The sequence below is a fragment of the Zosterops lateralis genome, assembly GCF_965231275.1.
Source record: "Zosterops lateralis genome assembly, chromosome: 1".
NCBI classification, from domain to species: domain Eukaryota; kingdom Metazoa; phylum Chordata; class Aves; order Passeriformes; family Zosteropidae; genus Zosterops; species Zosterops lateralis.
In genome coordinates, this window is record NC_139762.1 from 10,912,389 (window position 1) to 10,984,477 (window position 72,089).

The following is a 72,089-nucleotide window of genomic DNA, read 5'->3' on the forward strand; positions in this document are numbered from 1 at the left end:
ACTCAGAAAATTTTTTTCATTTTTTTCATATGTAGAGAGCCAAAAAAAGGCCTTAGTGTAATCTAAGATGTGTAAAATCTCTACATAAAAGGACAGGAATGTACATCAGTTGATAGGTGAATTGTACCTGAACACCTGAATTTTTTAGACTGTATACCTTAGCTGCAAACTGGAGCAAAACTGGAAAGGTTTTAAATGCAGCTCATGTTTCTTAAAATTTAGGTTCTAGTTTAGCTTCACACATGATCAATGGAAAATATTTAGCAAGATCATCCACAATTCTTCATGAAAATGGTCCTCAAGTAGTGGTTGGCTCAAATGGGACCTTTAGTTAGCACAGCTCCTCTCTTCCTATCACAACCTTTTTTCCACCCACTTAATTCTACATGTAGCCTCCCCAAACCAACTGTCCCTTTCTACTTCCATTGTCCTAGAGCATAATTGTATTTCCTCAAAGTTAGATCCTAGCTTTTACCTCAGTTTATTCCCCAACTTCACAACTTCCTTTTTCTTTATGTTTTTCTACTAATTTACCTTTTTGCATTAATATGAATTTTTCAAATAAGCTAAAGCAGTGGAAAACCAGTCAACCACGAGTTAGTTGTGGAGGTCAGAAGCTGTTTTCCACCCTATGAGCCAGCCAAATACTCCAGTATCCAGATTGTCCAAAGAAACTACTATTTTTGAAACCTGATGACACATTGCATGAGGAAAGTTAAAACCACTTGAAAACATTTCCAAATGCTGAGATGAATAATTACAACCCAGAGGAAATAAACTATTCAGCCCAGACATTTGGAGAACATATATAGCAGTACAGTTGTACTATTCACGGATCATTATATGAATAGGAAATTGGAAGAACTTTTCTAGGCTTGTGATGAATACAGAGCACAATAGAGGGAGAAGATGAACTGAGACTAAAAGTCTCTTTATTGTGCTCACATTTCTGACAAAGTATCTACGTCACAGCAGTTTCCATTCATCTAGGCACAATGGAGCAGCACCAGACTGAATCTACAGCTGAAATAAGTGACTGAAATGGCATTAATAGCCAGTTTTGTAATAGCAGTTGACAACAGATCAAAACCTAATGATTTTTGTGACTAATTCATGTCTAAACTCTCTGATTTGTATAAGTTTATAATTTTTTTTTAACTTTTTCCTGTTTCCTTCCAAAACTTTGGACATATTAATGCAGTCAAGATCCCACAGTCTGATGGGAGTGTAGGAAGTAAAAGTGCACGGGTCATGAGGTCTAATCCCCTTCAGCTTTAGACTCATAACATGTTATTCCACCTAAGCCATATGAACAGGAATCTAAAAGTTGAATTTTTCTGAGATGACATGAAGCTTTTTCAAAACCTCACTCCTCTGTTTATTGCAAATAACTTTCTGGCTTCCAGTCTCAGTTTATGTGAGGCTTGTCAATTTCTTATTCTTATATATAAATTTGCATAGGTACCAGAACCATAAAAAACACCGCTGCTGATTTTTGTGTGTCCAAGGACAGTTGTAACTCAATTTTAATCCTTTAAATCCATAATTCTGTTTGAAAGCATTGCTCTAAATTCAGTATTTTACTGCAGTGAAGCCAGAAAGGGCTGTAAAATATCTTCCTACTGGATATCATGAGAGCGGGACAATAAAATCAGGGATCTCATGGTTTAAATTAAGATTCAGATTTTGTAAGCTGCTGAAAGAGTGGGAAAACATCAACGTATTTATGGCAGAGCCCTGTCAGACTGCCAAGGAGAGGGGAATTTTGTGTGAGGGGCAGCAGCAGACTTGCTGGACCCTGTGTGGGGACATGGGACTCCCCATGGCAGCCCCTTGTGGGCACCAGGCAAGGCCTCCTCTGGGGCAGGGTATGAAATATCCCAGAGGCAGGAGCAGTGCTTGGGGTGGATTTTTAGCTTTGCATTCAGTCAAAACTGGGAATTATAAATAGAAACCTTAATTGAGATGTTTGAAGTTAGACAGAAACGGACTAAGTCTCAATGACAAAACCCCCCCAATATTGCCTGTGTCTTTCAAGTTGCTCTCAGCTCATGTTTGGGGCATCAGGACAAGCACCAGAGCTATATGTTGATCAAGGTATACACTGGGCTTTTAAAAGAGTTAACCCCCCTTACATATTAAAAATATTAATTCCATATGTTTCATGACAAAAAGGTACTTTCGAATGTCTAAATTGATAAATTATTATCCTAATCCAAGAAACAGGATGTTATGGCCTTCAAAGGAAAAATGAAAATGATTTTTAAAAGATGTTGTGTATTTGAGGGAAACTGTTTTTCTTCATGTTTTTGTTGTTGCCTAATAAGGTCAAGTGTTTTTTGAAACAGGCCATATGATTTTAGTACTCATCTGAATAACAGAAATTATAATCTGCAGGAATTATTAAATGACCAATTCATCACCTGGCACAAACATCCTCCATAGCACAATTTTTTGTATTACTCAGATTATATCTTAATTTTCAAATTGCTTCTCGTGAATGCAGTTCTGCATAACAAAATGTCCCCTTGTAGTCAGAATCCATTATTAATTATACTGTTATAAACTTGCTTACTGATTCCCTCATTATTTTCCTCAGTATTTTTTCATATCCTACAGAGACAGGCAGGCAAAGCCCAAGGCTCTAATTAAGAGCAGGTGAAGAATACAAGCAGGAAACCAGGGATAAGCAGTGGCCAACGGCTATTACTAAATAAAGCCTTTCTGAGCAGAGAATTTCACAGCTTGATGGGATTGTGTTGAGAAGCAGTCCCAATTACAAAGGCACCAACTGAGAAATCCAGAAGGATTTCCACATAAAACACAGCTCTTAATTTCGATTTCTGTTGTCTTCCAAATCCAATATCCATATTTAATGGAATATCCTGGGGTAAGTTTTAGGATATGATATGAGAAATTTATTTGTCCTGTGTGAAAAATCTGTAACTATTTTGATCCAACACATAGTTATTTAATGGTTTGATGCAACATATGCTTACTTATTAAATGGTTTGATACAATGATTACACCTAAATTGCATGTCAGCCAGCTCATAATAAATCCCAGTCTATGTTGAGATAAGGATATTAAAATATAGTTGATTGTAAGTAATAGAACTTAACTAACAGGGAACATTTTATTTTATTCTGTTGGACACATGCAGTTTGATCATTTAGGACTTTTTAACATTGTGCAGGGAACCACTGACAAACTGGAACGACCTATACCTCTCCAGAGTGACTGCTTTAAAAAAGTCACCCCCAAACTCCACAGACAGGGCAGTGTTGCAGGAGGGGCACACACAGACTCGGCCTTTGTGGAGGAGATGTTGCTTTTCCTGAACATGGGCTCTCATGAGCTCCCTGCTCCTCCTCAAGGTCTGTGTCAACACTCTGCCACCTAAGGGCTGACCTCTGCCTTGGTACAAGCAGAACTGGGAACAGTGCTGGGAATAGCACTGGAAGTGGGAGATAAATGGGGATTTGGTCTATGCACTGTCAGGGGAAAACAAGGTGTTCTCTAAAAGTAACCTCATTCTACAGTCCACAGCAAACTGAAACACACACACAGTTTGCAATACTTTTTATTTAACTATCTGCCTTAGTTGTTTGGTTCAGCTCTCTTCCAGAGGATGAAGGGAAGACAAATGGTCTTTCTGACTCTTCCACCCTCCCATCCACTTATCTCCTTTACCTTTTCAAGTGTCCCAGTTAGAAGCTCCTTGGTGCAATCAGAGGAAAGGCAGTGTGTGTATTCACATACAGTTTGTGCTGTATTCACAGCTGCCTGTGGCCACTGGGTATGAGTATAGAGATAAGAGATTCTTGCAGCTGATACTGCCCAGTGTGACTGTGCGGGAGTCATCAGAGAAGCGTTTCCTTTAAGCTGCTTCTGAAGTGCAGACTCCCTTATTCTTCCCCTCCACACTGCTTTTATTCTGGGCATAACCATTCCTCTAATTATCCAGAACTTTTTAAAGGGATCCACTTCTGCATTTGGGAGGACTCAGACTTGCCATGGAAACCTGCAGGTGCTGCTGCCAGAACTGATGGGAACCTGTCCAGTGTCCCTGATCATCTGCCACCCTGGCTGTCCTGCATGCTCAGGCTGATCGGCTCCATAGCAGCTCACTGTGGACATCAGGGTGGTCTGGTTGTGGGGCTGCCCCTTCAATTCTGAGGGAGAGAGGGCGTGCCTGTGGGCAGGGACACTGGAGTGCTTTGCAGATGTGCTGTTGGTTGCCAAAGGGTCCAGACTGATGCAGCTCCTACAAGAACCCACACAAGGTGGGCAGGATGAGAGCTCAGGTCTCCCAAAGGCTCAGAAGAGCCCCCTGGGTGGTGTGGCTTCTGTGATTCACAGAGACACACAGAGAAGGGGATGGACTCTCTGGTCCATGACATCAAAAAAGGCTCAATCCTCTGTGCCTGCTTGGTGTCACTGCCAGGGCAGAGATTGCCCCATAAGATGCCACCTCCTCCCCTACATGTACTCTCTTCTCCCTCTGGCCCCATCAGCAGCACACCACTGCCAGTCTTTTCCCTGTGCCCATTCCCATTACAGGTATAGAAAAAGATACACATCTTCTAGGGAAAAAAAAACATGTTATATGGTGTTGCCTCTACAGGAGAGACTTCCCTTTGTTCTCAGCTTTCCTTTGTTCTCACTGCATACTCCTGACAGACACCTTTTACTTCTGACAGACACCTTTTACTTCTGACAGAAAACTGGGCAATCAAGTTTTAAGCAAGCTGTGATAAATCAAAAATAGCTGCTGGCCATGGAGATGGTGCCATACACAACTTATGGGATCACCTTGTTCTGCTCTAGCTGTGTGCCACCCTCATGCCCCTATAAGAACATTTAGGTTACAGAAAGCTACATATTCTTCAGTGAAGCTAGGGGCTCTTTTTCTTTAACATGTGTGTCTAACAGTTGCTGAATTAAAAAGTGAAATATTAACTTAGCCACATCCTTCAGCATGGTCATGACCCACTGAATCAGTATGAAAACTACATAATTGTACACAATTTTTAAAAAACATAAATAACAGAATTTTTGTGCAAAACTTTTAAAATTTTTATTTTCTGATTCCTCTTCAGTCCATTATGGTGTTATTGACTATTATTATCTGTAATGGCATAAAGATGTAAACACTTATTTGTTCACAGCTTTATATATAATATCTCAGAGGAGACTGTTAGGTTTGTGACATTAAAAACTGAAACCAGAAAAAAACAAGAGCAAAACCAGAAGAAAACTATAGTGAATTACAGTATGAAATCTATTTACACACATTAATCTATACAACATCATAATCTGTACATTTTGTAAAAAATAATCACATTCATTTACATCATCTTTAATTTTTACCATACTTGACAGATATAACAAAGATGACAAAGGAGAAATTTGAAGTAATACTCATACTAATGTGCTAAGACAAAAAAAGCTGCAGGTAATCATAAACTTGTTACAATGCTTTGGGAAATAGAGGGGTTTGGGGACATTGCAGTCACTTTTTTTAGCTGACAATGGAAATGTTCCTGACATAGATTTAACTAAAACTTGCTATCACTGGGCAGAACCAGATTCAACACAGAGTGGTTAAACCATATCACAGAATGCTCCTTTTAAATGTTATCCTGATGTACTGTTGTAACATACATGTTAGAACACTTCTTATATTTTTTCAGCAACAGAATAACACTGCCTCCTAACTTCTGTATTTGGTCATGTCAGGGTAGTACTGACAGCCCACAGCTGATATAGGCACTCATGGTAACGTGAAGGTACTTCTGTTGGTAAAAGTATTTCCTGCATCACTATGTACAGACAGTAATTGTTCAGGCAATCACCCCCATACACGTAGCAGCTTTGTCTGCAGGTTACTTGCCAGTTCTTTCTTTTCATCAGACAGATTCAGGGCTTGATTTTCCTTAAGGAAAAAATCTGTATAGACTGAATTTGGACTTTATCCCAAATCCCTTTGCTGAACTGGGCAAATTCACAGTTAACAGATGATTTTTAGAAAAATAGAGGACAAATGATGCAGATGATTCATCTTAGTCTTTGCACATGGACTGTATGACACATGCACATGGCAATGCCTTATTTCATCAATCTGCCCCAGACAGTGTCTCTGGTTTGCTGGGGGTCTATACCTGTTGCTTTCCCCTTTGGCACATTAAAGGCAAAGAGAAGCCTAGGGTGAAGCAGGACATGAAGCAGATGCTACGGAGTGGGGTAGGATGGCTCCAACTTGACTGCAGAAGTTTTTTTGTAATGCTATTTGCCACCAGTTATCTATTACTGCTACAGTACAGTCCCATCACAAGCTTAGATTGGGTATTCCTTGGCTGGCTACCTGCAGTGCAACACAAAGAAAATTTTGGGTACTGTAAAGCACTTTTCTTTAGCATATGCCCCCCTCTACAAAATACAAAACCCAAACATCTAAGCCAAAACAACAAACATTTGTAGGAAGCTGAGGCCAGGCAAATCAAAATGGGACGTAAGGCTGTGGGCTTTATCATGGAAGGAAGGGACACCTGGCCAGATGAGCTGCAGGATCCTCCACTGCCTGACCTTTTGAATTACACTGCACATTTCTTGGAGGATAAGTTTGGCCAACCCAAGGTATTTGGCTTAAAAAGGAGTATCTGTGTAATATTACCCAGACAGCTTAATGATCTCTTCTGGAGGGACACATCTTACCTGATTCTATCTATGGAATGAGAAATCTAAGTACTAGCCAGCTACCCCAGGCTCAATTTATAGTAAGTACAGAGAAAATTAAGTCCAGCTTACCTGCCTCAGATACCCAGCTGAACATGGAAAGAGTCATCTTCAACTAGTGCCTATTTCTCTACAATGACTGTGCAAGGCACTTTAAAAGCGTCTTTAGCTCAGAGACAAACATGCAGCTTTTAGACACCAAAACCAGGGCAGATGAATTTCACCTGAGTTCATCAAGCACCCAGCTGAAATCGACTCTGCAGAGGAAAATTTAAGTCAGTGCCCATATATATTTTTTAATTGTGGGTAGTAAGTGAAGAGCAAGCTGTCACTGTGTTCCTCAGGCATCAGCAGCAGGTAATGCTGACAGAAATCACTCAGAATTAATGGTGCCTCCAGGGGACAATTAACCATGATACTGGGAGTAAACTGTATTACCATTCTTGTTCAGTAAGTACAAGCTGTGCTTTCAATGAGGATGGAAAGACCCCAAGGTTTCCTGCCTTAAAGACTTTACAACTCAGTTTGGACCCTGATGCAACCAAAGCGAGAAAGGCAGTAAAGGAATAAAGAAAGGGAGGTGCAGGGAAAGGTTACACTTGTCTTGCAGCCTCCACTTCCTCCTCTGATGCTGCTAGGACTGAGTGAGAACTAGGACTAGGCATGACAGAATGATGTTGCATTACATTGTTCTTTGGAGCCACCACAGCACAGAGCAAGAGCATTTAATTCCATACTCCTCAGCAAAATGCAATGAAAGACAACGGCATGAGAAGCTTTGAACAAAGTTTCATGAGAAGACATGAACAAAGTCATGTTCTGGCTGCTGTAAAGAAGGAAAAAAATTACCAAGTTCTAGATTTGTCAAACTGTTCTGCACCTTTTACAGGCATTTCTATATCATGTGTATCTGTCCACAAAAAGGCAGCTGAAAGCCAAACTGGTGATAATAGGGTTGATCCTGTAACTTTGCATAAAATTATTTGGAAATCAGAAATTTTTTGGGAATAAAAACATAGAGAGCACTGCCCTCTATGTCTTTGCTGCCATGATAATGGTTGCACAAAGCATTATGAAGTTAAACTGTCTCACAAAACAGTATTTAGATTATCTGCATTTATATTATCAATAGAGGGATTAGGTTCTCCAAAGTACTGTACTTTTCACTGGTTTGAAAGAAGTACATATACAGCACCTTTCTCTCCTGAGTGCCATTCTTTGCATGTCCACATTGTCCTTTACAAACTTAGTGATACCTCTATGGTCTCCCACTGCAAATTTCTCATGTGTAATTTCACCCTACATGAAAGGTAGAATCAAGCCCAAATGCATCTGCACCCTGTAAAAGGAAAGAATGCTGGTTTGTTGCAATATAAAATGTATTTCTTATTAAGGCTTTTCTTTTTTATTACCCAGAAATAATTAAAATGCAGATTTTTTTTTCCATGCTCACCTAATTAGAACAAAGACAGTTTTCTCTAAGACACAATGTGTTATAAACACATATAATTGGTGATGCATCATGCAGAACAGACTGGTGGAAATGACTGCCTGAAACATCTATTTCTGTGCTATCATTCTGTCTGTGTGTCAACTCGCTCACATAACCTCATTTGAGCAAGAAGATGAGCACACTTGAATGCTTGTCACGTGTGCCTTTCTACCCTAGAAATTAAGGGAAAAAAAGAACATCCTGCATGTCACATCTCAGGGAACTGAGCAGTCCCACTGCCACTGTAGACAAAGCATCCTAATGTGCACAGATGTGTTTAATTTAGGTGTAAAAGCAGCTCCCAAAGCTCCAGTGGGTCTTCATATATTTGCAGTAAAGAGCTTGTGGTAAGTAAGCTTGTGGTAAGCTTTTTTCAGAGATCCAGGAAACATGCTAAAGTTTAGCAGTGTTTCCTCATTTTAGAGTCTTTGGAAATATATTTTGTTTAAATACATGTGTAGGGGCACCTCTTTAGACCCCACAGGAATGACCTTGGGTAGCCTATTTCCATCCAGAATCTCATAATTACTTTGCCAAGCAGAAAACCTTATGAATGATCTGGAAGTGATCAACAGCTTCTTAAAATTAATTTTTTGTAAGTGACAATTCTTAGAATGACTGTTGTTTAACTCAAATGATACCTACTGGTGTCATGTAACATTGACCATGTTCTGCAGACATCGTGTGAACCATGGAGCCCTTTCTGTCTTTGGTCTGACAAAACTTTGCGTGACTCCATGGCAATCCCATTAAAACAAATTGTGTTTGACTGATAAATAGCTGGATTAAATCAGACCAAGAATTGTAGCAATACTTTGAAAGCTGCCGACAACATTTCCTGTATTGGTAATATTTTCAAGGAAGTACAAATATGCCTACCAAGAGATGCTCTTGCTGCTATTCTTCCCTTTATCTGGAAGGAGTAGGGACCTTGGATTCTGCTGGCTCCATAAAATCTGTTATCTGAAATGGTTTGTATGAAAGGCAATGGTTTGTATGGAGATACTCATGCAAATACATATTATTCCCACTTGTAATGTAGGGTGGGCATGGTTAAATGTTCACATGGGAAGAGAAAATCACTGGGTTTATTTCTTTTAAAGAGTGGAAATGCTATGTATGTTTTTATAAGACTGTCAGCTCTCTGCCTTTTTTTTTTTAATATGGCTACATAAGAGTCTTGGCATTGTTGAAAATTCCTTCTTTATGCCTTTTATGGTAATTTTTCAGGATTCTGTCTAATTTTTTTTTCTGAACTCATGGTCAAGACTAGATTTTAAATTATTTCAGATAGATATAGAACTGAATAAACCTAAAAGAATTTACATTTTTCATTAAATGTGAGTTATAACTTCACTGCAATATTCCTTGCGGTTTGCAGTCAAATATGTTTCTCCTAGAGACAGATTTCAATGATAATACTGTAAAAATTGTATTTTCAATGTGTAATGTGCTATTCAAGGCTGTTTATTCTATCTGAGGCTGCTTTAGCACTAAAACATACCTCTTCAGAAAATTCCTTCATGAAAGATCAACACAAATCTCTGACTTTAAACAGAAGACAACAGCTGAGAATGACTACATTCAAAAGTAATATTCTATATGGACTGTAAAGGTGGCCCCACACTCTGCACCTAAACATTAAACGAGGCACTTTTGAAAGTAACATGAGAATTGGAATCAAACTCTGTAGAAAGCAATCTCTGCAATTTATACCATTAGCCTAGAAGTACTACCTTTTTCCCCTCTGTGTAAATCATGTTCATGATTTCCTGGATTAGCACGCTGAACTCCCAGTGCGGTTAATTATGGTCTTAGATTTATTTTTTTAAATTATTTTATTTTCCATAATTAGAAAAGAATTTCCTAATCCTTAAGGCAATGTTTCCTTAAGTATAAATAAAGTGTAAGAAATTGTCTTTCTTCCAATCTTAACCCTTACATGTGACAAAGAAGTCTGCATTGAGCAGGATACCCTGCATGGATCTTGAAGCCATTTTCGAAAGTAAAGGGACCTTAATGGAAAATGAATTTTTGAATTGTTCTGGCTAGTAAGCTGCAAGAGAACATCAGAATTAATATGAATACCATTTGAACAAAACAGAAAGCATCCATGTGACAGACTTCTCCACTATTAACCGCTTGGCTGTGCAAAACAATTGCCCTAATACCAACATGTAGAAAAGCAAAGCACTAAACTGTACATTTTATAAAATATCACATCAAGCTGCATGATGAATGAATGATATAGCCCACAGTTTTTCATGTTTAGGGGGATCTAGCTCATTATATCATGGTGGTCTCTGTCTGCATAAATGAGTGAGCTCTGGAATTCCTGTGGAGCTGGGAAACACTTTCTGATCCATTTCGGGAAATGGAGCTGTGGAGTCTGTAATCTCTGCCTGCTGTCTGCTTCCAGCACAAACTGCGCCACTTCCTTTTCAGCTCCCCCTGCACCTGTGTTAAAAACAAGATGCACAATATGAGCTGAAAATTTTCTTTCATGTGAGGAATTTTTCCACATCTATTGGCTGTCACATGGGGATCTCTAGGAACAGAATCATAGAATGGTTTGGATTGGTACAAACTTTTAAAGATGATGTAGTTCTACCCCCTTCCATGGGTAGAGACAGCTCCACCAGACCAGACTGCTCAGAGCTCCATCCAGCCTGGCCTTGGGATGGGGCTTCCACACGTCTCTGGGCAACCTGTTACAGTGTCTCTACCACCCCCACAGAAAAGATTTTTTTCCTTCCTAAATCTACCACGTATCAGATTAAAAGTGTCCTGACACTACAGGCCCTGCCAAGAAGTTTTTTGCCATCTTCCTTATGATCCCCTCTTCATGTACTCTAAGGTGCTGTGAAGTGTCCCCAGATCCCTCTCCCTTCCAGGCTGAGCAATCCCTTCTCCCTTAGCCTGTCTTCATAGGATATGTGTTCCACCCTTCTGACAACTTTTGTGGCCTCCTCTGGACCTGCTCTAACAGGTCCATGTCTTTCTTGTACTGGTGACAATTCACCTCTCCTGACCTGCTGGCCATGCTTCTTTCAATGCTGCATAGAGTTGGCTTTTTGGGCTACAAGTGCACATTGCCAGCTCACAGTCCATTCTTCACCCCCATTCTCTGTTGGATGGTTCTCAACCCCTTCATCCCCCAGTCAGCACTGCACAGACCCAGGTGCAGGACCTCGAACTTGGCCCTGTTGAACCTCTTGAGGTTCTTTCCCCCTTCTCCATAAGCCTGTCGTGGTCCCTTTGGATGGCACCCCTTCCCTCTAGAGTATCCAATCAGTTTTTACAAAGGTCACATAACTGAGGCAAAGGCTGCCTACACTGTCTGTGAAGAGATGCCCTAAGGTCACTTCCAAAAATCAATTTTGTATCACTTGTGCTGCAATGTTGGGTTTTGACATGGAGCTATTTATCTCATGTACTTAAGGCATAGAATCAAATGATTAGCCCCAAATCAGGCATCTCATGTACATCAAAGACCAGGAGAGCACTCAGGAGAGCTGAATGTTAATTGTGCAGGCAGGTGTCTTCTTCAGACAGATTCCTTCTGTCAGACACTGCAAGGTGGCTGAAGTCAAAAGGAATTCCCTGAATCTTTCTCGGTTGAGACTGTGAAAACTATGACATGCTGAGCACTTCTGAAAATCTGTTGCTGTTCTGAGGTTTAGATACTGACAGAACATTACCCCTAAATGCTTACTAATGGTATTTCAAGTTCCAGATGAATTTTCAGGCTTGTTGCACCTCACTTGCACATTGCTTCTAACAGAGCTAGATTAGATCATGCTAAATAGCAGAAGACACTAACACCTCAGTTTGCAAGGAATTAGATTTTAAACAGCTCTTAAAGCTCCTCACCCAGCTACACTGACTTCTCCTGTTGTATAAAACTGTCACAAATATATTCCACTAATATGAATGCAGACATCTTCTGAAACAGTTTAGCGTATCAGAGCAAAATTATAGAGACACTTATACATTTACTAAAACCAATATTTAACATTCTCTGTAGGAAAGGTGAGACTTACTTCACTGTTCAAAAAACAGTACAGGACTGCAACAATCAACCCCTGGAAAGAGACAATATTCTTTTGTTAGTAGGCAGCACTCACCTAGGTCAATAAAACTTCTTTTGAATAAAAACCTTAAAATTTACCTGAAAAGATCCCAAACACAACTCAAAGATTATTTTATAATTGTTGGAACTGCGGTCAGGAAATAGAGCAAACACAGTGTAGTGAACTCCAAATAACGGAATAAGCAACAACGTGGATTTTGCAAGTCTCCTGGGTAAAGGAAAGAGAAAAGGCTGAAATTTAATGATGAGCTCTTGTTTTACTGAGATGAATGTGTAACTCTATAGTTAGTCTGTACATTGCACATGCACAGTATACAAGCAGTACCTAGGAAATATAATCCAGATCATCTCAACTGTGAGATTTTCATGAGCTCCAAATACTAAAACTTCATAGCTTTACTGATGGTATTAAGCACACACCATTAAATAATTTTCAGTGTTGTCAATTACAGAGCACAATTTAGCAGAAGATACTACTGAAGTTAAGGAAAGAGAACTTTAAATTTCTAAGCAGAACTGCTCTGACAAACAGCTTGTGAAACTACTGGAATGATAAATTGCTACTTTTACCTTATCTGTCATTTATTTCACTCTAATAACACCAGTTTTATATATTATACAGGGCCAGTCATGCACAGTTTTGGATGTCTGGTATCAGATAAAATTTGAGAAATTATAATGTTGAATTCCATAATTCATCAATGTCTTGATGAATATAACTTGATTCAACAATGAAAGGATGCTGTTGTGAATTCACATATTTTAACAGAAAAGTTAAGGTACTTCAACTAGTTTTATGTTTTTCAGTGTCATTCTTCATGGCCTTGCTTTGTTCATAATGTCCCAGGGCTGCATCTGTTTATGTGGAAATAATAATTTCTGACAGCAAAGCTTCTCAAGACTAGTGAACCCCTCACATCTAAAGATGATACCAGAAGCAGGAACAAATAGAGATTCCTTAGCAGAAAAAATTAATTTACAACTGGAGGAGATGACACTGGCAGCAAATTTCCTGGCTTCCCAAGTGAAATGGAAAACTGATTTTCTTTGAACTTAGCCTTATTCACTACAAAAGTAAACTGAACAACAAAAAGGATGGAATCAGCTACAACAAGTTCAGAGGAAGGAAAGAAAAATGCTGACTTACATGAGTAGTATTCATTTTAGATTAATATTTCACTCCATGCTTGGCTTAGTAATTTTTGTCTAGTTGATGCTACTTTCTCTATATTGCACTTATATTTTAGTAAAATAACAGGACAAACAAAACAGCCTTATTCTTCTCTGCATTTTAGAAAATGCATTTGCAATGTTATAAATGGGCCACCCAACTCTTTTAATTTGCTCTGTAGATGCAGTTTCTTGAGGAGGTTAATCTACTTTCCCGTGGGTATTGGCTAAAAACCAGAAATGCAAACTTAATCAGAGAGTCAAATGCTAAAAACAAAGAATTTACAGGGCTGAATAATGAAGTACAAGGTTGCTATTAATGTGAGTATTTCATATTATAAAGTGCTACAGTAAACTGTGGAAAATAGTCAGACTGAAAGTAAGGGAATGCCTAACATTCAAAAAGTAAATAAATACCACACAGAAGCAAAGAAAACTTTATGTCACAAGAAGTAAACTTGAGTATATTTCCTGCTTATAGGTTGGCCATTGTGCTACATAATAATGTGGCAACTGCACAATTTCATCTAGACTCAATAAGCTCTCCCACATGTTTAGATAATTGAATCAGCAAACACAAAACAAGACCCTTGTAGCTCTGCAAAACAAATGTGCAGGTCAGTCCAGTTGTGTTGACTTTTCTGTGTCACACCAAAATTTTTCACTTTTTGCATCAAACGTCACATTGTCTGCAAAACACATAAGGTCCTGCAACTCTTGGCATTAACAATATTCTTTATTTCTGCATGCCATGTTTTATCAGCTTTTAGAACAGGAATTCAGTATATTTTAAAGGAAGAAAAGGTGTTATCCAGGAGCACATTTTCAAAGGCCACTCACACGGCTTTGGAGTTTCAGTGTTTGTGTTAGGTTTTGTCACTGAAGTATCATATTCACACACTGGACTTTCAGAGTCTGTGTCTGGGCTTTAAAATAAGACCTACTAAAACAGACTCTTGATTGCAGATTATTACATATCCAGCAGCTCTTATAAAAAACAATTACAGATTTAGCAACAAAGAACACAACCAATTTTAGCAATGCATTTGAATTGTGCCCCAACATCCCTTGATTTTAAAGCTGTGGAAACAAAGAGACATTTTAGGATTTGATGTTGACACTAAAACACAAAAGAAGAAAGTCTGAACAGAACTTCTGTTGATGTAAGTTCTACAGATCATTCTGTAGAACAGTTGATCTAAGCCAGAAACAATTGTTTTCCTCTAGAAGAGTAGGATGGTATTTTAAATCAATATAAAACATTATACCTAATTTAAAAATTTTTGGTAACAATGTAAGTCCTTTTCAGTTCTAAAAAATATATTTAAGTATTTTAGAAATTTTAGAAAAAGGTTTTAAGGAGGTTGAAGGAAAATATTTTGATTTTGAAACTTTTCCTAAATCAAAATGAAACATTTATATATCAAAAGAAAGATATTACTCTCCATATATTTTGTATCAACATATTCATTCATGGATTAAACTCAAATTCAAGACTAGCTTGTTGGTCTTTCTGAAATTAAGTATTTTTTACTTAATTTAGTGTTTGATAAAAATACATTTATCTCCATTTCAGCATAGTTGTATTTATTAAACTATATCTAAAAGTAGTTCTAAATTAAATGCAATTATATTAACACAGCAGTTACTGGTTTTCAGCAGATGAAATCTTAAAGAGATTATTTTGGTTCTGTCTATAATATCTAAAAATATGACTCACTTGTACTGTGACTGGTCATTTCCTCCGACATCTGGAGATCTTAACTTCTGCAGCAAGATTCTTATAATGCTAATGAAAAGTATAAAATTCACCTGCAAAGAAAACAAATATAATGATGATTTCTGAATTCTCTGCTCAATATGCAGCACAAAGAAATGCTTATCAAGTCAGACAGGAGTCAAGTCAGCATAAGAGTGGAGCACCTCCCTCCAGACCCCCTCAGCTCTGCAGTGCCAAACCTGTTGTGTTCTGCAGCACCAGTTTTGCCATGTTCAGCAACCACTGCGTGCCCACCAGTGCTACTCTGGCTGGCAAAAGTCTTTGAAAGCCCCAGTTTTCAGAAATATCCTCCTTCCACTACTTCAGCTGAGGACAGGTTTCGCAGCAGGATGGGATATTGGATGCGGTTTTCTGCAATCAAGCACTGTCCTAATTGTCACAAAGATTCACAACTGGAAGCCCAGAGGCAGTTTTGACCCTCCCTTGCCCCTCAACTCAACTTTCAGTATTTTCTGTTTGAATTAGGGTTAGAGAAGATTGTTGCACAGCTGATTTGTCTACTCCAATCAAGCACAGAAAGGGCCTCTCACAAGTATCTGGCTGTCTTGGCTATTGATACTGACATTATGAATGAAGAAATCACAGAATAGCTGGGGTTGAAAGGGACCTCTGGGGATCATCCTGTCCATCTGAATCCCTGCAGCCTAATTCTCATGACAGCCCTCTAAGACAGAACAGTAGCATTATATTATTTTGCATTTTATTTTGTATTTTACTTTACAGGAGGGCACTTGCATAAAAAAATCATTATGATCAGAACATAATCACTGTAGCAAATCAAAGTATAAAACTCAGTACATCCTAAGTCTCACTCCCATTTTTTCTTCAGCCTTGACTTTCAGCTTCCTCTGGTCTGAATCCAATCCCTTCTGGTGTTGGATTCTCTTGTGTGGTCTAGAAAACTGCACAATAACTATAGCACATCCATCCTGAAATAAGAGAACAGTTGGAATCCACACCTACAGAGCAACAATGTGTGCTAAAAACTGTAACTCCAGTGATATAAACAGCTGCATCTAATGCACACATTCTAATCATAGAATAAATTAATCTAGAGAAAAAATTATATCACTGGGAAAATGAGAATTTTGTTGTTTTAAACTAACCCTATCCCAAAGCACAAAATCAGGAGGTGGGGTACCTAACTAGGCAGAGCCTGTCTCACTGCTTTAAATCTCTGTCTTCATGGTGAAGATGATCTTGAAGGTCTCTTCCAAACTAGTAATTCTGTGATTTGGAACAGTCACACCCAACTGAGTAACTCTGAAGTGTGTACAGCATGAAGTGTGAACACCTGCCAAATGACTTCTCTCAAGCCAAAATTCTCAGGAGGAAACGCCAGGGAGGGTTCTGCCACACTGAATTAACTGAAGCCATCCCCATTGTGCAGAACTTGCTCTCACAACACTGTTGGATAGATCAAACTTTGCTGCCTGACCAGTACTCCATTTGTTTACATCACAATGCTCTTCCCAGTCTTTACTAAGATCCAGCTGCAGCTCAGGTCTGCCAATGTGCCCTGGGATAACTTCCACTTCCAGGTCTAGGACTGCTTTGGAGGAGCCTTCTGGCACATGAAGTCCCAGATAACTGTTCAAACTGAGCATCCAGAGAACAGACTCTCCTGTAAACACCAGGTGGTTTGTTTTGCTTTTATCTTCAAACAAATTTTCTTCACTCTGGATTGTTCCCCATTCTCCAGCTCCTTTGAGGTCCAAATATTCCCTTCATGCTGTAGTTCTGTTGCATGCTCATTTCTTCATAACAAAGCATCTTTGAGCCCTTACCTTATATCATTTCACACTTATGGCCTACTCTTCTTTCTCTTCAAACTGCAGAATTCACTCTGATGGTGATGACAGGAGTTTCTCCCAAATTCATTTTTGATTTTCAACAAGCACAGATTGAAAAGCAAGCCCAAGCATAATGCAAATTCCTGAAATCTTGTGTAATCTAATAATGGCCTAGATTTTCTGCCTACAATTTTAAAAATGAAGCAAGTATATCTAAAATACATTCATTTGCTCTCTGACTATTTTCAGAAATGGACATATAACCCAAAGTTAATTACACGATCATTATGGTGAACAGGAATATTATTACACTATTCCAGTAATTCTAATGAGTTCCAAACAGGAAAAGCTTTGTGAAACATTCTCAAATGGTATTATTTTGCAAATACTTCATGTTCAATATATATTTCAGTAGGCTACCAATTAAAGAAAGATATACACAGCCATGCTTTTTAATGACTATCAGATTCTCAATTGCAGGACTATCTATTTACACACAAAATCAAATCTGCAATTCATTGAAAAGTATAATTAGATTTTTCCTTCCTCCAGGCTCCTAAACAGGAGAGATGTTAAAGAAAGAACAACACACAAATAAAAGCAACTGCTCATTTAATAGGAGGCAGATAAATTTTGAAGGCAACAAATTTTAATGGGCTTGGCATCTGTTTAACATTTCTCCTGCAGCACAATTTTTTTTCACTAAAACAGAATTCTTGCCTATCTGTAACTAGCAGTAAAGAATAATGGCTACATGCACTACACAATGCTGAACAGATCTATAATTCATGCTCCAAATTTTACTTACTATAATAGAAATTAAAATTGGTATTCGTATAACCCACCAGGGACCACCATGCTCATTTGTATCCCAGCAACTATAAAAAAAAAAGAGAGAAAATCATGTTGACATTAATATCATCTGGCAAGCAAGACCTATGAGGAGAAATATTTCTTATAAACAAGTCAAAGCACACTAAAATAATGCCTGCTCTAGCCTAGAATTTGGCATTCAATCATTTCCTGCTATTAATTTTATTTCCTTTGTTTTAATATACCTACTTGATTTTCCCACCAGGAGCACTGTGTCCAGGGGTGGAGTCCTCAGCATAAGATGTGTATCTGTTAGAGCAAGTCCAGAGGGAACCCCAAAGGTGATCAGAGGGCTGAAGTACCTCTCCTACAGAGACAGGCTGGGAGAGTTGGGGCTGTTCAGCCTGGAGAATACCAGGCTCCATGGAGAAATCATTGTGACCTTTCAGCACTTAAAGGGGACTTATAAAAAAAAAGAAAATGACATTTTGCCAGGGCGTGTAGTGACAGGACAAGGGAGAATGGTTTAAAAATGAAAAAGGAGAGATTTAGTTAGGAAGAAATTCTTTACTCATAAAAGATCATTTAGGTTGGAAAAGACCTCTGAGATCACGAGTCCAACCTTTGACCAAGCACCACTAGGCCATGGCACTGAGTGCCACATCCAGTCATTTCTTGAACACCTCCAGGAAAGCTGACTCCACCACCTCTGGGGCAGCCAATTCCAATGCTTTACAACCCCTTCAGTGAAGAAATTCCTCCTGATGTCCAAACTGAACCTCCCCAGCACAGCCTGAGGGCATTTTCTCTTGTTCTGCCACTGGTTGCCTGGGAAAAGAGACGAACCCCCACCTGGCTACAGCCTCTGTGCAGGCACTTGGAGGGAGTGATAAGCTCTCCCCTGAGCCTCCTTTTCTCCAGGTTACACAACCCCAGCTGCCTCAGCTGCTCCTCACCAGACTTGTGCTCCAGACTCTTCACCAGCTCTGTTGCCCTTCTCTGGACACACTGCAGCACCTCAATGTCTTTCCTGTAGAGTGGCCCAGTCTGGGCCAGGTGACAGGTGTCAGGGTGTGGCCTCGTCAGTGCATTACTTTCAGGGTAAGGAGGCCCTGGCACAGGCTGCCCAGAGAAGCTGTGGATGCCCCATCCCTGGAAGTGCTCAAGGCCAGACTGGATGGAGCTCTGAGTAACCTGAGTGTGGCATCACTGCCCATGGCAAGGAGGGCTGGAACCAACTGGTCTTCAAGGTGCCTCCCAACCCAATCCATTCAGTGATTCTGTGAAATCAGCTAAAACATCAGGCACACTGGGCTGTACCATTAGACATCATGGAAGATGTTGACCTTTGTGGGAACCAAGCTTAGTTTTGCTTTGTGTAAGGACACTTTTCCAGAGTGCACTTAATGCTGACCTCTGGGTAGCAGGAAGATCTAAAGCAACTGACAAGTGCAGTTGAAATTACATAATTTCTTGTGGGATATTTAGGTTATAGATGCCTGGAACTTGTTTGTGAAAATGTGAGACTGAACCTGAAGCTCCCTCTGAAAAACTGAATATTTAATTTTCACCCTGGGCTTAGCACTTTTGATCCAAATACTCTAAGTGCTCTGAAAGGTTAGTCTGATTAAAGATTAATTACTCTTCAGACTTCCTCTGTAATCATAATGACAAAGGAAAAAGGAGTTTGCCTTTGGTTTACATGTTAGAGGTCTTGCAAAAAAAGCCTTGAAATTATGTAGGACATGATATTTCAGTTTAATTACAGAATAAATTGAAAAATAATAGTTAGGTGGACGAAACAGGAGTGCAAAATGTTTGTCCTCTAGTTAGGAATGTTTTCCCACTCCTTGGGAGCAGCAAAATCAAGTCTGATCTTCCTACAAATTCTTGTCTCCCCTCCCCTTTGCATGCCAGGAGCCAGGCTTAGCTCTAGTTAGCTTTAGCTTTACCTGGCTACATGCAACTGGCATACTCTTACATCACTTCACTCTTGGGAATGTAATTTATGGTACCCAAAGTTCAATCTTCTGAGTTGCTAGTTGGCAAATTAGAATTCCCCGCACTTTCCTGCATATGTTTGCAGCACTGAACCCAAGGACCCCACTGCTGTTTTATACTGTGATTTCCCAAGCAGATGGCTCTAGATGTGGGTGCCAAGGAGTAACAGTAGCCACAACCTGCTCTGTGAGTTTTTCAAATAAACATCAAGCATAAACCACAGCTGAAGAGCTCCCAAACACCCGTCCTTTTGTTGCCATCTCTGAAATTTCAGTTCTGTTGTCGTCCCCTCCAGAGGAGCAAACCACCTTTGTGTGAGAACACCATCCAAGGCAAGGATTGTACAGGCGTGAGGGGGCTTTAAGCTTCTCTCCCACACACACTCACCCAGTGTCCTCTAGAATGATCCGAGTCACTGTCCACGTAATAATGAATATCGTAGGAATTCCTGAAAAATTCCAAAGAGGTTTAGAGAATGACCACAAAAATGGAAGTCCACAAAAAACAAAACAAAACAAACAAACAAACAAACAAACCCCACAAAACCACCAAAACCCTTCAGCCTGCTAGTAAGCAGTTATTCCCCAAATACACAGCATATAGTAAACAATTCAGTGAATGGAAGGAGAGGACCATCTGATGAGCTACATGATTACATGTGTACATCAGCAATGTATTACAAAGACTGCAGGGAAGTAAGTTTATTTCTCATAAAAATGCAGCCATAATTACTAATACACAAAAAAAAGCCTTTCTTATGTTTCTTGGAAGGTGTCAGAGTGACTTACAAGGAAATAGATACAAGTTATGCATTCCCAATGCACCTCCAAGGACTGCAATATAAAACAGAAGTATAAATCATTTCATAAGGAACCTTGTCCACACACTGGTTTATTCCCATTTCCCAGCAATATCCAAATGTTTTATGACCACCTATTACTGGAAGTATTAAAGTGTTCCATATAAATATCATAGCACTTTCTGTAAATGAAAGAAATATATTTATTTAGAACCAGATGGACAGTATTATTGGGCTTTTCAAGAAGGAAAATTGCATAGTATAGCTCATGGCTGCGCAGCTAAACTTTAATTTTCCTCACAAATTAGGACACCCGAATCATATGTTTGCAGTGGCAGTCCTTGCACCAGAGCAATCCCTGGGTGTGGTGCAGATGGCACAGGTGGAAGCTGTGCCAGGGATCAAGGCAGCAGTGATGCTCCAGCAGTTTTGTGCCTGCTCTTTCCTGTGCTACAGCAGCTGTAACATGTGCTGGAGCTGAGCTCGGGAACCTGCGAGTCTGAGGAGTCACCAACAGAGACATTTCATAACTTGGTATGAAATACTGAACCTGACCAACACACTCACACAGAAAAAAGAACAATTATTGGAAGATACGTAAGTTCTTACCCCATCCTATCAGCAGGTAGATTGTGAAGTGTCTGTTGGGGGAGAATATTAGCACAAGGAGGATATGGAGGTAAAGTCCTTCTACCAAGAGCCAGTAAAAGTTTGCCATAACACCATACTGAAAAAACACCAGAATTGCCTTGCAGCCCACCTGAAACATGAGAAGAAGGATTAAATTTGTCATAGGAAAGATATGTTTTTATTACTTCAGCCAAAAATCTTAGCTGCCTTTGTCATATCAATAGACCAGGTCCAGTAGAAATTTTTATCTTCAGTCAAGCAAATTGCGCCATTGTAAATGTTACTGTGTATATGAAAAGAAAGTGAATTATTACAGAAATTTAGATGGCACTCATTGCAAATTCACTCAGAAATTTTGAAAACTTCATAGGAAAAATACAGAAAAACATGGTGGTTATCAAAAAATGCACACTTTTGAAACAGTTTGTTAATGAATGGCTATAAAATTAAATTATCATCTACTAGGAGCCTAATAAATGTATTAAAACTTCACGTGGTTTCCTAACACAGTAAAAATTAACAAAGAAACTATTATTTTTTTTAAAGCTAAATGTGAAACTGAGTGAAAAATATAACTTTATGGGATGACTAAGTAGACTAGAAGGAAAAGTTGGCTGGACATTTAAAAACAGTGTTTTCCCTTCAGGAAATATTTTAGAGTTTCTTAGTTAACAAAACACATAGACATGTATCAAAAAATGATACTTATAGTCTGTGTGCTGCTCTTCAAAATTCATTTTCAGATGTCTGTGCTGCTGATGTTCCACAGTGCTGGCTGCTGCTACTTTGGTTCTTCCCAGGAGGAATCTGGGATGTGAGAATTGAATATGAAAATGTTCATATGGACTAAGAATGTGCTGAGAAATGTGATGATATGGTGAATGTAACAGACCAAACAAACTAGACCAAAGAAAATCTCTAGTTTCTGCCAGTTTTACTCACTTCTCCATTCTAAATACCCTTCATACCTGCATTTTTCTGTTAAAATTCCAAGTACACCAGATACCTAAGAAGGTACCTTACTCACTTTCAGTGATTGATTCCTCTCTTTAAACATAGATGTTTATTAAGAAGTGAGATGTAGTGACCAGCTGCTAAGCCAAAAAGGCACAGACCACCTCAGGGATATTTCTTTGTATCCATTAGCCCCCTATGATGTCTCAGATGCCTCAGTGCATCCCAAGTAACATTCACGCCTGTGTACATGCATATACAGAAAACTGAGGAAGAGTCCAAAGGTCTGAATTCATTTCACCTGATTTTAGCTGCCTACAACCAAAGTTTGAAAGATAGCAAACTTTGGTAAGACTGATCTTACCTCTGGACTTTGGGATATCCACTGCAGATCAGCAATGGGCCAAAAATATAAGACAGATAAAATTTGGCATTTCAAAATGTGTGAAAAGTTTAAATTTTCAAGCAAGTCGAAATTTGCTTTTATTTTTATGACTCCTTAGAATCAGATTAGCTGTGAAAATTTTGTAATCCTTTATAAATTCCAATATTCTCTTGTATTGCATTCTCAATTCACATATCATAATCCTGCATCAAAGTATTTTCCCCTCCTCCTGCAGGTAATTCTATATCAGCTGTATTTGCAGATGCTGAACAGTGAAGGTATCTATCAGTAAAATTAGCCAAAATTAATTCTCCATGTGATCCAGAGCCAGGACGTGCTTACAAAGCCTTGGGAACTGAGTGTTTTAGACCTCTGTGAGTGCAGCAGAACTGTGGAACATCACACACACGACAAAAGAGGCAAACCCCACGTGCTGTTACGTGTGAAGAAAGGCAACACCGAGCCAGTGCAAGACAGGACAGCCTTGTCAGGCTGGTGCCAGATAATCCCACATACAATGCAACAGAAATTAGCCAGCACTCCACAAAATTTGACATGCTTAAATAGGAAAGTATAAGTCTTTGTAGCCAAGAAAAACTGGAGGATAAATGAAATTGCAGAAACTAAGTAGTATCTTGAAAGTCCACTGAACAGTCTTTCAAGGACCTAAGAACTTCTGATTACCCCTGGCAATCTGACTATGATCTACTTTGTCTAACTGGGGTCTACTAACTCAGTTCCTGTTTTCCACCAATAGGAATATCCCAGATTATTAATTTCTATACAAAGCTTGGTAGTCACTGCTAAGAACTTCACATTTTGGGACAATATGGCTTCATCAAGACAAAAATATCTTCTTCCATTTTTTTCTCACAAGCTTAAACTGTAGTTAATTAAAATTAGAAGGGATTTTTGACTGAAACAAGGCAGAGAATGGGGCAAATCATACAGAGGTCAGTCTTTTAACAGCAAGACTTGGGAATTTTTTTAAACCCTGTGCATGAAAATGCAGTAAATGTATTAGCTTGCCAAGAATGCAGATGATAACACCTCTGTCACAGCCAGGAAGAACAGAGGAGTTAATGAAGACAACACCTGCAAATATTTAATTTCCTGAGTTATTTCCCTCCCTTTGCTGATATCAGTCCAATTCCTGGACCCCTGATAAGGCTGCTGGAACACTTCCAGAGCAGCTGCCTTTAATCACTCCCAGCTGAGGGCACTCCTGTTTGTCTGCAACTCTCCCAGCTGATTAATGCAGTGGCCATATTTATTCTGAGCTGTATCTGGTTATGATTTGTCTTGGCTGATGACAAGTTGTCCTTCATGGACATGCAAACAATATTAAGGTCTCCTGCTTGTGCTGCAGCCTTCTTTATCTGGGTACATCTAACACACCATTCTCCTAGTCATTATATTCTCTTCAGAATTGTCTACACTGAAATCTTGGTACTCCTAAATATTTAAAAGGATCAGGGAGGAAAATTCAGTGACAAAATAGTGTTACACCAGGTAGCAAATGAGGTTTATTACCCATGAGGTTTGATCCTCTGGACAGTGAGCTGTGTTGGAGCTGGAATAGAGAATATCATCCTTGACTAAAACAGAGATTGCTCTTAGAATGAAAGAGAGGAACAAGTTCAGATGGATGTAGTTCCGAGTACAATGAAGTTTTCTGAAAAGAGATTTAAAAACAGGCATTTTAGATTATGATGCAGAAACTATTGAACAGACTTCTATTACTCTGTGGACATATCTTAGCAATATGAACCTTGAGTAAGAGCATATCCTTTCCTTTTCTGTCATTTTGTCAGGGCTGCTTTGCTGTTTTCTTTCATCTCTTACTTCTGTTCAGTATCTCAGACTAAAAGATCCCAGTGGTATTTCTCTCACATTTTAACATAAGCTGACAATAAACATAAGTTATTGTATCCTTCTGTGTGTGCACTCATTTCAGAGTTTTTCTTGCAAATTCAACTTTGATTATCCTAGATATATTTCAGATGTGCTCTCACCTATTATTTTCTGGTTTCATTCTTTAATTTAACTCCTGTATTTGTATAGTGACTTTTGATCCTATGATATTGGTGTAAGCAGGAGCAATTAAAAATGCATTCAGAACATTTGATTACCTATCCTTTCTATCCAATGAATGCAAAGCTTCTCTTTAGTCTGGCAGCCATGTGAAAGCCTTACAAACAAATGACAGAATAAATATTCCAAGTAAGAGAATGAGTACTCAGGGGTAGCAAGCTATAAGTTGAGGACCTTTCCCTTAAAATACAGTCCCTTCAAGATTTTCCTATTTAAAAGATTATTTTTATGGAAAATCCCTAGAAACCAAACTGCTAAAAGGTTTTTGTGGTCACAAACAGCACCATGAGCTGCACCTGGAAACAGACCAGAAGCCAAGGCATTTTAGCAAGCATGAGCAGTGAAAGATGCAGTAGTGTAATGGCAGTGTGCAGTGGCAACTTTCAAGTATTCTTCCAGTTGTGATTTTTACCAAACATATATAATCCATTCTGAAACTATTGAAGCAAGGATAGTTACAGTGAGCGTAAAGAAATAAAGACCTTGATAGCCCTGAATTTGGCAAAGGACATAATACCAGGCTGAATTTTAAACAGTTGTCAAAAATGCAGTGATTGCTGCGGCCATGCACACCCTTTGCAAAAATAGCACTATTATGTTGGACTGCATCACATGTTCCTGTGGAATTCAGAGATACATGCAAGCTGCAAATAGGAGGAAACTATTTTTCTTGAATAACTCATGTAGATGATTAGTTATTCATCCTATTTAGTAGCTCAAATAATAAAAGTCGGATTAATACAAGGCTGTCAAACTAATATTTTGGATTTAGTGGGCAAGAAATCAATTCCTAATTCAACTCACTATGTTGGGAGGCCCCAGCACTCCCTGAAAATAATAGAGAAAGATTCTTCTTGAAGGAGGGCTTAGAAGAACATACACTGCCTCCTGAAAAAAAGTCAGTCTTCTCCCTGACTCAACTGGAAGACTGGAAAAAATATCTCTAGTTGGATATTTAAATTGAAGTTGAAAGTTTTGTGTACACCTCTTTAATGCTCAATCTGTTACACCTGACTTCTGGTGATGACTGACATTCAGATCTCTGTAATTCTCAGTATTGAATGTGGTTTTAGGTTTAGCAGTTTTGAAATTGCAGTAATCTGCATTCTGCATTGGGATCTGCCTGGAGCATTTGCTGGTAGAAGGAATATAACTATGACTGCCTCAATTCATTTTTTAAAAAGTATTCCAAACATAATTATGGGGTATGTGTCTGCTCTGAATGGTCTCTGAATATTTAGATATTGAGAAAATTTGATGGCAGACTGAAAAGCTTACAGAACTTGCCATAGGAACATTTCGAGAGGAATTAGGCTCTGACAAACAACTTGCTGTTATCTACATATTATTTGTACTTCCTTTCTACCAAAACTGTGAGATGCACTTTCTTGGCTGTCTTGGTCCTGTGTGAAGTTCATAATGGAGAATATAAAGGCTATTCTGTTAGATAGTTGGAAGTGATACATAAAGGCATGAAGGTGGAGGGACTGAGAAAAACTGCAATACTGATAAAACCACTTTAGAAGTTATTTTACTAGTTGAAGATTGCCTTCAGTCTTAACAAAAGTCGTAGAAATCAGGCAAAACCAGCAGGCAGTAAGGCCTTTCCTAACACTGCCTAACAAAAACATTGCAGACCCAGCACAATTATCCATACCTTTACCACTGTGCTTGGAAACAGTGAGGTTTTTGCCTTGAGCACCGTGTTCAGTTCAGGGCCGTTCGTTTCAAAAATTACATTTTGCTGCTGGAGGGTGTCCAGACAAGGGCCATGAAACTGGTGAAGGGTCTAGAAAACATGTCTTGTGCAGAGAAGCTGGGGGAACTGGGGCTGTTTTGTCTGGAGAAAAGGAGGCTCAGGAGAGACCTCATCACTCTCTACAACTACCTGGAAGGAGGGTGCAGCAAGATGGGGGCTGGTCCTTTCTGCCATGATTCAAGTTAAAAGATGAAGAAATGGCCTTCAGTTGCACCAGGGGAGTTCAGATTAGATATTAGACCAAAAACTTTCACTGAAAGAGTGGTCAGGCATTGGAATGAGTTGCTCAGGGAGGCAGTGGAGTCAACTGTCTTTGGAAGTGCTCAAAAGGTGTTTGGATGCAGCATTGGGGAATATGGTTTAGGGGTGATTATGGCAGTGCTGGGTTGATGGTGGGAGTAGATCATCTTGAAGGTCTCTTTCAACCTTGGTGATTCAGTGATTCTGTGATTTACATCTCCAGCTGGACAAATTAGTGATTGCCTTTGATTACAGTACCCCTGGAAACCACTCAGAATCTTCTGCAAAATATGGCTGCACTCTTGTCCAGTGGTGAGCTCAGCATCCAACTAATTCTCAATAGCAATTCAAGGTGTTGATTTTATTAACCAAATAGAAAAGACTTTATGTAATCATTCCTAAATTACTGTTCTTCCTTACATGGGCTGTAATGCCTGTAACTTTGTAAAATACTTTGAAAATTGTTAATATGATCAGTGCTAGCAAAAAATCTAGTCAGCATTACATTACTGTCAGCTATTTAACTGCAAAAAGTGTAAATTCAATGCATTTTCTGAAAAGCTGAACAATCAAACAGTTAAAGATGTCTTCTCATTGTTAATATTTACTCATGAAAAACACATACCTGAAAAGGCAAAGAATTATACTTCCTGTTGTAAGAGCAATCAGAGATACGCTGTGTCCAAGGGTATAAATTGCTTTCACCCTCACATAGAAGTTGACCTGCACAGAAAAATATATATGCAGAAACTACTTACTGATATGTCAAATTGTCTGTGAAATGATGTAATTGTCCATTAAATAGCTCTGAAAGCTATAGCATGATTTTCATTCTTTGCTCTACAGTACATGATGAGAATGTTATATCTCTATTCCAACACATTTTGCAAGGCAACACTTCAAGACAATTGACTTCAGTAGAAAATTCAGCCCCAGGAACTCAAAACTTAGACACACAATCTGGTACCATTCCAGTTGATTATACCATGTCAATGAGGTCAAATAAATATCTGATTCATCAATTTCCATGAACACAATCAAACTGGTAAGAGTAAGTCAGTTTGAAAGAACGGATTATCTCTAAAAGAGATAATTTCCCTCAGTCCTTCTGCTCTAGAGTACTTTATAATGCAGTTATCCATGAATTTAAAGACATGCTTAAGTCCCATTAATTTCCTATTCTAAATGTTCAAATACTTTATAAATGGTGACCCAAACAACCCTTTCTTTAGTAAAGTTACTTGCTAAAACTTGGAAAGAAGATTCTTCAACAGAGGAAAAGCAGGCTGAAATGCATAGTATGCTAATTAACTGCATATAAACTAACCAGCTACACACTACATTAAGACCTATTCTGAATAACAACATCAAGGAAAATAGGGCTAAATATTTTCAGAATTAAACTACTTCTCCATTTATGCCTACAACAGTCATTAGACTGACATTAGTTTCACTCAAGCTAAAGAAAATATTAAAACATAATATTACATTAGGAAATTAAAGATTTTAAAACGACATACAACATGCTACATGTAAGAGACAGAATTTCAATATTTAGTGCACATGGTTATCATTTGCCTTCTCAAAGGATGCTTGTAAAAAGTAACAAGGAAGCAACACTTTTAAGTAAACTAACATAGCCAAAGGAATCTCAAATCACTTAGTGTATTTATTTTTATAGTATTCAAAAGGCCAAGAAAGTAGGTTATTTTAGCAATCCCAATTCATGGTGAAATTAGCTGAACACTCCCTTTGCAAATGTTATACAGATGTGGAAAAGGCAAAATGCAATGAAGACTCTTGCAACTGCATTGTTGTAGATATGGTTAAAGTGGAAAAATATGGGAAGTAATTGCCATGGATCTTAAGTGAATTCATAGCAAGTGTTATGTTGTTATATATTTTGACCATTAGATAGATTGTAGAATAAGAGAGTCTTTTGTACTTTGATATAAAGAAAGTAGCTGTTCAAACTGCATTGGGATGATTGAGACATGCCCAACAAGAAAGCTGGACTGGTTTAATTTATCATCATTCCACATCATTTTGAAAATTCTGTCCAGATTTGATTTCAGGAAAACTCTACTGACTGAGACGCTTGAAATTGGACCTATCTGGTTTCGGAATCCCTAAATGAAGGAAAAAAAGGTGGAAACCCTGCATGAACTTACTAACAAATCAGTTGTCCAGCCACACTGCTGTTACAGTGCCTTGAATTCATCCTCTGGGCATGTACTCTGAGCTTGACAGAAACTGTCAGGCTGCTGCACGCGAAGTGACTCTGTCATTTCACCCCACTAGGGAGAACAGAGGAGGTTGTCTTCTGCCAGAAAAAAACACACTCTTCCATGTAATGTTTCTGGCATTTTGTACACACACATGACCCCTACAACAAAGAGTCTGACTAAAATCAAAAGAAGAGCCCCATGTACTTTTCCAGCTGTCAGTATCAGCAGGACTGAGTCTCTCTGCTGGCCATTCCTTTGCCAAACAGATGGATGTGAAATTAGCTGCATGGAAGCATGTCAGGATTGAAGTTAATCAGCCAAGAGTACTTGGACATTACTTTAATAATGACCATGGTCATTTTGTTCAAGCTAAGCATGAGAAAATAAGAAATAATTACCCAGTTGAAATTATTTTATCATATGATGATAATTATCCCGTATTCTACTCTTGAAAAGGCAGAAAAGAACACTTTTTCCATTTTCTCAGACATTTTAATGGTTTAGTTTTATAGTTGACAGAAATCTTAGATGCTACAAAATATTCTACTGATCAAAAATTAACCCTGCTCCTCAAACTGTTGCAAAGGTAAGTAAACACATACCTATTTTTAATCCATTACATCAAAAATTACAATTATTCAAATTTATGTGTTTTGACTTTCCAAAAAGTATTTAGATGATTAGAATGCTTTCGATTATTAGCATGAAGCACTCTATCAGACTCGGCACTAAAGATGATGCAATCACACTGCTCCTTACATTTCCTTTGTGAACATAAAACAGATGTGTCTTTATTTGCCTATAAGTTCTCTAAAACTCCTAGTGACTCAGCAACAACAACAACAACAAAGTAAATGGTGTTCTCAAATCATATGTCAGTTAAATATACACATAAACTCTATAAAGACAAAGAATTAAATTCCATGTTGTGCTGTGGCAATTGAAAACCAGGAAATTCATTAGACTAATATTGACTCAGTCACAGCTATTAAATATTTGTCACTCATCTGGATTTTAGCTAGTACCCTTTAGAAACAAACTCTTCGTATTATATTAGTGCAAAAGAAACAGGCAAAGCAATGCCAAATCTGATAGCACAAAACCCCAATGTATTTTACACCAAATGGGATATTTTATTTATTTATTACTACTCTGTGTGAACCCAGGTCTCAAGTAACATTTAGCTTTAACCTCTAAACTTAATATATGAATGTGCAAGATTGGCAGGAATAAAATTGCTGCAACAAAGGCATGGATTGACCAAAGGAGATTTTCAGAAATTATATTTTCAACATATTTTAACACAGAAGAAACATCAAAACCCCTTCAGATTTTATAGCTCTTTTCAAAGGAAAAACTGATTCAAGCCATACACACGAAATTGAAATGCCATTATGAAATTGAAATTACATGAACTGTTCTGCAGGTGTAACAAAATCAGTATTTTTGCAGCACAGTAAGAACAGCTGGCCTCTGCAAAATGTTCACAGGATTATTTAAGCAATGCTGATTCCAAAACTGAAATCCAACTATTTATTTTTGAACTTCTGAGGAAAATATTAAAATTACAACCACTAAACCTAAGCCAATAGGTGGTTAGGCGCAGAAAATAATCAGTGGTTTATGATTTTCAAAAAAAAAAATCATAGAAATTATTACAGGAAGTGTAAATGTTTTCTAAAGAGCTAATCCTAAAATGTTTCCTTTTTTTTTTTTTTTTTTTTTTATTTTTTTTTTTTTTTTTTTTTTTTTTTATTTTATTTATTTTTATTTTTTTTTTTATTTGTGGCCGCTTAATATGAATAAGTTTTGAAAGGTCACAAACCACCACACATAAAATAAAATTGGATTAATACATGTTTGCCTGATTTGTCTTCAATAATTTTTTTGCAAAATCTATTTTTAGGCACACTTTTGTTTTGTTTTCTTAGAAAAGACACCTGTTTCTGCTACTGTTTTCTTTAAATTTATTTTTGTGTTCTTATTACTAAGTTCAGGAGACAGAATTCTTCTGTTTATTTACAAAATAGAACAGAAGAGCAGAGACACTTCCTAGGCAAAGCTGACAGTCACCCTGTAGATCTCTCAACCTCAGCCTTGGTTTGGAAGGACCTCTAGGGGTGAGAAGGTACTTCAGTGCTGAAGGAGGAAACTGCATAAAGTTAAGGGCTTGATTCTTTGCCGAAAGGAGTTTTGCTGTTGACCATAAATCACCTTTAATGTAAAAGAAAACTCCTCAACTTTTTATTCATTTACTAAGAAATGTAATTTATCATTGCTAAGGAATATATGGCCATTATCATCCCAACTCTTCATTTTGTTTATTCCGTGGGCTAATATAATCCTGTCATACTGCATGCAAAAGTTTCTCTCCACAGATATAATTACTCACAACTCCATTAAAATTTAAATTTTAAATTTTTGATCTTAAATTTTCATGATCCATGTGTCATTATTTGAATATTTAATAATATTTGAATAGTCATACTCAAAGAACATTTCAGTAAATCTTAAACTGTACAATATAAAATAAGAACTGGGCCTAGCAAATGAGTTCAGTGCCTCAGAAACACTGAAATGAGCAAATGCAAATAGAAACAGAGTAAGAAACCCTAGTTCTTTCCTTCTGCAAAATTAACTTCAACAAGGCAGTAGACATTTTTAAAACCTTGGACTTATCCAAGAATAAATATAAACTGAGATAAAGAGATGGATTACATGTTGTGGAAAATTTCTCTTATAGAACACTTCTACACATTTTAAAATCATGTATGTAGAGAAGAATAGAATTTCCTAAAAAGATATGTAATAAAATTGGTAGTCCTCATGGTATTTAATAATCTTTATACAACTAATAAATTATATTATTTTTCTGACATTTTTCCTTCAATTCTCTTTGAGCCTAAACACCACCCCCCCCAAAAAAAAAAAACAAAAAAAACAACAAACCCAAAAAACCCCAACCAGATCAGCATTGCCATAAGTATCTCTTAGTAATACTGGCATCATTAATTTTAATTATGCCATTCAGAATGTCTTTTCATTCAAAGTTCCCTAACCATAGTGGGAGAGATGACAACTTTATAAATGCACAAACTTCCACATTTCCCTGTGTAAACGTGTGTCAGCAGATGTATCTGTGAATGTGAACACTCATTCTGTACTGGAATTTAGCAGTTTGGTGAATATTCTGCAATTAAAGCAAATTCCCTCTGTGCTCTACAAAAGAGAATATCAGCTAATATTCATTCTTAGTCCTCACTTGAAGTCAATGGAAGATTTTGCACTTATTTTTAAGGAACTCTGGTCCCTTAATCACACCTCATAGAAAAATAATAATGAAAAATCCAGCACAACATAAATAAATTTAGCATGACTTACAGGCAAAAGAAAACACATTGGTAGAAGTCTGCCTTGTGTTATTATTACTAAGATTTTGGTGAGAGGCAAGGATTCAACTTAGACTCACTACATGCCCTCCATAATTCCAGAGCAATGACCCACTGCCCAGACAGCAGCAATGCCTCTGTTCTCTACAGGCACTGCTGGAGTCACTCTGCCCTCACTCCACTTGTCTGGGGTGCTGTTTCTGCTGCACATCCAGGCTGATGTGAACACTGCAGGAATCTGGGCAAAGGGGGGATGCTTCTTCCATGGATGATGCTGCTACTAAAGGCACAAGCTGCAACAGTGTCACTACATTTATCAGCCCTAAGGATCTTTCTCCCCATGAATTTCTCTTCCTATGACACTACACATTGAAGTCACACAGCCTGTAACTTGTATACAGTGGGGCTTTTGTGTGATCTAATAAATCCAGGGCCAATTCACACTAAGATCGGACAGAGCTGTATTAACTGATTCAGTCATTATTTTAAATAAAGTGGACACATTTCTGTGCTTTACATTCACCAGACATATTACTGTATATTAATAATGCTGACACAGAGTTTAATACTTTCTGACAACAGCTAGGAAGCATCTCCAGCTTGTTCAGTCTAGATAGAAGATGTCAAGGCATGTCAAGGAAAGACTGTAGTGAGGCTTGAGTTTGGTTAACACACCTTGATGTGTGTTTCTAGCATGGTCAAATCAAGCTTGCTTTTTTTGCTGTTTGCATGTCATACTGCCGTGAGCTCCACAGAAACATAAAAGAGAGAAAAAGATACTTACCTGAATACCTACGATGAACCTAAAACTTGATCTTGAAGGTTAGCAGTAGTTAGTTTACTTACAGAAAAGGCCTGGAAGTGTGTAATAAAGGTTTAGATCTACACTTGGATGTCATAACAACATATGAAGATTTTGTTCAGACATTATCATTGTCATGCTTTAACCTCAGAGGCAACAAAACCCCACACAACCCCTCCCTCCCTCCTCCCCCTGCCATGGGGTGGGGAGGAGAACTGGGAAGAAGGTAAAACCTGGCTTGGGATAACAAGACAAGCGATGCCCAACTCCACTGCTCAGCAGCCCCTGACTGATGCCCAGCCCATCCCTGAGCAGCAGCAGACACCTGCCAGCCAACTCCTCCCAGTTCATTTACTGGACGTGACACTCTGTGGTGGGGAATATCCCTCTGGCCAGGTGAGGTCAGCTGTCCAGGCTGTGCTCTCTCCCAGATCCTCGTGCTCCTGCTCCCTGCCAAGGCATGGGAAGCTGAAAAGTCCTTGACTTTGGGTAAGCACTGCTTAGCAACAGCGAAAACACCAGTGTGTTACCAACATTATTCTCACACTAAAATCAAAACACAGCCCCGTACCAGCTACTAGGAAGAAAATTAACTCTATCCCAGCTGAAACCAAGACAGTTACATTTATCAGTCTGATCCCCCATAAATAATGGCAAGAGCAGTAAAGAACACTAAGATCTAACGTAGAATAAAACAAGGATTTTGTATCAGGCACTTACAGTCGATTTCAAAATGTTAAGCAAATTGTTTCTTTTTTTATAGAACCTGCTAATATATCATTAGCATGGAATAAAAATGGAACATTTAAATTTGAACATAAAATCAAAACAAACTGTGGAAGCATGCAAGATCTTTCAGTAAGGAAATAAGAGGTGACATGGTTTTGCTATTTTTAAATAAGCTTCCTCATTTCAGTGCATTTTTAAGCATAGCAATTTGATACCTGTTAACAAATTATTCAGTATTTTCTCAGGTATCTTTATCATTTAAACCTACTCTAGAATATTCAAAGCTGCCCCAAATAAATGCATATCTACAGAGAGAGATGTGCCTGTGCATATTAAAATACAGAAAAAAAACTCCACAGGAACAAATACTTAGTTGGATCCATAATGGAAATCCATTCAGCAGTGAACATGTGGGCACCAAACTCGCACCAAAGACAGTTTCTACCTACTCCTCTAGCATCATCTTCACAGGAAAACATAAAAAAGAAAACTTAGGACTCAGTCTAGGAAAGCTATTTTGCCACCTTCCCTAAAATATTAGTTAATGTAACTTTGAGGACAACCTCATATAATCATACCCCATACTGCAGAGCATGTTGTGTGACATTTTTATGCCCAGAATACTCAGTATCTAAATATTAGGACTTTAATTTTAGCTCTCATAGTCGAAATATTAGATTAAAAAAAAAAAAAAGGTAAAGATTTTGGTTTGAGGGGCTACCATTGAGCACTAAGATTTGAATTCAATAAAACATCTTCTGTGTAAACAAGTAGCTGGTGCAGAACCTTAAATGCCTCCTGAAATCTCACTGCTGCATGACAGTTGCATTTTTCTATTGTCTCTATGATTTATACTATATGTATGATATTATATTGATTGTATGTTTGCCAATAATTTTCCAGTACCTGGTTTCCACATCCCTCTCCTGACTTGCATCCTTGCACTTTTATTGCTTTTTTCAAGGCTTTTGCACATGTTGCTGCTATATCCTATTTCAAGTTGTCTAGTTTAATTCCTGCAAGTATATTCAATTTGCATTTCATTCACCTCCTTCAAATTACTAATGAGTATGTCAAACAAGAACTGCTTTTCTATTATACCAGTTCATCTTCTAACTGTTTCTCACTACTTGAAATATTATGTTTTGTTAATTTGAATTTTTATGTTTTGACCAATTTTCACACCACATGGCAATTCCTGGGTTGAGTGACAATGTTTAAAGTGGCTATTTTAGCAGTAATACATATGTGTTCCCAAGCTGTCAGAAGACACAGATGTTTTAGAATTCGTCTTCAGAAAAGTTGGGAAAACAATATATTCTCTCAATTTTCTCTATTATCTATTTTCAACTATGGTAATGGTTGGGCTTTTAAATACAGAAAAAAATGCCAAAACCTTACTGCCTTAGCTGGAATACCAGTGCATTTCTGCAAGCCAGACAGAACACATCTGCTACAGCTATTCCACACATACTTAAAATCCAGGAAAAAACCCAACTGGCCAAGTATCTTTGTTCATAAGAGGACTTTATCTGTTTTGGGTAACAGGAATTTTACTGACCCTATGAGCTCATCCTTGTAAACAAACTCTTGCTCTGTTAGCCTCAGCAGGAAAACAGACAGAAAATACATAAAGCATGATGGTAAAAACCCTTCCCTCAACAAAAAGAGATAGTATCTGCAAAGTGAACAAATTCAGTTTTCCATGCAAAGTGCATTTAGGATACCTTGATAGCTTTCTGAATAACTTAAAACTGCTAGCAGAATTCCAAGTCCAATATAAATTTGCCAATAACTCCAATGACCTAAACCAATTCTATTTTACTTAAAACTTTAACACATAGCATCAACCAAGTGCCGCATGTTACATTAAGAGCTTATAACAGATTACCAGTACTAAGTTTTGAGATAATTTTTTAAAAATATTCTTTTGAAATAACAAACTTCTAGAAATAATATAATGCAAAACATATGGTGCACCAGCTGAGTAGCACTGCAATATTAGATATACAGATGCTTTACTGCAACTACCAACTGTTTATAGCCTTGAGTTTCAAACAGTTACTGAGTTCTATATTCCTGATCTTATCTCATCAGACAACTGCAATCCAAGCATATTGCAACCAATGCTATGAAAAATTTCCACAGATTTTCATTAAATCTCATTTTCATTCAGTCCAAGTAAAATGGGATTTATTTAGAAGCAGAATATATCTGATAGCTGTACTGAACACCATCATCTAAATGAACAGAAGAAGTATTTTTCCTACCTTATAATCATCTTCGTAGTCATTATATCCACAAGTACTTAAGATGTCAGGAAATATATCCGACCATCCATTACTAGTACAATTTTTGCTAATGTTTCCTGTAAAGCAAAATTAGAGAGTTTAAATCAAAAAGACTTGAAACTCTTCTCATCAATGACTCCTTAAACAATCTAAGTGTGTCATTAGCTGGTCACAACCTAGCTCTTTTTCCTTTATTTCTTAGGACTCAACCCAGCCATTTTCCTTCATATGCTTTTCATTCTATTACTTTGGCTTTTGCTCTTGCTTGGAGTTGCCTTTGCACTCTGGAAAAACCTGAGAATTTTCCTTCAGTGTAACAGCTATTTCTGTAACATATCTACAAAAGCCCAAACTGTTCTGCTGTTTCATTTAAAATACTCAGAAGGGAACCATACACTTCATTCTTTAAAGGGGCTATTTGTAGGCCAAGTAATTTGAAGGAAAAGTCATTTCAATGAGAGTTGTTCTAACCTCCTATTTAAGCCATCTGAGAAGCCAATACCAAGAGATCTACTGAAGAGTTACCAAAGCTCTTAGACTTTAAGGTGATAACTTACTGCTATAGCAAATGTTGATAAGTTTGGTAATGAAGTTTAAAGGCAAAATTATGTCATAGGCTGAAGAATAAGGAATAAAGATGCATGCTGAACTTCACTCTTTGAAACAATACTGAAACAGTGTAGTACAGGGAACACACAGGATGTGTGGAAGTATGGCAAGGAAAGAATTTTGAACATTTATTTATTTCAGAAAGTTTCTGTTTGGAACTGACAGAAAAAGTTGACTCCTTCCAGAGATGAAGTCCCACAGATGAGATGGGGGCAACCCATGATTCTACTTCTTAATCTAATTAAAATGAATTAATTTTCATGCAATAGGGAACAACTTCAAGAGGGGAAAACAGGTAAGCCTGATATTAGAGTAAAGAAAAGTCATCACATTTAATACAAGTAAACTCTTACAATGTAAATTCATAGCCAACTTGCCCTGACATTTCTTAGACCAATTTGTATATCTATGATACTTGAAATCTATAATAATATACTGCTTTGGTTTGGACTTTACCACTGGCTTATAATTGGCTTAAAGATGCCTGGTTTTCACTATAGAAAAATAAAATTTATGTGTCATAGGTCAGTGTTGGTCAAGAATAACCAAACTTGTTTATATACACTCCAAACTAAAGCTTTTGTGGTCTTTATTTTGTTGATTGGTTACTGGAATTTCTTCTTTGTATAAAATGTTCAGTAGAAAGTTGTAAATATCCCATAAATGGTTCACCAGCCAACAACCAAATCTGTCCAGCTAATAAAAGGGCCTTGACCTAAACCCACAGTCTCAAACGACGGGACCACTTTTGCCGTTTGGCACAGAAATGACATTTTTTAAAGAAAATGTAACCTATTTATACACTATGAAGAGTCTTCACTTTAAAAGTACATCAAGATTCTCTGACTAGGCAGAGCAGGGGAATGTGTTAACAGAACCACAGATTGCGTCAAAGCCAGTTTTGCAAGAAAAAACTCAATGTACTCAAGATGCTGAAGTATTTTCTACTTCAAATACTGCAATACCTTCTAACCTAAAGAGAACTGGGCAACGTTCTATGGAAGGCAATGTTTATTTCTACACCATCTTTTCATGCAGTTAAATATTTCAGATGGCAACCCTATTTAAAACCTATAACCTGACACATAAATTTGAATAAAAACTTTACAGCATAACTTTCTGAGAGTCAAACTTGTACAATACAGGAAAAACATTATGGGAAAATATGATTTTTTAACAGTAAAAAAATCTAATCAAAAGTTACTAATATTCAATACAGAATTATTCATGTGGTATGCTTTAACTGTAACATAGAGCACCACAGAAAAAATTTAGAGCCAGCTCTCCAAAAGTTCTACAGATGAGAAGACAACTACTTTTATAAATTCACAATTTAAACTGGGAAATCCTTTAAAGAATTGATGGTATTTAAAAGCCTACTTATGGAATATTTGGAATATTTGCATAAAAATAAGGTAGTCTAGATCATCTTGTAGAATTTTAACTCCCCTTAAACACTAAAAGCTAGAATATACATTTCACAAATTTGGCTAAATAAAAAGAGTTACATTTCTTGTTTGAAGGTTTTTTTTCATAATTTTCCACTATAAGAATGAAGTTAATTTGTAATGTGTAGTCTATGAATTAAATAAATTACATATTCCTGAGCATAATCAACTTATGAAAATACCAAGATGCTTAGTTAGCTCTTAATTGAATCAACCATGCAAAATATTTGTCTTCCTTCTCTGAAATTATAGAAAGACAAGGTTTGAAAACCTTCAACAGGAACCTCTGAAAATCAACCCTGTTAGTTCCACAAGCAGGAAGTAAACCAGTAGCTACAAAAAAAAGCTGGATCCGGGCAAATTATAGCAAAGTATAAAATGAAGTAATCTCTCAGTCCTGCCGGCACCCTGGTGAAGTGAGGTAGGGTTGTAATGCACTGTGAAGGTTTCAGGCTGAAGTATTTACTGCAGTTGTTTTATAGTAAAATTAAAGTGTTGTTTTAATATAACTAAAGTTTGTGAAATAAACTCCAGAGAGAATGTGCATGCTCTAGCTTTTGGCAAATAGACAGAAGCAGCGTGATTTAACTCAGATTTTCAATTTTTGATATTTATTAGTTTGCGTTGTCCCATGACAATACTTTATTATCTTTGTTTGAGTAATTTGAAAACTTTTATAGATTTCACAGCATTTAGTGATGATTACACATACTTTCCCCTTTACAAATTGTTTAGACTATCCATGATAAACTAATCAAGATCCACCAGTTCCAGGAATGAAAAGTCTTTGCTCATCTGTAGATTGTTTTACTTATCTATTTTTTACTGGAACATGACTTATTCAACAGTTTTGAGTCTAAAGGTATTTAGTCATACCCCAAATTAGCCTCTAAGTTAAAAGTAATATTGTTAAAGCTCTCCACAGAGACACCAGCCTCTCCTGCCTCTCCCAAAAGAGGAATTACATAACTGTGGTAAGTTTTTCATCTTCCACCAGATCTTCATGACAATGGTTTCCCACCTGAGCAACAGGGATAAGATTTTTCCTGCAGTATTTTGAGATACATCTGAAATATTCTGTGTGCATTATCTATTTTCGAAACCCCCCTTAAATGCCATAGGGCAAAATATGATATATTGACAAGGTGATGAAGAAGATGGCAGACTCAAACCAGTTAATTGCTTCAGCAGTCTGAGACACTGACGAGCTCTTTGCAAGTTCCATTAAAAAACAGAATAAAAGGTTTCATAATAACTTCCTTAAATTGCAATAGCAGTAATTTTTAGGTATTATCTGTTAATGTGGGCTCTTTATTCTCATGATGGCAAGGCAGAGCTCCCCTCCTGAGGCACAGAAGGAACAACTTACATGTGACCTGCTGGCAACTGTTAGAGATGTCAGTCAGGCTCAGCTGCCTTAGTAATTGACAATATAGGTCAAAAAAGAGCAAGCAATGTTGGCAGCTTTGGTGAGTGTCACTGTGTCAGCAAATATATTTAGTATTTAACTCAAAGAGCACCAAACAGAACACAAATAATCTGGTCTTTTCATGGTGTATCCTGAACAGCTCTGACAAGAATTTTTAATCTATAAAGAAAACTAAATTCTCAAATAAACCATTTTTAGTGCATTATGTTACACAGTATCAGAGAGAAGCCAGTAAAAATACACCTTAAAATAAAATACCTGGTTTGCCGGAAAAAAGGCTAAATACTTTTGGACAAGGGACAGTGACAGTCTCTCCAATCTTCGCAGGACGCCAACAGGTGATGTTATCCCAAACTCCAACACATCCTAAAACAAAACCAGCATTAACAGACTTAAAAGCTGGGTTTACCTTATAAAGACCTGGTGAAAGCTTTGGACAAGTGGTTCAAAAAATACTAGATTCTTTTTAAAAAGCTGCAAAGATGCTATTTTCTATGAAAACCTGCTCATGGCTGCTAACCAGCCAATTTTTCGGTCAGTTAATACCTTGTTTGCAAAATGTCTCATTAAAACAATGTGATTGTGATGTGAGGATGCTAAGAAAAAGCAAGAAGTATTAAAAAATATTAAAAAACCCTTCTGAGCATTGATATAATATTTCAACTTTAAAGAATTGCAAAATTTTGAGAATTTACTAATCACAGTTAAAATGGAGCTTTCTATCAAGCAGATTGAACACCACAAAGAAATACCTAAGTAGGTCATTGGACTCAGCACCACATATGATAGGAATGCATTATGATTGGAGAGTGTTTGGAACAATAGGCATGGACTTACAGAACAGTCTCTCAAACTAAATAACAGACATTTGAACAAAAAATGCTTCTATATATTGGTTTCAGGAAGGGTAGGGGGCCTACAAATTATTTCATATTCATATTTTCTAGTGGCAGTAAATGCTTGTTACAAGTAGAGAGAGAGAGAAACTTGCTACAGCTTTGTCCATGTTGATATCCATATTAATGTGGCTCAAAGGCTGTATCTTGTGAATGAGTGTAAATCTTCCTATAGCTGCTATAGGCACTTGGCTCACTCATGCCCTGTTTAAAAGTGTCTGTTTATAATGCATATCTTCTAAGCTAAGCAAAGAGCTATGAAAGTTTGTCAACACAAGTCTTGTGAGGACAAAGTAGTAAGGAAATGTTACTCATATTATCTCACTTCAAGTTATTAAAAAAAAAATTGTGCAAAAAATCTGGGCATTTATGTCTTCAGATAAGGCAATTAAAATTTTAAATTTGTAGTTAATGGTAAAGACAAAAATCAAACTATTGTTATGGTGTTATCTCCATAAGATTATTATCAGTATAAGGGACAGTTTGTTCCTTTCAGTACAGAACATAAAACTTGGATTGGAAACTGCTCACAGCCATATTATTCTTCAGAATATTTATAGTATTAGCAATTCATTATTAATTTATTCTGTACTAGTGAGATCATGCCCAAAATCAAGCCACATGAGTTAAATGAAACTTGAAAAGGAATATTTAGAAGTTCTATATTTGTATAAAAACTTTTTAGTGCAATTAAACTTGTACAGTTTGTGTTGACGTAAAATATGCAGCATCCTGCTTTCAAAGTTTAAGTTACTTTCAAAGCACACTTAAACTAGGGAACCAAAGAATGTGCTACAGGACCAGCAGTTGGATTTGTCCCAGGGCTATGTCCTAGCTGCAGCACGAAGAAAAGCCAGTGGCACAGTGTTCCCATGGGCCTTGCTTTCCTTTGGAAACAACCATCCCTGTGTGATAGCTGTGAGGAAGCTTCTGCGTGGCACCAAGAACAGGTTTGGAGATTATAAAATGAAAATGAGAGGATTATGGGGGAAATTCTGCATTTGATCACCAATTCCACAGAGTCTTCTTTATACAGTTTCCCAAGGAAGTGCAACTCTCCAGAGGATTCACTTGCTTATGGGGATTGGGTCTTTCTTCACGCTTCTTAGGATTGTACAGTTCTAAATGCAGCATCTGTTCTATATTCAGAAAGATGATGCCAAAAATAAGGGATTACTAAAGGGAACACTTCACAAAGTTTATCTCTGTGTGTAGATAATGTAATGCCTTATCCTCCACTGCCCTGTATGCTGCACCAGCCTCTCTTGGCATTACCAACAGTATCCCTGAGAGATCTCTGATAGTTAATGCTAAAGACATTTACCATTAGGTAAAGGCTTGGCCATCTGTACACAATTCCACAGGTTTACACTCAGCAGGTCACCTTCATAGCCTTTGAAATGGAATTTCAACATGCTTAGGTGCTTCCTAAGCTGCAGTTCTGGGTCAAAATCAAGTTCAAATCTTTATGATGCAGGACCAGGGCTTACACAAAGTAAAAGAATGTTTACCTGAACCAGTTCAGGTCATGCTTCCTCCCCAGTTGATTTTAAGCCAGAAACAACATCAACAACACAACATAGAAGTAATCAGAAGGACAAAGAAACTATTGCCCTTATCTGTCAGAACTACAGTAACAAAATGAAACTCTTGGCTTTGATTGATGGACTGCCTGAGCCAGCATAAACAAGCCCTAGAGTACACAAGAATAATTATCGCGTTGTAGGACCTCAGACAGTTTTATTTCAACCCCATTTCCACTAACAGTGAGAGCTGAGATGAGTCATAAAACTGTTCATACACACCCATGGAAGCTGATGATTTTTCAAATTTCCCCTTTTGTTTAATCCACTCTGTAAAATGGTGGGTTTGTTACAGTAATCTGCAAACAGCTCAGAGGCCTTTATAAAATTTTCCTATGCTGCTGTATATTGACTGGGCTAAGGTTTTGCCGAACAAGCAGCTGAACAGCATGGACTTCAGAGCTCCATCGCTATGTCCAAGCCTCAATTGCATGGAATACTATATAGAAAAATTTTGGTTCAAGTCCTATTCCCACCAAAATTAATCAATACAATTTGTATCAAATCTCAAAGTTTGCTGGAAGGAACTCAATATACAAGTTTTTGATGTTCAAAATATCACATGTCACTAATGTTTCTGGGGAAAATGTTTTTTCCTTTATTTTTCCCCAGTATTTTAGGACTTTACAGGCGTATACGGCGCAGGAAAGAATGATACTGTTTCAGATTCCTTAGATCAAATGGATGAAGTAACACCAAAGACATGTTCTACACGTAGACCACATTCAAATGCATCACCAAATCATGTAAGTGAAGCTGAAGTGGCTGTCACCAGAACTCCAAGAATATTAAGCCTCAATTTATGTATATCTACAGGTCTATTGATAATGGTACAGGACATGTGAGAAAACTGCCAAAATATCCTGGAGGCATTTTTATAGTCACTGAATGACTACAGTGGGCATCTGAAAACTGGTCTACTCTGAATGCTGAAATGGCATTACTGGTGTAATTACTGCTAGAATTACAACTGTTAAACAACAATGCACTTCCTGGGCATTCAAATCACACCTTTCCTCATTGCCCCCTTCTTCCAATTACTACAGATTTTTAACAATATTGCATTCATATTTCTTCTTTTTCTCTTAGGAAAACGTATCCTTATGCAGAGGTGGGATACAATTAACTTGATTTTGTCCTAAAACACATGAAATTAGGCCAGAGTAATTGCTCCCAATGATTGCCTATTTCTTTCCAGCGACCACAAAGCAGTCTATGGTGCTTTAAATACCACACTGTTGGGAAGGGAAGGTGTGCTAAATGCTACATTAAATGTTTCTGTTTCTCTAAATAGAACATCTAGCTTGATCAAACTTAGTACTCTCCTCTCCTCACTCTACAACTCTCTGTCCAGCCATTAATTCATTCAGTGTTAGGATTTCTGGACTGTCATCCATCAGTGCAGCACTCATAAGATCATTATTTGAAATCTCATTTTCTGGAAATTTTCCCCATCTCTCACATGTATAGACCTGCTTCCTACTGTCTCTGAAAGATATTAATCAAGTAAGATAAAATATATTCATACTTTTAGGTTTAAATAAAGTTTTACATTGTAGTTCTGTTAACAATTTTACCAGTAAAATTACATTTTCTATAGCTGGCTTTTCATTTCTTTCTGTAGCTCACTTTTAAGGCAAAACTTTAATTGCTCCAATCTTTATTTCATATAATGTCTGTAGTTTTCATTTAGAATATTTTAAAAATATTTTAAGTATCTAGGTGTATTTTAATGAACATCTTTATTTTATGTTCATTATTGGATTTAGTCTCTATGTTTACACTGTACTTCAATAATTTCTTAAGTACTGAGTGTATTTGTCCTTCACTTTGATATGTACACATAAAAAGTCAGTCCAGCTTAGATCTGTGTTAGCTCCTCAAATTTTTCTGCACATCTACTGCTATATTCTTTACCTTTTTCTTTAACTATTGGGCTGGTTCTGGCAGGGTACCAGGATAGCGTTAACTCACAGTTGCTGTGTTTTGGATTTGTGCTGAACAGTGGGTTTTTGCTTTTAGTATTAAATTGTCCTTATCTCAATGCAAGAGTTTTCCAAATTTTACTTTCCCAGTTCTCTCCCTGATCCTGCTGGTGGGGCAGTGGCTGTGCCTGGCTGGGTTGATCTCTGGGGTTAAGCCATTAACAACTGTTAATAAAAGTAGCAAAGGCAAAAAGAAAAAGGGTTCTTCATCCCTGATTCTGTGGTGTCCAGAAGAACACTCCTGCAGCCTGCACAGAACGATCCCTTTTCAATCTCTTCATTTTCACCATTTATTTCCCTGATGTGTCATTCACAGCATATCCAAGGAAACAATCAAACTTCCCTGAAAACCTTTGCTCAGTGACTCCCAAAAGTCTCTCCTACTGATCCCCTCTCCTGTTCCTCCAGAGGATACAGCAGATGCTATTGTTAGCTAGTTTCAATGAGATCACTTACTTTATTTGAATGTTTGGTTTTTAATGCTTGTCATGCATTTGCACATAGTTCATAATAAAAGGAAACATAACAGACTGTAAACTACATTTTGTTTCCCATTTTCTTCAGCTTACATAAGTACTGCCACCTCATTCATCTCCTGCTTTTTGAGATCCAGCCTTGGAGCAACAAGTTCACTTACCTATGTGTGCCTCTTCATCTATAAAAACGTGAAACACTGGGGCTTGTGCTGGAAAATTTTGTTTATAGACGCATTTTATAAATATATAACCACTAGGTGGCACTTTGTATTTGGATTTAAAAATTGTCACTTACAAGAGAGGTTTAGCATTTTTTAAAACTGTCTAAGAGTGCGTAAAACATGAAAAAAACAACGGAGTGCTTTGAAAATGAGTCAGAAAGCTGACAGCTAGCCCAGGGTTTATTTTTTCAATGTTTTGATTTTTGTATTTAACTTGGCAGAGCAGGAGCCATCTCACCTCTTATGGGCAATGATTTCTAGAGTGCAGGTCTATGTGCCACAGCGCGGAACTCAGGTCGCACGGGAATTATGAACATATATGGATTGACATTCCTTCTGCATTTTCACACAAGTGATTAAAAAAAAATGAAAAGGGGGTGCTGCACAAGTAGCAAACTTGGAGCAAAGCAGAACTGCTTAGAGAGGGAATAGGAATGATACAGTCCCAAAAAAGGGCTGTTGCTCCATGCTGCCTCACTGAGTGAATTTCCCACCTGCTTTGTTCAGGGTCCTGAGAGCACAAACAGGTTGTGCTGGCCCTGGGGCTGCACCTGCCCTCAATTCATCCTCCTCAGAGCCTGTGCCTGCCTCTTCCCTGCCCTGCACTGTGGCCCTGCCCAGCCATCCCAGGGCTCTGCCTGCCCTGTGCTGGGCCCTGACCCACCCCTGCAGGGTGATGTCCCTGTCCCAGGGAGGTGACACCTGCCCTGCCCTGGAGTTGCCTTGACTCGAGGACAAGGACCCTGCCTGACCCTGCCCGCTCCAAGCCCCTCTGCCTGGAGCTGCCCAACTGCACTGTGGGACAATAAAAGCACTGGCTACAATGTGGTCAAGAAGTAGCTCAAATTAGTCAGAAACACTGAGGAAATGGCAATGTAAAAACTTCTAATTTCTGTACTATTACTTGCAGACAACAAAGAGAAATTTGAAATTCTACAGTACACATCAGATTTAACTAGTTTAAACAGAATGATGAACCCAATAGAGTTTATCTGATATTAGCCTAAAATATTTGCAGTTCATCGGTTCCCAGTTCTATTACCAGGAATGGCAAAAATACTGTTTCCAATATTTCTGAGGCATTTCTGTATTTTCACAAAATTAAAGACTTCAGAAGAAATGTCTTCTTTCCCTTTTGAAGGACGGTTTCCCTTTAGAGAACCAAAAAATCTAAGTTTTACACTTAATGTAATTTACGTATTTTTAGGGTTCTGTGGGGAAATACGGAAGTTGCCAGCTAAAACTTTGAAAACGAAATCCTCTCAAAAAAGAAAACAAATTTTCACCCAAATTTTCCATATAAAACCTACTTTACAATTACTTAAAATGTCCTTTGGATACAAGAGCATTTATTTTTGCATCCTAGCTCAAAAAGCCCCAGCATACTTATACCCCCATAAGAACACTATTTTCTATTCTTATGCAAATATATTCATATACAAATAGTCAAAGCTGTAAGAGGTACCTTCATCTTTATGTTGCCCCAATTCTGACATGCGGTACATTCTTGAAAATTACCATTAAAAATCAATCTCCTATTCATATAAACCCCACCACAAAATATTAAAAGTCTCTATTAAGAAGTAGGACCATGTATTTATGCCAGTATGTATTATGTCTAACCCATGTGCTATTTGCTGTATTAGCTGAAGCTTTTTCAATGTGCTGGTACTCAAAATTCCTTCCTTGTGGTATTTCAACTTTGGATGTCATGGAGAACAGACTGCCATGGCCACAGCTGTATTTATCAGTACAGAAGTGCAAGACTGTGCTGGGCAGGATTTCCTTCAGAATCTTCTGGAAAACACAATAAATTCACTTATGGCTGTGGATTTTCCTTCTTCAGGGCTACAAATGCCATATATTAATTTTTACTGCTAAAGTTCTATTTACATTTTGGGTAGAGAAGAAATTTCATGTCTTCAAAATCATTGTGGACACCTGGTGCTCCTCTTGTTTCCAAACGGGTTTGTTATTGTCATGCTTAGTAAACTTTATTATGTGAGATTTTTGAATGAAGATGATCAGGATGTTTTCTTGGTCTTCACCATTTCATTTACAGTTAGTTATTTTTCAGTGGGCAACTCCTTTCATTCAAATCTCTTTCTCACCTTTCTCACCCAACCTCCTTAAAAGATAAAACTCTGCCTCTCTTCTGCCCTCAAATATTTAAGTGCAGCTTCCACAAAGCCCAGACACTGCCAATACCATAAGGGTCAGTTTTATGTGTTGTCATTAATGATGACACATCGATCAGTGAAAGCCAAAACATAAAAATATCCAAAGCAGTCCCTTTGGCTTCCTTCATTAAAAAAACAAACCTGTGAACCAAAAAGTAGCACCATATCTGTGCTACAGCTGGAAAAGGAGCAGCACAGAGATTCAAGAAAGCTAAAGTTGTTCTTCCAAGAGTTACTGGTGCTGCATGAAATAAGTTCCATGACCCCACTACCTCATTTAATTCTACTTTGAATGCTACCTCAGAGGACTGTCAGCACCACTGCAGTCTGGACTACTGACTCATTTTACAGAGAAAACAGCTTCAAAACCAAACAAAACCTGATACAAGACCTCGACGAGACAAGGAGCATTAAGAAAGGGGGAACCTTGAGGAGATTCCTTTTCATGTAGCAGAAGAAAGGCCTCATGTGGCTTTGTGTCAGTCTTCTATTTACTAACGTGGAGGACAGAGTGATCACGTTGGTGTAGTTATAGAGAGAGGTGTGTGTTTATTATACACAAAGGCATGAGGGTGTGTGTAAATGCAAAATATGCACCTTTCTTCCTGGAGAAACAACCTTAACAGGTTAGCTAGTCAGGTAAATTTAACTTCTGAACAACTTACCACAAGTCCAACATTGGACTCATCCCACTGTTCTGAACCGCTCTGTTCCAACCACAAGATCATGAGCTCAGTGTTGGAATCATTGAGGAAAATTCTATTGACAGTGCAATTTAGGAAGTTGGATTACACAGCAATATTGGTCCCTTTTGCTTTAAACTTAACAATAACTATGAGCATCCTTTTGGTGTCTTGTCTCTTTTAATTTCCTATTACAAGCTGCATTATGAAGCTTCTCTTTGAAAGGTTTATGAAATTCTTTCCAAAGCCATTTTTCTTTTCATCTACATCCCTTTCTCAAAGCTAAAATGCTGTATCTAAAATTAAAAATGTTGTCTGACATATGGGTCTTACAAAAATATATTTTGGAAATCAAAATCCAAAAAGACATATTTAACTGTGCAGCCACTCAGTCCAAGATGAATCAAAAATCCCTAAACTTCATTATTGTCATAATGAAATCTTTTTTAGAACATATAATTGTAGAAACCTGTTAAAAAAATCTCCTGAATTTTAACATTGTTGACAAAAAGGAGAAGAGAAATGAGCCAGTTACTTAATAAGGAAAAAATCTAAATACTGAACAAAAGCAGAAATTTGTAGAAGGACAACTTTCATGTATTTTCAATCGCTTTTCTTGGGAGCTTTCTATATTTTTTGTGAGAAGACAAGCCACAGGTAGCTGATAAAAACCAATTTTTTTTCCCCATATAGACCTCAAAATCTGTAGCTATTATGAGCTAGTTAGAATGCAATTCATCTGCCCTTCGAAAATGAAGAAATGTGCACAAAGATGGAAGAACCTCTCCTAAGCTTCCAGCTAAGGTGCATCCATACCCCAGGGCCCAAATTATAGGAGGAAAGAAGACAACAAATGTGGATAGAAGCTAATACAGTCTTCATAAAATAAACAACCAGATGTTTTAAAGAGCACTACAGAGAGGAAAGCACTGCCACAGGTCTTTGGAGAGTGACTTTTTCCCTAAATGGAGTGTAATGCTGCCCACTAATGGAAAAGTATTTGTTAATGCCTGAAAATCCCCCAAAGGGGGCAAAGCAGGAGGTTTGGGTGTCTCACAGTTTGACAGCGGCAAATGAGCAGAATTTAGACCAACTGGGTCCTTTGGTTTTAGCATATCCTTAGCATTGTTCAAAGGATACTTACACTGTTTTTATGCCGTGTTTCTTTGTAAAACATGCTACTGCTTTATTAAGCCATGAAGTAAACAAGTGCTCCATAGACTTCACAGTCAGTGGTTTTAGTTGCAATGCAAAAATTACTTGGCAAAATTCTTCAGCCTATGTCTTGAGGCAGCTCAGATGTAAGATGATCTTATCATGTCCAAGAAACCCCACTAGCCTTTATAAGTTTTGTTTTTATCTCCCTAACTGGGAGTTGAGAAGATTAGATAAAATATTCAATACATAATTGCCATCTAGTTTAAAGACGAAACTACTTGTCCCATACAACTTGGATCCTCCAAAATTCAGAAGTTGTGCATGCCAGCCAAATTCTGGAGCATGTGACATAGAGGTGGGAAGGTTTCCCAGGTGCCCAATAAATTAATGAAAATGTTCCCACTGATTTTGATAATGGAAGTTCAAGCCTTCTGTGGAAAATCTCGGGGAACCCTTATTTCCAAATTCAAGACAGTACCTTCACAAGATTTCATTAACAGCTTTTTTAAGTCAGGTAGCACATACTAAAGCTAGAGAAGAATGACAAGGGCTATATGACTATCTTTGCCATTCAGGAGACAGTGGAATAGCATTTGGGAATTTATTGTAAAGAGTTATGTTTCAAATAAACTACAAGTTACACATGAAGCTACAAAGCTACAACTTGGACTAACTAGTTCCATCTTGCCAATTTCATTAGTAATTCTTCTTTATCAGCAGTCAGAGTATTACTGTTCAAAATAGTCCTTACTTTTTTGTATGATTACAGAGAGCTTACTAGGAAAATAAGGACACACAGAAAATGTCTATTTTTTAAAATGTAAATGCATATATTTAACATAGGCTACTCTCTGGAGGTTCTTGGTGAGAGTATCTGTAACAAGAAGCATAGAACAAATTCTCCTGTGATATTAAAAATGCAATTTTCATCACCACAGGGGATTTATTCCAGTCTCCAATAAAATGGAATATTTCTTTAGTTTCAGACAGGCATTCAATAAAATGTCTAAATCCTTTCACTGCTGTTTTGCCACTGCAGGGTGGAATCAACACCATCAGACATCCTGTGTCCTTCCATGACATGAGCACTCTTTCAGAGCAGTTTGCCTTCAGGAGGCACCACTCTTCCAGTGAAAACAGAGTGGGAAGAAAATACTGACAGCAAACTTCCTTATTCCCCTAGGGAGCCCAAAACAAAACTGGTATGCATCACAAAGATACCCTTGGAGCAGTCCAGCATCTGGATCACAAAAGTGTATCTTGAGGGAAGCCTGACTTTCAAAGCCAAATAACAGCTAACAGTGAATTTATTGGTTCATGATTTAATTCATTAAGCTGGGCTACTAATTATTTCTCCATCTGGCTTCACACTAGTATTATTTATGTAACAGCCATCTCTCTTCACTACTCATATATAAATAAAAGCCATAAATCTAGATTAATTATTCCAGAAAGAGTCTGCATTTTTTAAATTACTGATCTTGATTAATAAAATGGAGAAATTATAATAAAATACAAACTGTTGATGAACCTTTGAATTTTTTTATTTTATACAAATTAGTATTAGAATATGCGCTGAGAGAGTTACACATCTAAACTGAGGAGTGGTGGAAAAAGCATTGTAAGTTGAGACTCATGTTTATGTTCAAAGAGCACTGCAGATGGCAGGTCTCTGAAGTCCCATAATTGTCATCAGAGTGCATTTAAAACAAAATTAACACAAAAAGCCCAAATAAACCATGTATTGACAATCTGAATTTATCTGTCACCTTTTTATTCTGCTTGCTGAACAAATGGCTTTTACCAGAAGCTTCCATTTACAAGAAAAATGTCATTTTTTCATAAACTTCTTTTCTCCTCACATGAAAATGTAGGAAGAAAATCTAATAAAATCTTTAAAAAAAGACAAAACCCCCACAAAACCAAACAAACCCACCAAAAAAAAGCTCAAACCAAACAAAAGCCAAACACCTAACAAAAATCTCTACATCTACTATTCATCTTCCTTCCATTAAATTAAAGTTTGCAGTTGTTGCAATGTGCATTTTGGGTTTTCTGAAGTTCTGTATGATTTTTGTTGAGAAGGACCATAGGCAGTATCACTAGCTATGTATTTATCTTTCTATGCTGAAAGAAAATGAAAAGAATACAGTAACAGAGAGAGTTTGGGCTTTGGGTGTAACACAACTGTCCACTTTTCCCTTTGCATGACTCCATGGTCCTCTGGGTGTGAATCTGATCTTCAGTCTGAAACTTTGTCCGCTTGGGAAGCCCAGAGTTCTTTCCTGTCACTGGTACTTTACTCCCAACCACAGCTATGGAGAGATGTTTGGATTCCAGGCTTTCAGCTTTCCCTCAGAGTTGCTCTTTCTGCTGGTCCTGTCATCACTGGCCTGCAGCTGCTCTGCCAGTCAGAAAATACCACAACAACATCTCAGCACACAGGAACGTATTTGCTCCCAGCTGGTGTCCCAGCCAGGGCATTCTTTGCACCTGCACACCTCTCACCACATGCTTGCTGCAGCAGGACATTTAATGCAAAATTGCATAAAGTCTGAAAACCATAAAATCCCAAGCACAGTTCAGACAACTACGGAAACTGCAATCACAACAGTAAAGAAGGCAAAGAGAGAAAATCTTCAATATTCCAGTTTCATGTCTACATTACTGTTTCCTTACCTTTGTAGTCCACTGGCTTCGCATTCTTTAGAAGTTCCATGCACCTGGTTTCCTCCTTGTGAATCTCCAGCTGAAATCTGCATTCTGGATGGACACCATCCACCTGTGTCAAATTAACAAACAGGTTATGTCTTGAAACTAGAATTAAAATGTTTCACGAGAATGCAACTACCAATAATGAAATCCACAATTTAACTGGCATAGATTTCACCCAAGCATGTACTGGGCATTTTTCACACTCGATGCCCATTTAGCTTCTCACGCATGGACTTTTCAAAACAAAATGTTGAAATTATCTACTGGCTTCTTCCTGTAGCATCCATTTAGCTTTCTATAGTGCATTCCTCAATAGTGTGCCATCAGATCTTTTTCTCCAGAAAAACTCTGAGCTGTAACTGAAACAGGAGAATGATACATTTGCTTTTTTTCCTTTTCATAGTAAGTTAGGGAGCTGAAAGTTTAATACAAACCACAGAACATGAAAATTGACCAAACTTTATTCTCTTTGACTTGGTAAATTCTGCTTTTCTTCCCTTTTCTACCATGTATATTTTATCTTCTGAAGGCCCCAGTGCATGACTATTTGATTCAAGAAAATGCTAGACAGGAAGAAAACCCCACTTCTTAAAAACTAAAGCTTTACCTTTAAACTAAAGCTTTACCTAAAACTAAAACTATACCTTTACTGGTTCAAAGCCCTGCCCTCAGTTCTTTGGTTTCCAGAAAAGTTTATGCATGTCCATGGGAAAAGACAGGAATGCAGCAGCACTGGGGAGAGAAATGAGACCCTGGAAAGTTGTACTGGGGTCAGCTGAATTCAGAGAGGCAGCCAGAGCCTCACAGAGAAACACACGGAGTCCATGAGAGACCGCGCAGGAGAAATTACTGCAGGAGGTGGCAAATGGAAAAGCTGAAAATGTCAGTGGAGCTGATGGGACAGTTTGATCAGCTCAAATGAAATCACATCTTAATAATAAAATGGAAATATGCAGTACTTCAGTCATCCTCACACCTCACACTTGTGATTACCAAGAAAAAGGTGGTCTCTCTTCAAGTTTTTGTTTTTTCTTTCACATCTTTTAGGAGATATTTAATAACAGAATCTGGTAATGATCTCTGATGCATGACACAGCAATTTTAAAAAAATAATAATTAATTAAGCTGTGATTCTGGGCCCAGAACCTCAGATCCAGAGTTAGGACTGAGAACCTGGTGATGCTGCAGTGTCTTTGAGGAAAAACCACTTGCACAGCTTTTAAAAATACAGTGTAAGAACCATAAGCATAACAGCAGAGGCTGTTACAAAAACTCCCAAAAATCTGTCTCTTCTCCAAATGTCTCATTTCACCATCTACAACATCAGAACCTCACTTCCTCTTCCATGTCTTTTCTCTCTGTTGAGTATTGAAATTAGACATTTCAAGTGCAGAATCCTTTTAATTTCAAAGACACATATTTAACATAAATTAGGATTTCTAGAACTTGTAATTTAAAGTTTAGCATTATATTGAAAATGCCTACATTTTGTTGTGCATAATCTTTTTTGCAGATAGCGGCCATATAAAAGAAAAGTCCCATGTATACATAATGTTTTTAATAGCATTTTCCTTTCACAAAACATATTTTTTGGCTATTTTTCATTTCCAAGTGGAAACATTCAGTAACTGACAGTGGATTTCCTACTCGTCAAGAAGCATTACAATTACTGGGTCTTGGAAAGAAGGTTCAGTAAATAAAAATGTTAACAAAATGAAGGATAAGTCAAATTAGCTACGGCAATTAAGAAACCTGCTGAATAAACAACTTCTCTTTCTGGTACCTCTGAAATATCAATGATTAATAGCAGAGGTTAATTTGAAAATATATATTTGCTACCACCCAAAGGCAGCACATTACTTTTCACAGCTGGGCTACATGCTAAACTGTACTGTACTTTGTTCTAATACATCCAATTCATTCAGATGGACTTCACAAAGCTAAAGAGATTTAGGGTTCCAGACTACGTGGCACTGACCACCTCCCAAAACACATCAAGATTTTGAGGGCACTCACCACTTTTTAGGACTTGTGCTCATCCATCTTTCCCTCTTCTTAACCAACGACAGGTTATCCCTTGTCACCAATGAACACAGAGCCGCGGGTAAAGGTGCCCACTGAGCTGGAAATCCAGCCCAGGAGTCTCTCTGTGCTCTAAGCAGATTAACAATTTCTAAAGCATCTGGACCGGCAGTTTGATGGATAAACACTTCCTCTGACAAGCAGCTTACACTCACCTTCAACATGATTTCCCGACTTTTGGTGTTACACAGTAACAAAAAATTTAGAAGACCTTTTTTTGTGTGTGTGCATTATATCCATTATATCCATCAATGTAACTGACTTCTACAAACTACTTAAAAACGCTCTAAAACATAATGATGATAAAAGCAAGCATCCTAAAGAAGACTTCAGCATTCCAAATACTTTGTACATCGCAATCCCACTGTCCATACCACAGAGCAGTTGTGGATGCGGGGTTTTCCCCGCACGGTGACAGCCAGCGGTCTCCGGACCGCCCCGGGCAGCGCTCCGTGAAAACTCTTGGCAAAGCAGCGGCGTCCGCCGGCTGCGGGGAAACTGCGGGGATGAAGCGGCGGCTCCGCGGGGACGGGACCGCGCCCGGCGGAGCGGGGCCGGAGCGCCCGGGGGTCCCGGCGGGGCTGCGAGCCCGCTCCGCTCGTGTTCCCAGCCCGGGGACAGCCGGGGCCAGCGGGGGAGGCAGCGCTGTCCCGGTGTCTGTGCCGCTGTCCCGGGATGTGTGCCGCTGTCCCGGTGTGTGTGTGCCGCTGTCCCGGTGTGTGTGTCTGTCCCGGGGTGTGTGTGTGTCTGTCCCGGGGTGTGTGTGTGCCTGTCCCGGGGTGTGTGTGTGTCTGTCCCGGGGTGTGTGTGTGGCTGTCCCGGGATGTGTGTGGCTGTCCCGGGGTGTGTGTGGCTGTCCCGGGGTGTGTGTGTGGCTGTCCCGGGATGTGTGTGGCTGTCCCGGGGTGTGTGTGTGCCTGTCCCGGGGTGTGTGCGGCTGTCCCGGTGTGTGTGTGTGCCTGTCCCGGGGTGTGTGTGTGGCTGTCCCGGTGTGTGTGTGGCTGTCCCGGTGTGTGTGTGGCTGTCCCGGTGTGTGTGTGTGGCTGTCCCGGGGTGTGTGTGGCTGTCCCGGTGTCTGTGTGGCTGTCCCGATGTGTGTGTGTGGCTGTCCCGGTGTGTGTGTGTGGCTGCCCCGGTGTCTGTGCCGCTGTCCCGGTGTGTGCGGCGGGTCCGGGCCCCGCACCTGCCGAGCCCCCGCCCTGCGGACCAGCCCGGAGGGTCCGCACAGGCTCCTCAGGAAAGAGCCGCGGAGTCTGGGGTGGCAGCATTCCCTCCGTCGGGCTGTGCTCGGGGACTTACCCGCACCAGGCTCCAGCAGAGCGGCAGCAGGAGGATGGGCAGGGTCCTCATGCCCGCCGAGAGCCGGGCCCGCCGGGCTGCGCTGCCCCGCGGCTCCGCGGGCCCCGTTGGAAGGCGGGGAGCGGGCTCCGGGTCCCGCCCGGCACCATAAGGGCCCGGGGCCGCCGCACCTGCCCCCTCCGGCGCCTCCGCTCCCGGCCCGACCGCGGCCGTGCCGCCGCCGCTTTGCGCGGAGCTCCTCCTCTACCCCCCGCTCCTGCCCGCCCGCCCGTGTCTCCCCAGCCCCTCTCCTCTCCTCTCCTCTCCTTCCTTTTCTCCTCCTCCCTCCCGCTGCCGCCGGCGCTCCCCCCGTAAGAGGTGCGGATCGCTGCCCGGAGCCGGGACGCCCCCAGCCCATCGCTGTGCCCCGCAGGAGCCACCGCCACCCCCGGGCTGCTGCCGGGCACTGGATGCCTCTTACCCCTCTCTGCCCGCTCCCGGGTGCCGGAGAGCCCCCTCCTCCCATGACACACGCCCCGGGAGCCTGGGAGCCTGTCCGGCAGCGCATCGCTGCCCGCACTGGGAGCCTTGGCCGGAGACATCCCCTCCAGCCAGGCACGCACAAAAACGTTCAGGGGTGAGTGAAGGGATCCCTGGCAGCATCAGTCTTAGCACTGTGCAGAGCAACACCTGTATTACTATATCTTTCTTTCCTACAACAGGGTTTTTGGGGTTTTTTTGTTTTTGAGGTTTCAATAGAGAACCAAGAGTTTAAGGCAACTCCAAGTTATTGCCCGGCAGTTTACACCAGGCATGGATCTGGGTTTTGCCCCACAGAGCACAGAAAATACACAGTTAAGTGACATGTTAGCACATGTTATAGAAAAAGAAGCATTTATATATTGGCTTTCAGCTGAGAATGGGAATATATTAGCGTTGCCTTCCTATTAATTTACTGTGTGTTGTAATACAAGTAATTATGTATTAAAAGAGGCAGCATAAAACTCTCCTAAATAGCCCCCCAAAATAACCAGGTATAAGCAAAGCAAGGACACTTCTATGAAAAAAGCTAAAGAGAATTTTCATTTTTTAATGCATATACAAAAATTATTTTCATATATTAAGAAGAGATACCTGTTTATAACATTTTTGATCTCATAAAAAAGAAATACTGCAAACTAATAAACAGTAATATAACCTGCATGCTGAGAGCAGAGGGAAACATTAATGTAGAAAGAAAAACTTGTAGAATGGTATATTGTCAAGTAAAGAAAGTATTCTCATTGTAGCAGAAAGGAGTACCTCTTTGGATTGACTTTGATCTGTATATGACAGAAGGACTGAAAGGCCAGATTCACCTACTCCTGACGCAGCTGGCTTGCACAGGAGGCTAGTTATGCCATTAGCTCTGAGATTCCCAGGCAAGCTCTCAGGTCAAAACTCCTGACAAAAAAAAAAACATGGAGAACTGCACAGTGCAAATCCAGGATTCCTCCTCAGGCTCTTGGTTGAGACACAGGCAGTCTGGATGTGCTCCTCACAATTCCTTGAGAGCTATCAGTCTTTCCAAAATAACAATCTCAAAACCATTTCTTTTATCATTCACAAGAATCTGATGTTTTATCATTACTGCAAGGCTTTGGAAAATCCTTCCTGTCTTGTCTCTTTAGAAGTCCATTTTTGCCCTTTGTGATGGCTGGCATCCTGCTAAGAGAGCAGTCGTACTCATGAGTGGAATTAATACTTGCCAAGGCTCATCAGGTTCATCAGCAATAAACCCCAGAGCAGTCCCTGGGCAGAGGAGCCACCAGGCAGGCTGTCCCTTAGCTGGGCTGCCCCAGCAGCTGAGGACACAAAAGTTGCCAGACACCAGACCCCAGTGTTTAATTCTTTGAGCAAATGGTTCATTAGGCTGTTGAAGCTGAGTAGCCTGGGCAACCAATTAACAAATTACTGTTAACGTTCTCTGTAGAAACAGTCTTGGGAACTGTCATCATTATTCCTTCTGTGGAATGACAGAAACTAATATCTTGAGTATTAGTAGTCCACATATCCTGGAACTAGCAAAGAAGTTTTGAAGCTTGCATCTGTTCTATCAGAAGATTGTACACACTCAGATTTCTGTGATATTTTTTTTTTGTTTTCAATGAATCAGCATTTTTAGGTGAAAAGAAATATCATCAGTTATTTCTCAACCCTTTCCTCTGTTGCTGTTTCCAGTGACTCTTTGACATGAAAGAGACAGCAGGTGAAGGAGATGCATCAAATACTAATATTCTTGTTGACATATAGCTAAGTGGGGTTTTTTCCTAAGAAGAAAACAAATTCTTGATGGATGAAGTCCAGAAATCATGGTTCAAGTTCTTTTCACTTAAACATATCACAGTTTAGTGCTCTATTACAGCAGATGTAGAAGGGAAATAAAGAGCAGGAATGAAGCTAGAAAAGCTGTGGATATATAGAGGTAAATACAAATGAGACTGATACTCTTAATCAGCAAAGAACAGATAGGTTTTTGAAAGAACAAAGGAGTCACATAAATTTAGACAGAGTTGATTTGATGACATTTCAAAGAAGGGACTGTCAAATTAAAAGGAAAAATTTTATGGAGGCACAGGACTGCAAACACACAGAGAGAATGGAGTCCAAACATGGACAGAAATTCATCACAATAGAGGTGGTAGGGAAGTAAATGCATTTTGACTGAAATAAATATTATTTTGGATCAGCAGAGCCTGAGTGTTCCTCAGAGGGCAGTAAAAGTGGAAATAGAAAGTTCAGTGCCAGGCAATGGACACAGTGGCAGGCAGTGCCAAGGTACGGCAAGTTCTCTGCTCTCACGACACATTCAGGACCCAAAACCCTTTCTTCAATTCCAGTTGTTGGATGAGTCTGTCTGCCAAGGAAAGGTACAAGCCAGTAGAACTATAAGTAACAAGTACTTGCTGCCTGGCCATCTGTCTGTTCAGAATTCTCTAATACAGTGCTGGCAGTAAATGGCTGATTTAGACTTTCCACACTAAAGTAATGACACCAATTGGCTTTGAGCTCAATTCTTGTTTAAATTGTTGATGGAGTTCAAGATGCTTTGAAAATTTGTATTTTACCCACAAATCTTGTTCATGTTCTGTGTATAAACGCTCCAAATCCTTTGCTTTCATTGCTTAAAAGGAGTTTTCTTTTGTTCAGTCATCTAACAATTATTGCTCACATAATGCATAACATACAGTTGCCAGAAATACCTAAACTGCATGAAAAGTTTTGAAGGGTTTCCCTCAAAGTGTGTGTACAAGCCATCCTGAACCACGTGCCTCTTGCAAGAGTGGCTGTCTCTTGAGCTGCTCAAGCTGTTTCATGTGTTTTGAACTCTGCTTTCCAGACCACAGAGAGTTTATGTGGAATGCTGTACTAAGTCTCATTGCCAAAGGAGTGCTCTTCCTAGGTCTTCACACTTTTCAAAGACATTCAGTCTTCATCAGATATTCCTGAATCTCCCAAAGGCACTCTCTACTGTCATCCTGCATTTTGTTAGGTTGTTTGTTTGTTTGTTTTTCCTGCAACTCAACTATTTAAGGAAATATTCCATCAGCATTGGAAATAGATTTTAGAAGGGGTTTCCAGGAAAAAAATACTGGGACTAATGTATGTGCAGTTTGGATCTTTTGCACTGTAGAAAATTAAAGTTCTGTAAAATTTTAGTATCAGTAACTGTTAACACACTTGATCTTACTAAGTCTCTCTCACTGATCAGATAGAATACAACAAAGAAGGTTCCAGGCCTGAGTGAGGCAAACAGTATGTGTCCTGCTCATGACAATGGGATTTCAGACCTTGGGCACGCTCAGGGGACATGTGGCTGCAGCACCATCTTTTGAGAAGCAGTATAGTGATGCTATTGTCGAATCTTCCTACATCAAATATTGTAGCTGCAGTAAAAGGAGAAGATGAAATTCAGGTTCTCTGTGTTTTATCTGAAGATCTAGACGGTGTCCAGAAGTTCTTCTAAACTTTTGTCACCATTACCGATCATATTATGTCTCTATAGTCTCTTGAACCCTGCATTGTTTTCTATAGGCAGAGAAGCAACACCACACAGACAGAGAGTTTTCCAAGGAAAGGCTGTCCTCAAGTGTGCCTCCCTCAGCTTTTTCATTCTCCTCCCTCTGAGCATCCCCAACAGTGCCCTGCTGTGTTTGGGCAGGAAGAGTAGCTTTAAGATGTAGCGGAGGGTGCATCTTCTAGTGGTGAGGCTCAAACTGCTCTGCAAAATACTTTTTGGCAGTGGTCTGTGAAGTGGTAGTTTGCCAATACCAGCACATCAACTCCACCCCAACGCAGATATTCCCAACCAGCGACAGTGATATGAAGAACCCTCCAGAGTTGTCTTTCTGTAATGTGCAAGTAGCTTGGCTACACAAAGATGTTTCTGCAGATCACAAATACAAAGAAATTCAGTTAAAACAAAGACACATTTCTGTCTGCTTTTTAAAGTTCAGGAGTGCTGAATAGCTTGTTTAAAGGGATGTCTGTAACTGTGAAATCCTCAGTGATAAAATGGCATAGGGACACTTCACTAAGACACAAAATGTAGTCTACAGTACTTAGTGCAAAGTATGCAATTTTGTTCTTTCTCTCTTTCAAATTTAGAAGACTTCCATGTAATTTCAAAAGAGTGAGAGAGGTCCCTTTAGTATAACCAACATATTCAATTTCTTGTCCAGAGTATCCATTTTTTTAAATTTCCGTTATAATTCTTCTGATTTTTCTGATTTCCATTATAGTCAGATCCTTATTATACTCATTAAACCAACAGGCATTCAGTTACATTCACATGTGTAGGTGAAGTAGAATGTGATCTTTTAAATATATAGATTAAATTTAAAATCAGTAAGTTGGGTATTTGGCATAATCGAAAGCACATGGCCAATGTAATTTTAACTCTAATTTGTTTCGAAGCTCCACATTTGGTCAGTATTTTTTTTTTTTTTTTTGAGAGAGCTTACTGGACACGAAACCATCAAATCTTTTTCTTCTGATACACTGAGAAGAAAATTCTCCCATTTAGTTTTAGGGTTTTTTAATGGTTAGTTAGGATCTTTGGGTTTATTTTTATTTTTTTAAATATAATTTAGAGTAAAGGGTAGATCTTCTCAGAAAACTCTAAAGACAAAACACAAAAACTACTGAAAAAACTAACTAATAAAGTGACATAAAACACTTTAGAAGAATAGATAAGTGCAGAAGGGAAGACAAATGAAAAATAAAATACAAGTTGTGTTTATCAGAGGGAGTTAATACTAGCATGAGATGATACTTTACTGAGAAAAAGTAAGAAAATGTCTTTCTATATGAAGAAAAGTCATCACATTTTTTCTGGGTAGCTGTCAGAAATGTGTTTGATATGCTGCCATAGAAATTGCTAGTTGAATTGATAGAGCCTAATGAAGCATCTGTTTGGTTAAAATATGATTAAATAAGCCTGACTAATAACACTGATATATAAACAGGAGGAGAAAAGGAAATAGCAGTAAAGTTTCTTGGAGATCAGGATGGGGTCCTGTTTTATTCCTTTTAGTTATTATTTTCATTTTTAACAAAACAAAATTTGCTGCTGTTTCAAGGTGCTGTCAGTAGTAAGCAGTATCCAGGTAATCCTACAGAACTGCATCACCTAAAAATGAAGTCCTAAAAAGTAGTTGGAAATTTAATAGAGATAGATGGAACGCTGTGTGCTAAAAACAACAAACAAATGTTACCACCATAAGCTAAAGGGCAATAGCAGGAAGTCCTGTGCATGTGTCAGTGTGTGGCAAATATGAGTAATAATGTGACACGGCTATGAAAAATAGATGTGATCTCAGGACACATGGGACAGAGACTTATTGTAGAGTTAAAAAGTAATAAATGAGACAAGGTAACACAGGAAGGTCTAGTTGGGTCTTATCTGGAGCACTGCATCTAAATTTAGCAATCTGCAGTGAAGAAAGATGAATTCAACAGATAAAGAACATATTAATGAACACCTAAGGATTTTAGAGAATGTTTGGTTCAATTGCCTGTGGAAAGGTAAACTGAGATGAAATATGTCATCAGGAAAGGAGCTATGTAGTCTACAGGAAATTTGGCAGAAAAATGGGTGGATTAAGGAAGGTGAGAACAAATGCACAGATTCATATCCAGGTGGCTGTTCTAGACAAATATTTTAACAGTGAAGGCAAAGATTTTTTTTTTTTTCAAGATAAAACATGATCACCCAGTTGAAAGGATTTTGTACTGTGGCTCTGCACACCAACAATAGACTGTGATTTTCTATAGGTCTTTTCCAAGCCCCTATCCTACTTTGTCATAAATAGTCCCTCTCCAAATTTTCTGTCAAAGTTACTGTTCCACAGAAAATCAATTGCTGGAATTTTTTTTTCTTTTTACGCAGAAGTAGTTTTCTATACAGGGTACACGCCTTTGTGGAAAATTCTATTTTTCATCAAAAATCTGACTGTTTTTGCCAGAAATACAAATATTTGGCTTTTGGATAAATATTTCCATTTAGGGCTTTTCAAAACAACAATAAATTTTGCTAGAGGGGAAACAGAAGTCCCTACTAGGCTCTACTTTCTGAAGTTTTTTTGTTCAATGGAACCTTTTATTGGAGCAGAGCAGATTTTAGGCAAATTTGGAAAAACCGCATCTGGACCCTCATTTTTTGGTAATCTGGGAGTATTTGTATGAGGAAACCTGCACTGGCCTCTTCTCCAGAAATAGGGGAAAATAAAATATTTAGATTTGTACTAAAGGATGATTGGAAAAAGAGATGAAGAATCCCAGCCATCACTAGTCTTGGTAAAGGGAGAGAGGGAGAACTGCTTTTATGTAGTCAAAATATTAGGTGCTAGTTTTGTATTATTTTAGATCTTGGAGTAGAGCCAAGTAAATGTATAGTGAAGTTTTAGTCAGAGTAAGCTGGAGTTCAAAGTTGTTTTGATTGTCAAGTTTTTGTATTTTTAGGATAGAACATTGTTTACACTGTGGTGGGGGGTTTTTTTGACACTTCAAGAAGAAGACTGAAATGCCTTTGAAACTAAGAACATCATTCTGTCAAAAAACTTTGACTAACCATGAGCCTAATGGATATAAATAAAGCAAAAATTTTAGAAAGGAGATGAGATTTCAGTGTAGTTATCAATATGAGGCTTGGCTTCTGTTGCTTAGCTCAAGCCTACCCAGGAGATATGAAAAGAAAAATGTCATCATTGATGTAATCAAACTTTTAAGCACTCTAAAATTACTGTCTCCATTAAGAGCAAAGTGACAACACTGTAAATGAAGCCTCATTGTCCAGTGTAACGTGATCTGAATGACACTCTGATCAGGAAAGGATTATTGAGGCTCGTATGAAGAATTTTCCCATGTAACAGGAGGGTAAAAGAAGTACCTATTGACAAAACAAGCCCTTGTAATCCACAGGAATGTTCCCCAGACAAAATCAGTACCACTCACTTCAGGTCCCAAGTTAAACAGAAAACACCAGAGAGGCAGGAAAAGGCAGGGCAGGTTGTGCTGGTGGGTGAAGACAGATGGGCATTCAGGTAAGCAGGTGTCTCTCTGGGAAATGCAGCATTAGGAGCAGAAGTGTCCTTCTCTAGATTTCATCTTTGGTACTGTGTCTTGGATTGAGGTGAGTTACCTGGTTTGAAGGTGATTAGAAAGAGCTGGAAAGAAAATGAGAGCCAGAGCCATGGTGGCAGAGTGGCCCAGCTTCAGGGGGACACAAGGGGGATGTCCTTGAGCAGAGAGCCTGGTGGGTTGGACAAGCCAAAAGTTGTGTGCTCAGACCTCTCAGGCTTATATAACCATGGATGCCTACATTTCCCACTTTCTGGAAAAATGGATTTGTTGCTATGATATTACAGAGTTACAAATTTGTTTCTGAACAGATGAAATAAAGTGCTTGCAGGCCCTAGATGCTTGCATTTTCCTGGAAAATGGGTGTCCATGGACCAGATCTTTCCCCATATTTCCTCAATCATTCTTTCACAAGTGCTAACTCAATCCTGAGAATGTAATTCTGAAATCTCTTTAGCTCTGGTCCTAGGGAAGTGCTGAGAGTCCTTGGGTTTGTGCATCTGCACTGGCTATTGAGAAAGCTCAGACTGCAATCATGGAACCCTCAAGAGAAACTTGAGTATTGCCTTAAACCTTCATTTGCGGCCCAGCCCTGTTCACCTTGAGATCAGTGGCAATAGTCCCATTGGCTTCAGCTGGGAACAAAATCAAGCATTTGGCTGTGAAACCATGTGAATTCTAGTCAAATCTAAAATTTCTATAAATCATGCTGCTCTTTTTGAGGTGAGCCCATAGCTGGCTGGGCTCACAATCACCAGAGGAATGATGGCACAGACCCTTCTTTTTTAAGTATCCTACATCAGCCATAGTGTGGGGCATCTCACGTACTGGGGGATGATGTGCGATAAATATGCCAGTAATTAGCTACCTCAGTATCCACAACTGAAATGCCAGTAGAACTTTTCCCCAGTTGCGATGCTGTTTTGGACTGAGAACCTAGAAACTGATTACAGAAGTAATTTTCCTGTCTTAATATATACTGTTTTTAATGGAATTGTGCAGAATGATTAGTGAGAGGCAAATGTCAAAACACCAGACAGAAACTGACTCACCAGTCACAGGATTTAATATTAAGGTCAGGCTATGGAAATAACAATGGCTCTCAGTCTTTATTATCTTGTGCCTTATGCAGTGATTTACATTGGAGAAAAATGACTGGAGTGGATATAATGTGCTAATTTTCCAAATTTGGTGGTATTTTACATATTCCTTCCACACTTGTTAGCAATGACACAGGGCATAAAGCAGTTAAAACAAGACAAGAACACAAAACAAAGGAACAAGCTCAGAATGTCCTAGAAGACTATTATGAGCAATTGTCTGCAGGGATTTTAAGGTTTACTCTTTCTTTCAGGCAGACTTGAAATCTTGACATTCTGTCCAAATAGAGCATAGCAAGAGCACACACAGTGCACACTTTCCCTTGCTAGTCATTCCACTTTCCCCTGCTTTTTCTGAATACATTTGCATGTGCCAATTGGTAACAAACCTTTAATGTTGATGCTTTTTATTTGAAAAACAGCTTTCATCATGGAGCTTTGATTGCATGGACTGCAATGTGGTAAATGAGCTTCAAATTACATTATGCTTGAACTAACTGCATCTGCTCACTACAAGGATCTCAGTCCACAGTGGCACAGGAAGACATGAAAGGTTGTCAGGTCAAATGCTGATAACAGCTTTTATGCAGTACTAAACTTAGATGTTAATGGTACTTGGTACTCTTCTATTACTGAAACAGCCCCAAACTCTCACACTTTGTAAGCCTTTGTAAGTTCTGCACCTTCACTGCCAGTCATCACCCTGTGGTTCTGGTTTCTGTTTTGGATGTAGAATGGTGATGAATTACAGGCTTCAAAGTGCCATCTACTCATGTTCTCAATTTTCGTTATGTTTGATTATCCCAATGTTCATTATCATGAGGCCTTTCTGCACTGTTGTCTATCTGCCTTGTGCTGGCTGGACACTAGATAACATCAGTAGCAATTTCACTGTTTTTCCTCAACACCTTCTAGGGTCATTTTTCAACTCTCCCTCATCAAGCCATAATGATAACTTACCTTGGGAGTGCAATGTTTGGTCAATATATGGATTTTAGAATAATCAGTGGTTATGATTTTGACTGCAGTAGCCACAGTAACTTCAGTACTACTTAATTTTGAATATATTGTTCATAGAGGTCACTTACCTACTGAATTTGAAACTAAAAGCCTTTCGGTTACTTCTGAATTATGTGTTTCTGAAAATTAATGGTATGTTTTTCTATTCTCTTGTAGGTACTCTGAAATATGAAGGGCTTGCCATTCTGCCAAGGCCTGAGTGCATTGATTATGTTAATGCAGGAGGGACAAAATATGCAGGTGTGACACTGCAGAAATGATGCATAAGGGTAAAATCAAATTCATGGGGGTAATACAAACTTAAAGAAATAGTCAGTTGATCATGGAATGGTCCAATCCAGTAAATGTCCATGGAATGATAAAATATGGAAAAGTCTATAGGATGATACTCAACAGTCTGTGATTTTCTATGGAGTGTGATGCCCCTGAGCCTCTGGGTTAAAGAATAAATGGTGTCTCTGTGTAAGGCCTAAATACTGGTATAACTTTCAAATATGGTAGAAGATACATAAACAAGAATTCCACACCTCTTATTTTCAAAAACAAGAATTACATACAGAGGAGGAAGCTCAGTTAAAGGATAGTCAAAGGGTAAAGCCCTGGCAATCAGCAGAGGCTCTTCAAATTCAAATGGGAATTCAGGCCAACTGCATGCCATTCTAGAAAGAGAAAAAGGAATCCAGCATGGCTGAACAGAAGGGTAGGGAAGGTTGCATCTTTATTAGATGCAAGAAGTTTCAAAAGCTGAAAATGTGCCCAAAAGAGAATAACCAGAAAAATCATAAATCTCCATATAATACACATGAAAAAGCAGGACAGGAGATGAACTTCCAAATGGCACCAGTACTAATAAAGCGTTTCTCAAACACATCAGAAGCAACGAGCCTGCTGGAGCACCAGTATAGCAAATAGAGGATCAATATGCATAAACATTTTTAAAGAAGAATAAGCCTTAGAAAAAACCCAAATGGATTCATTCCACCTGTGAACACAGTGAAGGAGTGAGTGTAGAGAGCTCACCATGGCAGAACCTTGATCATAGGTGATGTTTCAGAAAAATCTGTCTCTAGTTAAGATTTTGGTAGAAGTTTATGGAATAAAGAGACAAGAAGAACAGTAACTACTGTTACTGGCAATATTCCCAAAGGATCTTAGATGAATTTCCAAGTGAAAGAACTGAGCTGCAAACTGAGCTGCTAATAGTGTGTGATGTTTCACTTGAATCTTTGGTACAGAAAGTTGGCAGTGAGATAATATGATACAAACTTTTAAATGGTATTCCAGGGAATGTGTATGGATGTCATGAAGATGAATAATGTAAGTTTACTGATACTCTCAATACAAAGATTAGTTAGGACATGAAATTAAACTACCAAGTTACGTTTTTCACACAACGCACAGATGATGTTTAGACCTTTCTAGAGGATGCTGGTTGCTAAAAATTTATACAAAATAGAAATTGAGCAAATTACTGGAAGGAAAGCCCACAGAGGGTAAAGTACAAAGATATTACCACTGGCTTAGGAAACATTTTAAATGAAAATCACTGGATTCTGGGAGAATGCTCATCAAAGACCAACTGTCTTTGTCCCATTTAAACAGTCTTCTGTACATAGTTGCTGTTTGGTGCTGTCAGAGACAATGTGTTGGATTAGTGTGGAGTCCTGATGGTGTTAGCTTTTATGTTCCAGTGGTTTGAAGAAGCAAATGAATTTCTGCGAGTTGTTTTGCAGGTAATTAACAGGAAGAGGCCAGATTCCTTCTCCAGAATAATCCTCAATAATCTGTATCTACACAGGATTTGGGATTAGAAGTTACTCCCTGGAAGATGAACAAATGAGGCCAATAATCTCTATTTATTTAACTCTTCTTCATCTCTACTCAAAATATATAAGAAGAAACTGAAAGATAAAGAAACAAATAGCAGGAAAAGGGCAGGCATCATTAAAACTTTGCCTTTTAGTTTTGGTTTTTTTTTTTTTCCACACTAGTTTTAGTTTGCCCTTCTGATTTTCATACGTTTTGAGTAACTGTATACACATTAGTAAATACTAGTTTAAAGTGCATGTTTATTTCTTGCTGACAGGCAAAATTATTAATTTTTTAATGATAATATATTTGTCATCCTAAGTTTGCTTCAGCACTTTTTGCATCCACTTAATTTTAAGGAAATGGAAAACTGAAATCATACCAACCTCGAAAGAGTTTATTAAAGGGCAGAAACAGCAACTAGAAATATGTATTAGCCAAGTCTGTTGTACACTGTGTTCCCAAACTAGCAAGCACAGAAAGATCTATTTTGATTGATATTTTATTTGGCATATAAATTTACACTTACACCACTTATTCCATAAATTAATCAGGTACAACATACTTTATACAGTCTATGAGTCCCCTCATCCTAGAAGTTTAAAATAATATTCACAACTGGAGCTCCAAAGAATTGCAGCCTATCTGGAATGACCCACAGTATTTCTCTACTCTCTCTCAAAATTTTGCATTAGCAACCAATTTCTGCAGCATGGCTGGCCTGTCTCAGAGGATAAACTGAAAGATCTTCCAGGATGGTCTTTATTAGCTCTTGGCAGCACAAATGTGATATTCCTGTGGTATATTATGCTTTCTTAAGCCAAACAAATGCAAGGAATGTCCATTTAACACAACTCTTTACTCAGGCTGAGCATTACAAAGTGATGGAACAAAAAGTAACAAGAATGTACAAAAGGAGACAATACAGCTCTCTAAAGGAAAACCAATATCCAGTTTTCCAAAGGGCCATGAGGAAGAAAATGATGATTCTTTCAGGTATAATGCTACAGGAAAAAACAAACTTGGGAGAAAAAGGCTTCCTCACAACTCAAGTATAGAGCACACAGGGGAGAATTACTTTTGCAGGTGCTGTTAAGACTGAAAAACATCCTGAAGGGAGCTGTCCTCATTTGAATGTCATTGGTGGTTTTGCATAGTTGGTGAATATCATCCTGGAAGAGCTTCTTGTTGATGCTTTTATCAATGACAGGGAAGCAACTGATTCAAGCAACACCAATTAGTAATTTGGGAGCACACAGTTTTCTACAGTGCTAGATGAGTAGCTGGACAGGAAGAATCAATTGCTTTCATGTCAGCCTGGGAACATGGGATTCTTTAACACACACTTTAACATTGCCTATGAGTTTGAGCTGGTAAGACTGCTGCAGCAAAGTAGATGTGGGGTGTCTTGGTAAAAACTGTGCACACAGAAGGGACTATTTCTGTCCTTGAATGTCATCAGACATATATGGATATAGGGACAGAATGGCTGGCTTTGACTGTCCTATTTCTAAAAACTATCCAGATTTCTCTCATAGCTGATTTTTATTTTTTTGGAATCAAGAAAAATGTGGCAACCCTAAGTTTAAAAGATGTTGGCCAAAGAATGGCCAAAAGGAAAGTTTTAAATGGAAACAATCCCAAAAGCCCCAAAATCTATTGCTAATGGACAAAAGAAAAAATGCTTTTCAGAAAATTCTGGGCTCAGTCTTGGTACTTGCAGACTACCTCAATAAGAAAAGTTGCCAGCTCCTGCTCATTTTTCTGGAAGATTCTAGTCTCCAAAAGCATGCATTAATGTGTTGCAAGACTTTGGCTATGATTATAGGATCCCATCCTAAAAATGTTCAGCTAACCAACCTTAACATCACAAGGCTGGATTGAGTCCCAATACAAATGCTCAAACTGTTTAATTAACTCCAAATATTTATACTTAAAAATGTCTTTCAGTAAAAAAAAGTGTATTGTTTAGTAACATTTTCTCTGGAATTGCCCAGAAAGAGAAATATAAAGAGAAAAATAATTTCCTGCAATGTCAGTATTGCTGAGATGAATACATATCCTTGTTTATTATTTCTGTCTCAAAGTGCCTCATTCCTCTGTAATAACTTTGTCTGAGAGATAAATCTAATCTCCAAATCCTTCCTACTGAATTGTAAACAAATCAGATAAAACAGCTATAATCTAGTTTCATTCACAAACAGAAAATGCAGATTTTAAAACATATGATTGGGTATCAGGCCAAAGAAAATTAAATACATTCCTGAATGCTAGCACAGGTCTTTGTCTCCAACTCCTCATTCCAGATGAAGCGAATTAGCCCGGATTTTCTGTTTGAAGGCTTTGGTAATGATGCTTGATTATGGGACCAAATATTGGACATTGGTTGGCTTTCATGTCTTTCTACCTGATCTGCACTCACCAGCTTTAAATAAAGTTCTGCCATAAAAAGTATTGCAAACATTTCAAATGTTCCTCAGAGATGGCTTTCCTGAACTCAGTCTGTGGGTTGGGGGCTGAATTTTACTTTCCTGAGCCTGAAGGCAACATTTGGTCCTCCCTTGGAAAATGAAGAGATGTTTTTCTTAAAATTTCCTTGAAATTAAATTGCAGCATCTGCTCGAAATACTGCGGGAAGTTTGAACCAATAAAGTTACTGCATTTCCAAAAATACCAGGATTGCTGAAAAGATAGAATTCTTCTGGGTTTCTTTTAGTCATTAATTAAATTAAACAAAAACTAAAACTACTTTCAGCAGTTCCCCAAATGAGGTTTTAGTATCTCTCATGAACTGCCTTTGACTTCTATACTCCATTTTATATGCACAAGCACACGTTTGAATAAACTTGGTATATAAGATATCCTTCACTTTCCTCCCCAGTTAGTAAAACATCTTTTGCCAATTCCTGCCTCCAAATGCATAAAAATATTTAAACCAGCTGTATTAAAATAACTGGACTAAAAAGACGGCAGAAACTTTTTGAAATGCTGTCAACATAGTTTTGATTAAGATTATTTCAGTTTCACAGCATCTGACGTCAAAATAGTAATAAAAATTGCTTTCAAGGTTCCACTTTCTATAGTATTACTCTGAAATTTTCATTTGAGACTCATATTTTTATAAACATTTCTTTAAAATATTTTTCATTTGTTGGACATGGAGAGAAATGTCTGTTTATTTATAGACTGTAATGCATATATCAGCTGAGGTCTTAGCCTTTTAAAAGGAAAACTTCTTGTGTCTTATGAAATCATACTAAGATTTAGGATAAAGGAGTTTCTTGGACATACTTTGCAAATTTGAAGCCTTGTCTTAAAGGTGGTCTGGAAAAATTGTACCTGGTTTTCTAAGGCTGTGAGCTCTTTGTGATGACACTCACTTTGTTTTGTTTAATCATTATGTTGAAAAATAAGGATGTCATCTGTTAATGCCTTTTTTCAGATGTGATGCCAAATATTTTTCAGAAGGCCTCCTGAAGTTAGGTAAGAAAGCATAAAGAGCCATGAAAACCCAGAACATTTTCATTAGTATGAGACAAAATTCTTTCTGTTCCGAATACCCCCAGTTTCACTGCCTTTGATCTCAGGATGTCACTTCTGATGTACAATATGTCACTATTCTGCTAATCTTTTCAGACAGACTTTACAGTCTGCTCATATTATATATAATAAAACCTCATTAAACCCCATGTACTATTGAGAGAGGGAATTTTATTGTAGCTTGTATTATCTAGCAAAGAAAATCATAAAGGAAGAGCTGAGGTTTTCCAGAAGTATCTAACACATTTGATTCAATTACTTAAAAAGTTGCCACCAAAACTGGCCACAAAATTTTCCAAGTACAAAACTTTTGTTCTAGACATCTGTAAGTTCCTAGAATCTTAAATTCCAAATAGGATCAACCAGGAAAAAAAGTAATTGCTGGACCAACAGAAGAGAACAACATTTTAAAGGATGTGTGTTTAGCTTTAAATGAGAGAACATTGGTGAAGGGAACTCACATGGAAGAAAAATCTTGATGGAGGAATGCATTCATCAGTGCCTAATAGGGTAAAGCTCCCACTGACATTTTTCCCCATGGTTAAAATATTTCTAACATTTCTGTATTCCATGAATTCTCTTCTTCATAGCAAGGCCAGAACTACTACTGCATTCTTCTCTGAGGACGGGTGAACTGATGGAATTCTTCCCTTTTTGATTCAGCCATTTTAATAAAATTTCTGCTGACTTAGTATCTATCTTTCTGTAGTAATAGAAGAGTCTGGATTTTTGAGGGTTGTATTTGAATGCAAAAAACTCTCCTTGTTATATGATACTACATATAAAAAAATCTACTGTAAACAAAGAAAAATGGGATTTAACAAAAATATTATTCTAGATATAACTTTTCTAAGTGATAAAATTAATTTATACTGTTCTAAGAATACATGCTCATGTCTAGCTTTATTTTAAGCATCAGCCTTAGTTATATGACCCTATATAACGGCAATGGCAATGACTTAAAATATGTATGGCCTTTGCTTTCAGAGCTCAGTTTATATTTCTGTTTCCATAGAGAGGGTGAGACACACACACAAAAAGAATAAACTAGTGAAATAACAATAAAATAAAGAAAAAATATTGCCTATTATATCCAGTTTTCTATGTTTTACTATGTGTCTCTTTTTCATATAATTTTGAATATAAATACTCACATAGGACATATTTTGGGTTTGATAGAATTATTATATTGACAACCAGACATGGATTACTTTGAGATTGATTACTTCCCTTTTTTCTCCAATGACCTGCTATGCTTTTTTTAAGAAGAATAAAGACCACATTGCAGCTTGGAAGTTGCAATTCAACCAGGTAACCTGACTCAGAGAAAAGAATGAAAACAAAATATTTGAAATGCATTTCCCAAGCACTAAAGCTGCAAAGCCAAGGATTCAAAAGTTTTAGAAGGGAGGACTAAAGCTTACCAGTAATTTTCTGTTGACTTTCTGAGCGTGTGCATTACAATTCAGACCTTCATTACATGATGGTATTTTCCCCTTAGTTATCTATCCCTCGTTCAGTTCATGTACATGGAATAATTTATTTTATTTTATTCTGTATGTGACCTTAGACATCTTACTGAATTCGTGCTATCCAAATCCTCCTTAGAACAGAGATTTGTCAATTTTCTCGATGGCTGTTCTGCTGTACTCAGTGTCAGAGTATTTGGATGCTTCACGAATGGAATGGATTAATTTTCACAGCACCCAGATGAGTGTACATTATTAGCCATTTGTAGGGACACAGAGATTAAGATCAAAAGGTAACTACCTAATTTTGTGTTCCAAGCCAAAATGCCTGCAGCCTAATTGTTTAGGACTTCCTATGGTACTTTCCAGCAACCTACAAACTGCAATTTTAAGGTACTTTGGTGAGAGTGCTTCAGCCTGTCCCAATGAAATCACCATCAAATGTCAGACAGAAGCTCCCAGAAAGGCACCTCTCTCAGTAGCATCCTGCAAGGACTTTCCAGTGTTTTCCCCCTCATCCCCATACTGCTTTTGTGGGAGGGAGGGAATCCAGACTGAACTCCAGCATCTGTGGTGCCACTTAGTTCCACTGTACCTCCAAGGGCCTT

The 72,089-nt window shown here is 38.3% G+C and overlaps 1 protein-coding gene across 4 annotated transcripts; it reads right to left on the minus strand.

Annotated features, from left to right (window-relative positions):
* Positions 1–5,099: 5,099 nt before the first annotated feature.
* Positions 5,100–55,468, minus strand: VIPR2 (vasoactive intestinal peptide receptor 2). 4 transcript variants are annotated; one of them, XR_014589998.1, is made up of 14 exons: positions 55,405–55,468; positions 51,528–51,630; positions 39,925–40,032; positions 36,160–36,257; positions 27,367–27,464; positions 24,182–24,323; positions 21,289–21,439; positions 20,268–20,328; positions 17,875–17,944; positions 15,214–15,305; positions 12,402–12,531; positions 12,274–12,315; positions 9,110–10,687; positions 5,100–8,077 (listed from the first exon to the last, which is right to left on the minus strand). XR_014589998.1 is itself a non-coding variant. In XM_083860676.1 (13 exons), exons 1-13 carry the CDS (start codon positions 55,447–55,449, stop codon positions 10,517–10,519), a joined length of 1,311 nt encoding a protein of 436 aa, XP_083716802.1. In that variant the 5' UTR covers positions 55,450–55,468; the 3' UTR covers positions 5,100–10,516. The 4 variants fall into 4 exon arrangements, 1 of the variants encoding a protein (XP_083716802.1); XR_014589999.1 differs by having other exon boundaries at positions 5,100–6,995; positions 7,934–10,687; XR_014590000.1 differs by having other exon boundaries at positions 5,100–6,367; positions 6,811–10,687.
* Between the last annotated feature and the right edge of the window lie 16,621 nt (positions 55,469–72,089).

Coding starts and splice junctions, on each gene's coding strand:
- VIPR2 (XM_083860676.1), bottom strand. CDS start 55,449: ATGGGAGGAGGGGGCTCTCCGGCACCCGGGAGCGGGCAGAGAGGG. Junction 20,329..21,288: donor CTACCTGCTGATAGGATGGG/GTAAGAACTTAC, acceptor GGAATTTTTCAG/GAATTCCTACGATATTCATT. Junction 10,688..12,273: donor ACTGTTTTTTGAACAGTGAA/GTAAGTCTCACC, acceptor TTTTTAACACAG/GTGCAGGGGGAGCTGAAAAG.